Source organism: Dama dama, chromosome 30 (assembly GCF_033118175.1).
Source record: "Dama dama isolate Ldn47 chromosome 30, ASM3311817v1, whole genome shotgun sequence".
In the NCBI taxonomy this organism is placed as follows: Eukaryota; Metazoa; Chordata; class Mammalia; order Artiodactyla; family Cervidae; genus Dama; species Dama dama.
Window position 1 is genome coordinate 87,461,569 of NC_083710.1, and position 70,839 is coordinate 87,532,407.

Below are 70,839 nucleotides of genomic sequence, written 5' to 3' on the forward strand. Positions count from 1 at the left end.
AATCAGGGGCCCTCCCGACACATTTACGTGTAGGGAGCGGCCTGCTCCCCACACAGAGGTGGGGACCAGAGACAGGCTGGAGCAGAGTCCAGCAGAGCAGGTGCAATTAGCGACGTGTTAGGGAAGGAAGGGATGGAGCTGGGTGAGACCCCAAAGACAGAAATGGATGGGACATGGGGAGGGCCACGGGGGCTATCAGAAGGAAGTGCCCGCCTCATTGACTCAGAGGAAACAGTCAGGAGGCGGAACTGGTTTTCAGGGAAGACAGGGATACGCTTCTAGGTAAGTTAGATTTAGGATGCCATTCAGAAAACCAGAAGGAGAAAGGGGTGACAGAGGACGAGATGGTTGGATGGCATCATCGACTCGATGGACATGAATCTGAGCAAGCTCTGGGAGTTGGTGATGGACAGGGAAGCCCAGCGTGCTTCTGGCTGTGGGGTTTTGCAAAGACTTGGAGGATATGACTGAGCGACTGAACAACAAGAAAATCCGAGAGAGGCAGCCCGCAGGACCCTGTGAGTGTGCGATCCTGGCTTGTGGGCCGGGGAGCAGCTGCAGAAAGGCGGGAGCAGAGGCCAAGGAGGAGGTCACAGAGGAGGGAAACGCAGACCCAGGAGGTCACAGAAGGCACGTTGGGGTCTACGAGGGTCAGAGTGCAGAGGACGCAGGGAGGGCTGGAGGAGGCGGCCAGCTGGGCGGCCAGAGCCCGGGGGAGGCAGCGCCGTGCGTGCGGAGGTGTGGAGCCTGCCCGCCGTGCGTGAGGAGGTGTGGAGCCTGACGCTCCGTGGGAGCGGAGGTGTGGAGCCTGCCCGCCGTGCGTGAGGAGGTGTGGAGCCTGACGCTCCGTGGGAGCGGAGGTGTGGAGCCTGCGCGCCGTGCGTGAGGAGGTGTGGAGCCTGCGCTCCGTGCGTGAGGAGGTGTGGCGCCTGCGCGCCGTGCGTGAGGAGGTGTGGAGCCTGACGCTCCGTGCGTGAGGAGGTGTGGAGCCTGACGCGCCGTGCGTGCGGAGGTGTGGAGCATGACGCTCCGTGCGAGCGGAGGTGTGGAGCCTGCGCGCCGTGCGTGAGGAGGTGTGGAGCCTGCCCGCCGTGCGTGAGGAGGTGTGGCGCCTGCGCGCCGTGCGTGAGGAGGTGTGGAGCCTGACGCTCCGTGCGTGAGGAGGTGTGGAGCCTGACGCGCCGTGCGTGAGGAGGTGTGGAGCATGACGCTCCGTGCGTGAGGAGGTGTGGAGCCTGAGCGCCGTGCGTGCGGAGGTGTGGAGCCTGACGCTCCGTGCGTGAGGAGGTGTGGAGCCTGACGCTCCGTGCGTGAGGAGGTGTGGAGCCTGACGCTCCGTGCGTGAGGAGGTGTGGAGCCTGACGATCCGTGCGTGAGGAGGTGTGGAGCCTGAGCGCCGTGCGTGCGGAGGTGTGGAGCCTGACGCTCCGTGCGTGAGGAGGTGTGGAGCCTGCGCGCCGTGCGTGCGGAGGTGTGGAGCATGACGCTCCGTGCGAGCGGAGGTGTGGAGCCTGCGCGCCGTGCGTGAGGAGGTGTGGAGCCTGCCCGCCGTGCGTGAGGAGGTGTGGCGCCTGCGCGCCGTGCGTGAGGAGGTGTGGAGCCTGCGCGCCGTGCGTGAGGAGCTGTGGAGCCTGCGCGCCGTGCGTGAGGAGGTGTGGAGCCTGACGCTCCGTGGGTGCGGAGGTGTGGAGCCTGACGCTCCGTGCGAGCGGAGGTGTGGAGCCTGCGCGCCGTGCGTGAGGAGGTGTGGAGCCTGACGCTCCGTGCGTGAGGAGGTGTGGCGCCTGACGATCCGTGCGTGCGGAGGTGTGGAGCCTGCGCGCCGTGCGTGAGGAGGTGTGGAGCCTGACGCTCCGTGCGTGAGGAGGTGTGGAGCATGACGCTCCGTGCGTGAGGAGGTGTGGAGCCTGACGCGCCGTGCGTGCGGAGGTGTGGAGCATGACGCTCCGTGCGAGCGGAGGTGTGGAGCCTGCGCGCCGTGCGTGAGGAGGTGTGGAGCCTGCCCGCCGTGCGTGAGGAGGTGTGGCGCCTGCGCGCCGTGCGTGAGGAGGTGTGGAGCCTGACGCTCCGTGCGTGAGGAGGTGTGGAGCCTGACGCGCCGTGCGTGAGGAGGTGTGGAGCATGACGCTCCGTGCGTGAGGAGGTGTGGAGCCTGAGCGCCGTGCGTGCGGAGGTGTGGAGCCTGACGCTCCGTGCGTGAGGAGGTGTGGAGCCTGACGCTCCGTGCGTGAGGAGGTGTGGAGCCTGACGCTCCGTGCGTGAGGAGGTGTGGAGCCTGACGATCCGTGCGTGAGGAGGTGTGGAGCCTGAGCGCCGTGCGTGCGGAGGTGTGGAGCCTGACGCTCCGTGCGTGAGGAGGTGTGGAGCCTGCGCGCCGTGCGTGCGGAGGTGTGGAGCATGACGCTCCGTGCGAGCGGAGGTGTGGAGCCTGCGCGCCGTGCGTGAGGAGGTGTGGAGCCTGCCCGCCGTGCGTGAGGAGGTGTGGCGCCTGCGCGCCGTGCGTGAGGAGGTGTGGAGCCTGCGCGCCGTGCGTGAGGAGCTGTGGAGCCTGCGCGCCGTGCGTGAGGAGGTGTGGAGCCTGACGCTCCGTGGGTGCGGAGGTGTGGAGCCTGACGCTCCGTGCGAGCGGAGGTGTGGAGCCTGCGCGCCGTGCGTGAGGAGGTGTGGAGCCTGACGCTCCGTGCGTGAGGAGGTGTGGCGCCTGACGATCCGTGCGTGCGGAGGTGTGGAGCCTGCGCGCCGTGCGTGAGGAGGTGTGGAGCCTGACGCTCCGTGCGTGAGGAGGTGTGGAGCATGACGCTCCGTGCGTGAGGAGCTGTGGAGCCTGCGCGCCGTGCGTGAGGAGGTGTGGAGCCTGCGCGCCGTGCGTGAGGAGGTGTGGAGCCTGACGCTCCGTGCGAGCGGAGGTGTGGAGCCTGCCCGCCGTGCGTGAGGAGGTGTGGAGCCTGCGCGCCGTGCGTGAGGAGGTGTGGAGCATGACGCTCCGTGCGTGCGGAGGTGTGGCGCCTGCGCGCCGTGCATGAGGAGGTGTGGAGCATGACGCTGCGTGCGTGAGGAGGTGTGGAGCCTGACGCTCCGTGCGAGCGGAGGTGTGGCGCCTGCGCGCCGTGCGTGAGGAGGTGTGGAGCCTGACGCTCCGTGCGTGAGGAGGTGTGGCGCCTGACGATCCGTGCGTGCGGAGGTGTGGAGCCTGCGCGCCGTGCGTGAGGAGGTGTGGAGCCTGACGCTCCGTGCGTGAGGAGGTGTGGAGCATGACGCTCCGTGCGAGCGGAGGTGTGGAGCCTGCCCGCCGTGCGTGAGGAGGTGTGGAGCCTGCGCTCCGTGCGTGAGGAGGTGTGGCGCCTGCGCGCCGTGCGTGAGGAGGTGTGGAGCCTGCGCGCCGTGCGTGAGGAGGTGTGGAGCCTGACGTTCCGTGCGTGCGGAGGTGTGGAGCCTGACGATCCGTGCGTGAGGAGGTGTGGAGCCTGACGCTCCGTGCGTGCGGAGGTGTGGAGCCTGACGCTCCGTGCGTGCGGAGGTGTGGAGCCTGACGCTCCGTGCGTGCGGAGGTGTGGAGCCTGACGCTCCGTGCGTGCGGAGGTGTGGAGCCTGACGCTCCGTGCGTGCGGAGGTGTGGAGCCTGACGCTCCGTGCGTGCGGAGGTGTGGAGCCTGACGCTCCGTGCGTGAGGAGGTGTGGAGCCTGCGCGCCGTGCGTGAGGAGGTGCTGCGCGCCGTGCGTGAGGAGGTGTGGAGCCTGACGCTCCGTGCGAGCGGAGGTGTGGAGCCTGCCCGCCGTGCGTGAGGAGGTGTGGAGCCTGCGCGCCGTGCGTGAGGAGGTGTGGAGCATGACGCTCCGTGCGTGCGGAGGTGTGGAGCCTGACGCTCCGTGCGAGCGGAGGTGTGGCGCCTGCGCGCCGTGCATGAGGAGGTGTGGAGCATGACGCTCCGTGCGTGAGGAGGTGTGGCGCCTGCGTGCCGTGCGTGAGGAGGTGTGGAGCCTGACGCTCCGTGCGTGCGGAGGTGTGGAGCCTGACGCTCCGTGCGTGCGGAGGTGTGGAGCCTGACGCTCCGTGCGTGCGGAGGTGTGGAGCCTGACGCTCCGTGCGTGAGGAGGTGTGGCGTCTGCGCGCCGTGCGTGAGGAGGTGTGGAGCCTGACGATCCGCGCGTGCGGAGGTGTGGAGCCTGACGCTCCGTGCGTGAGGAGGTGTGGAGCCTGACGCTCCGTGCGTGAGGAGGTGTGGCGTCTACGCGCCGTGCGTGAGGAGGTGTGGAGCCTGACGATCCGTGCGTGAGGAGGTGTGGAGCATGACGCTCCGTGCGTGCAGAGGTGTGGAGCATGACGCTCCGTGCGTGCGGAGGTGTGGAGCCTGCGCGCCGTGCGTGAGGAGGTGTGGAGCCTGACGATCCGTGCGTGCGGAGGTGTGGAGCCTGACGCTCCGTGCGTGCGGAGGTGTGGAGCCTGATGATCCGTGCGAGCGGAGGTGTGGAGCCTGCCCGCCGTGCGTGAGGAGGTGTGGAGCCTGCGCGCCGTGCGTGAGGAGGTGTGGAGCCTGACGCTCCGTGCGTGAGGAGGTGTGGAGCCTGACGATCCGTGCGTGCGGAGGTGTCGAGCCTGACGATCCGTGCGTGCGGAGGTGTGGAGCCTGACGATCCGTGCGTGCGGAGGTGTGGCGCCTGCGCTCCGTGAGTGAGGAGGTGTGGAGCCTGACGATCCGTGGGTGCGGAGGTGTGGAGCCTGACGCTCCGTGCGTGCGGAGGTGTGGAGCATGACGCTCCGTGCGTGCGGAGGTGTGGAGCCTGACGATCCGTGCGTGCGGAGGTGTGGAGCCTGACGCTCCGTGCGTGCGGAGGTGTGGAGCCTGACGATCCGTGCGTGCGGAGGTGTGGAGCATGACTCTCCGTGCGTGAGAAGGTGTGGAGCCTGACGCTCCGTGCGTGCGGAGGTGTGGAGCCTGACGATCCGTGCGTGAGGAGGTGTGGAGCCTGCGCGCCGTGCGTGAGGAGGTGTGGAGCATGACGCTCCGTGCGTGCGGAGGTGTGGAGCCTGCGCGCCGTGCGTGAGGAGGTGTGGAGCCTGACGATCCGTGCGTGCGGAGGTGTGGAGCCTGACGTTCCGTGCGTGCGGAGGTGTGGAGCCTGACGATCCGTGCGTGCGGAGGTGTGGAGCCTGACGCTCCGTGCGTGCGGAGGTGTGGAGCCTGACGCTCCGTGCGTGAGGAGGTGTGGAGCCTGCGCGCCGTGCGTGAGGAGGTGTGGAGCATGACGCTCCGTGCGTGAGGAGGTGTGGAGCCTGCGCGCCGTGCGTGAGGAGGTGTGGAGCCTGACGCTCCGTGCGTGCGGAGGTGTGGAGCCTGACGATCCGTGCGTGCGGAGGTGTGGAGCCTGCGCGCCGTGCATGCGGAGGTGAGGAGCCTGATGCTCCGTGCGTGAGGAAGTGAGGAGCCTGACGCTCTGTGCGTGCGGAGGTGTGGAGCCTGCGTGCGGTGCGTGCCGAGGTGACGCTCTGTACCCGTCGGAGTGCACTCTTCCAAACACACACACCTGGGGAAATGGGAAATGGGAGCAGCTCTCCACCCAGCTCCCCCGTCGTGTTCTCAGGAGAGCTGCGTGAGGATGGACGCAGAGTGGAGGGTCTCGTCGTGAGCGGCCCGCAGAGAAGGTGCTGAGGATCCATCGCTGGCGGGCAGGGCCTGCGGTCACCACGGATCTGCCCTGCTCCACCCGGAAGAGGGGGAGTCCATCCTCCTTCCAAGATGGAGCTGACGGGTTCTCTCTCAGACGCTGTCCGTGACTCTGCAGAACAGCCCCGGGGGCTCCAGCGTCCCTCCTCCGCTAGTCTTTGCTCTCTACATGAGGTTCGAGGGGGGCTCGCTGACTTTCTCACCCCAGCCCCCCACCTCAGGTAGCCTGCTGCTGCTGCTAAGTCGCTTCAGTCGTGTCCGACTCTGCGACACCATAGACGGCAGCCCACCAGGCTCCCCCGTCCCTGGGTTTCTCCAGGTAAGAATACTGGAGTGGGTTGCCATTTCCTTCTCCAGTGCATGAAGAAAAGTGAAAGTGAAGTCGCTCAGTCGTGTCTGACTCTTAGCGACCCCATGGACTGCAGCCTACCAGGATCCTCCGCCCATGGGATTCTCCAGGCAGGAATACTGGAGTGGGGTGCCATTGCCTTCTCCACCAGGTAGCCTGAGAGTGACTCAAAGAAACCGGCACGACGTCGCAGAGGCAGGAGGTGGGAGGGAGGGTGTTCTGCATGGGGGACAGGACCTTGTGGAAACGGGGACCCCCCCTTCCTGTGAAAAGACAGGGTGCTGGGGGGGTAGCCAAACTGGGGGAGCATGAGAAAACCCAGGTGGGCATCCTGCGGGGGCAGGAAGGGAGAACGGGTGTCGCCTGTAGGAGGCCCTGATGGCGGGGTCCCCTGGTCAGGAGGTGAGGTCTGTCTGGACTTGCCAGGCTGACCGCTGGACTCTGTAATGTGGATGGAGAGGCAGGTGGGACCACCGGGGGAGGACGGGCTGGGGGCCGGAGGAAAGGGAAGCGCAGTGGTCACCGAGGGTGGGGGGCAGGGTTGGGGGGTGGGGACTAGGGGGAGGAAGTTCAGGAGAGCCTCCTGCCCCGCTACGCCACCCATGGAACCAGCAGGGACACCCAGGGCTGCACACACCTCTCCCTCTGCTCCGAAGGGCAGGCCCTGAGCCTGTGAGTCAGCTGGGTGACTCCTCGTCTAGCCTGGGCTCTCGTCCGGGGTGGGGACAACCGGCCTGACTGGTGTCTGCTCCGCGGGCTCCCCCGTCGGCCAGGAGACCAGCCCGGGCCTGCTCCGCCGCCAGGGCCAGGCCCCCAGGAGAGCGGGCAGGAGCCGTTGGGCTCATGGAGGACCAGGCCTGCTGCCTGCCGCTGGCTGCACATCCTCCCGAACACAGCGGGTCACAGCCAGGCCCGGGTCAGGAGAGGAGACACACACCCTGGCTCCTGATGAGCCGGGCCCCGCATCAGTTCTCGGGGGGCGGACACGGGGCCTATGAGACCTTGGCCATGGGTCATGTTCAGCTCCTGAGACCAAACGAGTTGCTGGTTGATACGATCGTGCGTCCCACAGGATGTTGTTTAGGGAACTGCGGGGAGAAGGATCTCCAATGCTCCCTATCTGACTTATCTCCGTACTTGTCATTCATCACAAAACTAGTGACCTTTATGAAAGACCTATGCCTGCTGCAGCCCATGGGGTCGCAGAGTCAGACACGGCAGAGCAGCGGAACTGTGCTGCACTGTGCCTACTCCCAGTGGGTGCTGAGGGGAGGCATCCGCTGGGCTGTGCTTATCGCTCAGTCCTGTCCCACCAGGCCCTGCTGTCCATGGGATGCTCCAGGCAAGAACACTGGAGTGGGTTGCCATGTTCTACACCAGGGTATCTTCTGGACTCAGGGATTGGACCTGCATCCCCTGTGTCTCCTGCATCGGCAGGCGGGTTCTCTACCACCTGGGACGTCCCCACAGAAAGAATGCAGAGGGTAAAATCCCCTTCCCAGAAGAACTGAACCAACCAGTGCCCTGCAGCCTCTGCCCGGAGCCACCGCCTGGCCCTGCCTCCCGCCTGAGTCACCCAGTGAGCTGCGCTGGGTGCGGAGGGTGGCCTGCCTAGCCGTCCTGCCCGGCTGTGCGCTGCCCTCGGGGAGCAGATATTTACTCACGGGTTGGAGCAGATTTTCAGCCATACCTGGGTGCCTCCCGGTCATCAGGAGAAAATGTGGAGCGGAAGGCAAGCATCCCTTTGACTGAGGGGAGTCTGCTTGCAGGAAGGTTGAGTGGTGGGAGGGGTCAGGGAGCGGCTTTGCTTGCTAACTGGAAACATTTGTGGTGGAAAGCTTTCTCCAGGATCCAAGGACCCTTTGGAGGAGGCCAGACGGGCCGTGTCCAGAGCGACTCCGGAGTTCCTGCAAACCCTGGAGGGCCCCCCAGAGCCACCAGCCTGCACGCCCCGGTGGGTGAGGGCGGGCATGAGCCGCAGGCAGATGCACTATTTTCCCACTATGACCCCGTGGCCCCAGCGGGACTCACCGTCCTTTGGGCAAGTCTGCAAAAGTCACCGAACTCAGCAAGCAGCCCAGAGGAGAGGGAGGGGACCAGGTCGCCGGGCCTCTGCGCGGCTCTAGGTGCTGCCCCGGGAAGGGCGGCCCTGGCCACTGGCCGGACGTCCTCGGTCCAGGCCGAGCAGATGAAAGCAGGAAGCAAGGTCCACTGGCCTGGAGCTGAGTGTTTTCAAAAAAAATAGACTGGACGGGAGGAAGGACTCGGGTCTGCTTTGAGAGCAGGGAACAAAACCTCGGCTGCCCGCCGGGGAGGAGCTGCCATCTCCCGCAGATCCTGCGAAGCTGGAGGCTGCTGGGCCTCTTCAGGGGATGCTCAGAGGGTGGTGGGAAGGCTGTGGGCCCGGGGTGGGGGTCCCTGCTCCCCCCTCCCTCGGAAGGGGAGACAGAGGAGCCCAGGCTGGCCGTGGGGCTCGGGGTAAACCCCACCAGGGCTCAGCTCCCCAATGGAAGAGGACGTGGGGAACGGCCAGGCGGCATCTCCTGGCTCCTGCCAGGACAGGACTCGTGCACGAAAAGGGACCACGTGGTCCCTGAGGCAGCACCAGGCTGGGTCCCAGCCCAGGGCTCCTACCTCCCTTGCAAGGAGTCTGAGAGGACTGCGACCACATCCATAAAAAATTTTGTAAAGATAGGGCTCTTCCTAGGATTTTGCCATGTGATGCCCTCGTAAATTACTAACAACCTGGCCTCTCTCGATTTTTAAGGGGGAAAACGGTTTCCGCACACCCGACATGACACTTCGCAAGCAAATCTCTACTCTCTGGTAAAGTCGCCGCGGGCGTGGTTTCAGGGTATCCTCTGGCTTCGCCTAACAGTGGAGGAAGGCGGCAGGTGGAAAACACAGTCACCGGCAACTTGATTACAAGCTTATCTTCAGTTATTTTAATGGAGGTGCCAACCTCCGCTCCCCAGCACGCCCGGAAGTGCTCATACCCTGAGAGGATGAGGGTCATGAGTCTTGTGTTTGGCTTTGTTTGGACAGCATGGGCCTTACTATGCTGATGGTCACCGTAACAAGATCACAGCAATGTGATAACGACAGTTATACCCACAGATAAGGAACGTACACTGAGCCACTGATGCCATCCAGCCATGGACAAGACACAGAACCCGGCGATCTGGGATCGCGCCGACTGATCACATGCACTGTTAAACGAGGGGTGATGCACCCAGCGCCGTCGAGATCTAAACAGGCCGTGACCCCCTTTGTCTTTCAACTGGTGGCCCTGAAGGGTGGAATGGATGAGGAAGTCAGATACTGGCATAGCTCAGGGTTAGACATACACAGCAGTGACGGGCCTGCCCGAGCAGCCTGCAGACTTGCCAAGTGACCTTTAACGTGGGACTCGGGGCTTTGAGACGGACCAGCTGTGATCCTGCCGGTGAGCTCAGAGGTGCTGTCATCCTTGAGGGTGCCCATCCGCATCATCCACGCTGCCCACGAACGGCTCAGAATCAAGCTCTCTCCAGTCAAGGCGGGGGGCCTTTAGCCTACATCTCGGGATGCCATGTTAATCTAGCCTTCTCCAAGTTCAGAAATTGGTTTCTGGTGAATACTTCCAGCTTCCACGGGACCTTGATAAAAGCCCCTCACTCCTCTACTTACAGTCAACATTTCTGGGTAAAGACACTGATTCTTGCCTTGTATGTCTCCCCTCCCCTAGAATGACAGCCTTCTCCTCATTAACATAACAGATTTCAGGGGCATCAAAACCTATAGATCATGCCTCCTCCTAGGTGTCTAACGGGAACCCCCAAAACAACCAGTCTCGGCACCAACAGGCCGCAAGTCATCACCAAGCTCCCAGATGCCACACAGGGCTTACCAGGCTTGAGATTTAAAAGCCAGCATTCAAAAATCACCTTCCACACTGCTCTGATTTTATTCGTTCAAGAGATGGCACTGGCGTTATTGCATTTCAGTTGATACAATGCCAGTAAAGTGGATGTATAAAAAAGTGGTTTCTAACAAGGAGGTCAAGTTGTCCTTGATAAAAATCACTAGAGGTCCTTTTCCTATTTTCTGCACCTCCTGCCTCTGGTGCTGTGACCACCCCACGCCCTGATGCTGTCTGTCTGGCAGCTGCATCTCAGGAGTCAGGCCGCAGCAGGCACTCGGGCACGGACTCAGAGGGTGTGCTTCTGCACTCGAGTCCTGGTCCCACCCCTCCTGAGCTCTGCCCCCACCCCAGGAAGTCCTTTAACTGTTTTGTGCCTCAGTCTGCTCATCTGTAAAACGGGACAGTGATTCCCACCACCGAAGTTTATTAGGAACCATGAGGGAATTAATATTTGCCCAGCATTTAAAACAGCATCCAGGATTCCCCTGGTGGTCCAGGGGTTGGGACTCTGAGCTTCCACTGCAGGAAGCCGGGGTTCGATCCCTGATGGGGAAACTAAGATCCCTCATGCTGCACGGCCAAGAAAATAAATAAAATAACAAAAAAAATCAAGGCAATAAACAAAATAACGAAACAGCATCCAGTATGCCTGCAATGACTCTACGCTCGGTAAAGTGAGTTTTTTGTTGTTGTTGTTTTCTTAATACGTCGCCTTTTCATACACGTTGTGGCGTGGGCGGGGCGGGGGGGTTGTTTCCTGGTTTCCAGAATACAACTATTAAATGAAGATGTAACAAAACGTTTTTAAAGAGCCAAATATTTACTTAATGACTCCGAACACCAGAAGAATGGCTTGATGTCAAATTCATTATCCACACAGGAAAAAGCATCATCCAGGCGGTCTTCATTTCATAAATAATGTATTTTATTGTATTGCATATGGCTATTAAGGAGAGCATCCATGATCAATACAGACTAAATACAATGCACTAGTCTAGTTCCGTGGAGTCTGGTTCCCAGCAGTGCCATGTCGGTCCTTCTGTACAGCGGAGACAGTGGAAGACAGCAGGAGAAGTCAGTCTTTCGTCATGTCACGACAGCGAGAAATATATTTAACATCTTGATCTCCAGAAACAATACGTATCCCCCCAAAAGAAAACACTGTTTAATAACTGTTAAAGTTTATATAGCAAAAAATATTTTAACTTTAAGGTAAGTCAGGCAAAATGTACAAAGACCCAATATACATTGTGAAGTTTTAACAAACATAACATTTATACATTTTGGTTCCATTCTGTAAACTAAATTAAAAATGTAAATATTGCATATGCCTTTTTTTTTTTTCTTTTTTGAAATGTACAAGATAGAAGAAAATTTAGTATATTATCAACTTTTTTATGTCGCTCGTTTGAAGCGGCAGGAGGAACATGACCACGGGGAGGGTGGCAGGACCACGTGAGGGAAGGGGAGTCTGACGCTGCATCCAGCAGGGTCCATGTCCAGTCCTGCAGGGAGGGGCGGTTTCCATAGCAACTCCATCCATCCCGCATCCCAGAACTAAACCAAACCTTTAGGACACTTTATACATCTTTTTCATAAAGTCTCTCTATATACACACTGAACATGACCTTCAAACCAACATCAGATGGTCTGTGCACGGCTGTGGTGCGTGATTCCAGAAGTGAAACTTGAGAAGCTCTCAGGGAGGTCACTTTACATTCAACTTTGTCTTGCGATACAATCCTCTGTTCCGAAAGGTCAGCGTAGAAGGAGAAAGACGCTTGCATTGCGATTAAATATAGGTTTAAGACATCGAATCTTTTTGGTCTTCCTCTAGAAAAGCCTCATTTTATGAATGCATTATTCTATACTGATATATATCTATATATTTATATATATTTTTTTCTCCCCCTACCATCCCACCCCACCCCCAAAAAAAAACCCAACTCGTATCTCCAACGAATTTGCGTAACGTCTATAGGACTCTCAGAGAGGCACTGAGGATGGGCCCGTGGGAGTGGGGGCGCCTAGAGCCCCCCTCGCCCGCGTGTCAAGGGAGCGCAGAGGTGAGCTGACACTCTGCAGGTCAAGGGCGGTGGCTTCTAGGGACTCCCTCGGTGATCGCCACAACACTGATATTTCCAGAACACTGAGAACACACGAAGAGGGGTCCCCTCGTCGGGAACTTCTCTGACAAGTGACGTGCACTGTGAGATTGCTTTGCTTCCCCTGTGTCCCAGGATGCCTTCTTTATCAGGTCCTTTTCCGTTTTCCTGTCTCTCTGTGTCTTTGTCGTCGCTGTTTGGGGCAGCCTCATGGCCCGACACGAGTGCGTCGTCATCAAGATAATACATTTTAGAAGAGACCTGCCCAACCCTTGACCCCTGTCTTGGAACGGCTCGCATGCCTACGTGAATTTTTGGTTAGAGAAATGCAAGCTCAAGGTTAAGGACGGCAGAGACATTTGAGCTTGTCAATAGGATCAAAGGCGTCTGCAATCTGAAGTGCCTACATAAACATCTACAGAGAGAAGCTTGAACAAGTCTCTTAAAGGTAAAAAGAGATACTCAACCCACACCCAACCCCGGCCTTCCCAGACCCCGCCCCTCCCACCCTCCCCCACCCCATACAGTTGATGATTTGCAAAAGTAGCTTGCTTTCGTTACATATAATAATTATTATTTATCCATCCATCTTCAGAGTCCAATCTCGAGTTGCATCTCCGTGGAGAGATGTCAGTCCCACGCGGGGGCTCTGTGTGGGAGTAAACACATAGGTCCCTGGGCTGGACTTGGATGAGCAGCTGTGTCCGGGGCTGGGGGATAAGGCAGATGACCGCGCTGGAGACTCAGCCAGCAGAGGGGGACTCCCCCCCCCACCACGCCGACCCGGCTTCACCTGGAACTGAGGTAGGACGGTGGTAGTTTTGAGCGGATGTCCGTAAACACCAGATTTTACCACTTGAACGCGAGCTGGGAGAATCTCCTAGCATGCTGCGGGATACATCTGCTGCGTCAAAACGAGGGCGAGGAGAGATAGAGAGACACTGGCCACGACCAAGACTGTCCGATCTTCTCGTGAGTCACTCCTTCCACTCATGTTGAAAACCAAAACACAAACCGCGAGAGGAGGACTGCACCACCCCCTGCCCCGGAGACCGGGGCAGACGGGCACGTCTGCGTCTGACTGGGTCACAGGTGCGTCCACACACGACAGTCGCTCAGATCCAAAAGGAAATGGCAAGCAGCTTCCGATGTGTTTTTAAAAAAATGCTGAGCATCTTCTTCCCATGGTTTTCTGTGATGCGTGTCGTCACGGGGGTGAAGCTGGATAGGTCTTCACTCTGCAAGAGGAAGCAGACGCATCAGTGGGCTTACTGTGCGCACAATCACCCTGGGTGGGGAGGCGAGGTCCCCTCTTCCCCGTCTTTGGTCACTTTTCAGGAAGCGATCCACTTTGGGAAGCAAACTTTTACTCACTCCACTTTCCTAGAGACAAGCTCGATGGGTAAAACTCCCACTTAGTCTCCCTGGAAGCTGGGCTGATGGATTCACAGTGTGCTAGTGAGATCCAGCAAGTGAGGGTCCTATTTTCAATGCAAGAAAACCAGCCAGGATTCTCCCCTTGGTGGGGAGAGAGGCCGTGTGACCTGGCCAGGGCCCCCTCACCGCCCGGGGCCCAGACCTTCCTGGCGACAGAGGGGGCAGGACCAATGCCTTCCTCACGGGGCTGTGGAGACAATGAAAACCTCGCCACGTGGCGCAGCATGCTGTCAACCACACGGATAGCGTGAATGTGTCACAGCAAGACTGGGGGAGAACTAACAAGTCCACACGTTTGCCCCAGGGAAGCCCTGCTCATGGATCCTCTGCCTGTTCCTCGTCCAGTTCAGGTCAGTCGCTCAGTCGTGTCCGACCCTTTGCAACCCCATGAACCGCAGCACGCCAGGCCTCCCTGCCCATCACCAACTCCCGGAGCTTACTCAAACTCACGTCCATTGAGTCGGTGATGCCATCCAGCCATCTCATCCTCTGTCGTCCCCTTCTCCTCCTGCCCTCAATCCCTCCCAGCATCAGGGTATTTTCCAGTGAGCCAGCTCTTTGCATCAGGTGGCCAAAGGATTGGAGTTTCAGCTTCAACATCAGTCCTTCCAATGAATATTCCCTGTTCCCAAAATGACCCTAGATTTCAAACCCTCCCGTTACACACTCCCTCCCTCTGCCGATGACCCCCTGACAGTGACCTGGCAGGATGCCCACCAGCTCCTCCGACTGCGTCCGCCCTTCTGGGCTGAGAGACTAAACTTCCTCAACTTTTTCCAAATTCCCTCAGCTCACTTCTGCTGGCTCCTTCTCCAGGGGACACAGCAACCAGGAAGACTGACTTGTCGCAGCACACCGCCTCTTTTCGGCTCTTAGACAAAAACGCCAGGCTGAGTACCCCTCCCCCGGTCACAGGAGCGCCCGGCGGGTCACGCGCCGTCGTAAACAGAACAGTGTCGTCCCGCGAGGCTGTGAGTTACTTAACCAGCATCTCTGCATATTACTCTAAAATCACTTAGAATTCTAATGATCGGTTCTCACCACACTCCCGGATTTACTTCTTCGTACCATCTACTGTTTTTTGTTCATCTTGAGCTCTGAGGGCTAATCCCAGCGAGACGGAAATGTCCAGGGTGTCCCACGGCCGAGAGTGGGCACCTGCTCTGTAGCCAGGCGATGCCCAAACCAGAGCCGGCATAGACGCTGCTGTCCACCCACAACATAAACACTGTCACTTTTCATGACTTAAAGTTCCCAACTGGTGCACTGGGAAGACCCAGAGGAATCGGGTGGAGAGGGAGGTGGGAGGGGGGATCGGGATGGTGAATACGTGTAAATCTATGGCTGATTCATATCAATGTATGACAAAACCCACTGAAATGTTGTGAAGTAATTAGCCTCCAACTAATAAAAAAAAAAAAAAAGTTCCCAACAATGTGGTATTTTGAGACAGTGCCACTTTATCTTATATTAAAAAAGGCTTATGTCTTTTAAGAAACCTAATAGGTAAACTACTCGGAACATGAAATGTAATGGAGAACAGGGCCCCAGAGTTCCTCCAAAGGAAAGGTGTGGCTCCATCTATTTCAAGTTCTCAACTGAGAACTTGAAGGTTTGCATCCCTTAATTACACAGGCAATTGTCAAAATCTACCTGAACTACCGAAGAATTGATGCTTACGAACTGTGGTGCTGGAGAAGACTCTCGAGAGTCCCCTGGACTGCAGGGAGATCAAACCAGTCAATCCTAATGGAAATCAACCCTGAATATTCATTGGACGGACGGATGCTGAAGCTCCAATCTTTGGCCACCTGATGTGAAGAGCTGACACGCTAGAAAAGACCCTGGTGCTGGGAAATATTGAGGGCAAGAGAAGCGGGCAGCAGAGGATGAGACGGTTGGATGGCATCACCAACTCAATGAATATGAACCTGAGCAAACTCCAGAAGATGGTGAGGGACAGGGAAGCGTGGCGTGCTGCAGTCCAGGAGTCGCGAAGAATCTGACACGACTGAGTAACAGACGGAACCACCACCTGAGCTGCGTCTCCCCCTAAATGAGGCTGCACTTCGTCAATCCGGCCCTGACTGTGGGAAGAGTCCTGTGGCCACCGCAGAGGCAGTCATGACCCTGTGGGTCACACTTCCAGAGAGAGTTCTGTTCAGAGTTTATTTTTATACTAATGATTAGCTAAATGTGGCTAAATCGTCTTGTGTTAACACTCAACCCCATTACCTTGAAAACAGCTAAGCAAGTAAGTTCTCTAACCCCTCAAACTCTAAACACACATTCACTGAGGGTTAACACTTGCTGAAAAACTTACTTTCCTTTACCATCTGCAGATTGACAGGGCCATGGACATTTCTGCTCTGTTTTTAAGGGTGTTTTACAGCTATGAACCAACTCCTGCCATTAGAGCGCCATCAGCTCTAATCAAGTGAACGTGTCACTTCCTTGAAGCACACAGCACAGAGCTGTCAGAACTTCAGTTTCTAAGCGTCAGCCTTCTGAAAGCAGAGCACTCGGGGGCCAGAAGTGAACTGTGTATTTATTCCCGGTGACCTTTCAGCCTTCTTCCCAATTCTGCTCTTGAGCGGCGCCTCCGGGAGGCTCGTGGGAGGATGAGGAAGGCGGTTCCCGCCGGAATGGGAGTCACAGGACGGCTGTTTCCCGGCAGGGAAGCAAGGACCTCTTTCACAGGTGCACTGCCCTCTGCAGACACCTGCGTTCCAAAGGGGGATGCTCAGCTGTGGTCCCCAGCAAAGGGAGAAGGCGCTCTTCGAAGGGCACAAGCGCGGGCCGTCAGCAGCCCAGGGACACGGCCAGAGGTGGGGACAGCAAGGAACAGGGCTCCCCAAGACGCTGAGCCGACAGCTGGGCAGCCCCAGGCTTCCAAGGAAAGGCAGGGGCAGGGGCATGGTCCTGCACGCGGCCGGGGGAGCCACGAGGATGCGCGCACACACCACACACGTGCCGTCACAGGGAGCGGGGTGTGCTCACAGCATGTGGGGAGGATGTGGGCAGGCTGAGGCCAGAGAGAGGACAGGCGTCAGCTCAGAGACGGGCATCTGGGTGAGAGGTGTGTGGCGCTTCAAACGCGGATGCATCCAAGCATGTGGATATGTCCTGGACCGAGCCAGCGGCACCACGTGGGCGCTAGCTGTCTCCCGCTGGGCCAGACAACAGCGGCCCCGGAACACCTCCGGTCAGGGCAGGGAGCCTCCGCATGGCCCCCCCGAATGTCAGTCCAGGCCGCCCACCCATGTCACCTGCTGCTGAAACCCTCGAGGTTCACCCCTGACTCACAGGGCGATCCTCCTGCATGTGCTCTGCCAGGAATCCTGACCCAGGATCCTCAGGAGGGGACCTGCGGAAGGAAGGTGCAGGGACCGCTCAGGGGATGTGCCTGGGATACAGGGCTCAAGTGCGCTGAGCAAGCAGCCTCTCTGCACTCAGGGGAGCATCCAGAACCACCCTTGGTCCTGTCGCTCCTTCCTGCAACCCGCATCCCGCATCCCACATCCCGCATTCCGCAACCTGCATCCCAGGGAGAAGGGTCCAGAAGCAGGACCTGAGTCCACGGCTGCCACGTATTTATTTACTTCTGAAAGTGAAAGTGTTAGTCGCTCAGCCATGTTCGACTCTGTGCGATCCCATGGACTGCAGCCCGCCAGGCTTCTCTGTCCATGGGGACTTTCCCAGCAAGAACACTGGAGTGGGAAGCCTTTCCCTTCTCCAGGGGATCTTCCTGACCCAGGGATCGAACCCAGGTCTCCCGCATTGTGGGCGGATTCCTTACCATCTGAACCACCAGGGAAGCTTAAAATCGCTCCTCCCCGTGAAAATTAGCCTGGTTCAGTCAACTAGGGAGGAAAAAAAAAACCCTCTAGATCATCATCCCTCAACTTTATTAACTATGGATTCCAGCAAAACTGTATTTATTTTATTATCCATGTTAATCCTACTAGAGGCAAAGAACAAACAATTTTCTGATCTCTCCACACTGCCAATCATAATATGAGACACTCTCTGAACTGAGGGGGTGCAGGGGTAACATGAGGAACAAATGTGGCCAGGACCACGTGCTACCCAGGAATACAATCACAGAGCAACATACGCTAATTCTGACTCTGCTCCTGGAGGTAATGCGTCTAGGAACAGTGGAAACTTACTGACGCACGTTGAACTGGTTGTATAATTACACGCTGTACTGCTCTGAGCTTAGACACTCCTGTGTAAAGAGACCCATTCACAGAAGCATCGATCGAGAGCTACTTGATTAAAAAACGAAGTTTCAGCAGAAAGACTGAAGCTGTTCCACAAGGCACACCACACAGCCCAGCCACGCCCACCTCCTTCTTTTCACTGTCACTGGTGACAACTGGCATCCACGTGACGGATACAGTCCTTTCAGTTACTGTAAATCCCTGGGGACCAGGGCTAATTCCGCCCTTTCTCCTCCATTTAAACGATCAACCAGAATGCAGATGAGCACAAGTGTGGTCAGCAAAGGCCCACCTCCAATTTGCTCTATTTTTTAGAGAAAGAAAGAAAAAGGAAACATATCACTGAAAAACTCTGTCCTTGAGTCAAGCAGGGGAGCCGCCAAGCCTCGGACCTGGACACACGTCACACCACCACCAAGCAGGCCTTCCAGATTCCACGCACCGTGGTGGAAAATGTGGTGAGCGGTGGGTCGAGAAGTTTTCAGAAATAAATCGGGGAAATGTGCTCTGGCAAAAAAAGAAAAAAAAAAAACCTCAAACAGCACTCTGGAGCATGTTCTGACTCACGGCTTTTTAAAGTGATTTCCTGTGATTATTTGGGTTTGGATGTAGACAAGAGTCCCGTGTAGACCCCCCTCCCAGGCAGGGACCGGGGCCTCCCAGGGCTTTGGTGAACAGCAGTGCACCAGAAGGAAAGCAAACCCAGGCGGCAGGTGCGCACGGGTTAGTGTTTTCAGGCAGGCCTGAGTAAGGGGCAGCACGGACACGTGTTTGCATGACAAAAAGGAAACATTATACTTCTTAAAATAAACACTTATATTTCCAGTAGCAAACACAATTAAAAAAGAGCTAAACCCTCTGGGGAGCCCAAACATGTCCTAGAAGTTCATTGAGACTTCTTATGACAAACACGGAATGATGAGAGAAAATAAACTTTTCAGTTACATGAGAAATTCCTAGAAAAGGCAACCTGATAATTCAGTATCTCCCCACTTTACTAAAAGCAAAAACACTCTTAGGATATACAAAAAAAAAAAAAAAAAAGTAAGGTTGGGTGTGATAACAAGCAAGCCAAGGATTCTAAGAAAAACGGTTACTTAAACTTTGCAAGTTGGGGGGGGGGGGAACTCACAAGGAAACTACGGAAGTATGGAGTCTTCCAGGACAAACGGGTGTGGTCAGTGACTTGATCAACCCAACTTGTGGAAGAGCTAGAACCTTCTGGAGGTGAGCTCATCATCTCCATGGACAATTAAAATCATTTCATCCCAAATGCTTGTGATTAAAGGCATTTCCTGGCATCAAGTTGCAACTTGATATTAATGACACAACAGGAAACAGGATGAGACAACCAAGTGTTCACATGAGGCTGGGGTTAATAAAAGGCGTCTCTCCTCTAGCTCGTGTTTAATCCTGCACATGAGACCTTCATCACCGAGGACGAGAGCAAGCAGGCGTCCTAGACTCTGCGTGTGCACGTGTGTCTGTGTTAGTCACTTCAGTCATGCCTGACTCCTTGCGAGCCCAAGGACTGTAGTCCACCAGACTCCTCTGTCCCTGGGATTCTCCAGGCAAGAACACTGGAGTAGGCTGCCATTCCCTTCTCCAGGGGATCTTCCTGACCCTGGGCTCAAACCCAGGTCTCCTGCCTTGCAGGTGGATTCTTTACCAGCTGAGCCACCAGGGAACCCTGGACTGTTTGTTAACACACTTCAAATCCCACCCCCCTTCTCAATTATCCACAGCAACTCGGGTGAACTTCACAGTGAGTAGCCTGCACTGGCTTTATGTCCTAATGCTTAAGTGTTCATTCCTTTCCTGTTTGTTACTTGAAAGCCTGATGTGTGGATCCTATAAGCTATTCTTCCAAGGCAAGACTTTTCCAACATGACAGGGTAAACATTACTGATTCTGCGCCAAGTCTCTGGGGCCTCAGATAGTAAAGAATCCGCCTGCAGTGCGGGAGACCTGGGTTCGATCCCTGGGTTGGGAAGATCCCCTGGAGGAGGGCAAGGCAACCCACTCCAGTATTCTGGCCTAGAGAATCCCCACGAACTGAGGAGCCTGGTGGGCTACAGTCCATGGGATCACAAAGAGTGGGACATAGCTGAGCAACTAAGCACTTGCTTCAACTCCAAAGACCCAAAAGGCAAAAATGCCCCTGAACTGTCAGCAGACCCTTCTCCTGCACGCGTGCTCAGTCGCTCAGTCGTGTCCCACTCTTTGTGACCCCGTGGACTGTAGTCCACCAGGCTCCTCTGTCCGTGGATTTCTCTGGGCAAGAGTACTGGAGTGGGTTGCCATTTGCTCCTCCAGGGGATCTTCCCGACTCAGAGACCGAACCCATGTCTCCTGCATTGGGAGGTGGATTCTCTATTGCTGCGCCACCTGGGAAGCCCAGACCCTTCCCTTATAAATTATGAAATGTGAGGTCTTTTCTAGGTAAAACCAGATGAGAGAGCCTCCGTGACTTGCCAGCAGCCTCGGAGCTAATTGGCAAGAAAGGATAATCCTTAACTTCTCCCAGAAGTCTCGTCATTGCAGCACCGGGGACACGGCTGCCCCTTTCTGCAAATAAAAGACGGGAGGGCCTTGGGGAGGAGTCAGGAGGACTCCTTTTGGGTCCTGGAGCCTAAACCTTTACATGCGACCATCAGCTGTTTGTAAACTCCCCCAGGAGACGGAACCTGCAGATGGTGGATCTCCGCCACTTGGAGTGCCTGGACCACCTCCTACCCGATACTCAGCGCGTGCCTGTTAAAGTCCTTCACGAAGCGCTGATGAGTTCAACAGAAACCAAAGCCCACTTGGTTGGTGTCAGTTCTACAGGCAGAAAAGCGGAATAAAAATCTTCTCAAGGAGCACAAAAGGGACTCAGGACTGTCCGAAGCCCAGGAGAAAGGAGTGGCCTTCTGAGAGAGAGGTCAGCAACGCACGACCAAACCTGGCTCTTGCCCGTTTCTGGAAATGAAGTTTTATCAGAACGTGGCCCTGGTCACCCACTCAGACGCAGCCCCGTTTCTCATCCTCAACGGTGGGGCTGAGTGAGGGTGACAGAGACGTCATGGCCCCGGAACACGAGGACGATGAGGAGGGGAAGGAAGGGTAAATTTGTGAGAGTTACAATGCATCTCCCTCTGTGTGTTATACCTCGCGGGTAGCCCCTTGGAAAACTACCTGCAAGCTTATGTGCTTTCGAGATCTGATCCCTCCACGTACAGCCTGCTATCCTGTTACAGACCCTTCTGAGAAGGAGGGAGCAAGTCACAGTCATTTATGAAGCCACCACGCTCTTTTGGAAGCGGTTTTCCTTACGTGTCTATTCGATGTTTCATGAATAACAGCAGAATCGAATAAATCGGATTATAACTAAATATATCCTACAGTACTGCTCTTTCGACTCGAAAAGAAGTTACATACATTAGACCTGCAACTCAAAAAGGGTCCAAATCTCTTCTCTTTCTTGGGTCATTTGAAAATGCAACTCTAAGTATTATGTGTCTGCCCTCGAAAACAATAAATGTTAGTTTGGGCCAAATGATAGAACTTGCATTAAAATTCCAACTATGCAATGATGGTACAATTCTTTCCTTAGCTGTATTATTAAAGTACACTATAAAAATGTTAATACCATGTCTAGGTGAAGTTCTCAAGCCTAAATACTATACTTTTTTCATAAAGTGGAAACTATATATATATCAAACCTAAATACTACAGTTTTCCTATAAAGGACTTTCCTGGTGGCTTATCAATAAAGAGTCTGCTTGCAATGCATGAGACCCGGGTTCAATCCCTGACTGGGGAAAATCCCCTGGAGAAGGACATGTCCACCCACTCCAGTATTCTTGCCTGGAGAATCCCACGGATAGAGGAGCCTGGCGGGCTACAGTCAATGGAGTCGCAAGAGTTGGACACGACTTAGTGACTAAACCTACCTACCTGTAAAGTGAAAGGAATGTAGAATAACAATTTATTCAAAATATAACCATCCCCAAATATCCTGTTGTTACATAACATTTCAAATGAACTGTTCTTTCCTTCGGATATTTAAATATTTAAGAGTTTCTATTAGGTCTTTTATGTTTTATAGTTTGATTCATTTTGTTTTATTACTGAAACTGAAATAAGCATTTTCCGGAAATCTGAAATTATGCCAAACACAACTCAAACCCCCTCTAAAATATCACTGAATAGGAAACATACTTATGAGTATAGTTAAAAAGATATACCTTCAGGATTCGGAAACTCTGTTTTTTATACTTACGGATGGTGCAAAAACTTGGGAATGTATTAAAAATAGGAGCCGTGAAAGACTTATCATATGAAAAAAAAAGGATTTAAAGAAAAAAGGGGGAACATATCCTGACCCACCGCCACCCCCCAGCCAGTGACCTGAGCCGTCTTCCAGCACTGGACACAGACTGCGGGGGCCTCAACAGTCTCAGCGTCCAGACTGTGGGTCAATCTCCCACCGACTACACATCCCTGACAGGGCGGCCGGCTCCCTTTCTTGGAGGAAGAATCCACCCGGCCTTCAGGCTGAGATCTAGGCTCTGCCTACAGAGGGGAGGCCACGGGCCCCCAGCCAGGCAGCCCCACGCTCCGGAGCCTCGGGGCACATCTGCCATCGTGGCCTTTGGTTCATTCAAACCTACACCCGTGAGTGACGTCACCAGCAACTGCAGCTTCGGGCAGCAAGTAAACAGGCCATGAATGCACAAACACGCGGGCAAACAGCTCCCGGAAAAAAATGAATAAACTTGTTTTCACTGGAAAGGAGCAGAACAGAAGCAGGATTGTTTTTTGATGGGGGGTGGGCAGGGGGTAAGTCCGGGCTGTTTGAAGCGAACGTTCTCGGACGCAGCACAGAGTGCCTTGCTCAGGCGCCTTCTGCACGCCCCGGGCATGGCCCGCTCGTCTGGGCCGAGGCCCCCGCCAGGTGGGCCACGGGGCCCAAGACCTCGGTTCCCTTGGGGTCACACACAGCCGCGCCCCCCAATGCAGACGAACATCTCAGTTCCTCTGTGGCCAATGAGAGCCACTTACAGCCTGATGAAAGTACCCGATTGAAATTTCAGTTAACAAAAAGTGGGAGATGCGGAGTTTCAGAACACCTTTATCAGGTTCGTTTACTGGAAACAAACAAAAAAAAAAAGGGTGGGGGAGACAGCAGCTGATGGCCACGCCTTCCCAGGGAAGAGGGGCCGGGGGAACCCAGACTCCGCTACCCCCTGGTCTGTAGATGACCGCCCGCGCCCTGCCCGGCTTCACCTGCAGACATCAGCTGCCTGGCCGGCCAGGTGAAGCTGCCGGGTACCCTCGTCAGCCCACGGGCCACGGCGTCTTTATGTCTTCAGAACTGGAGCCTCGGCTGGCAAACCTGCTGGGAGACCTATGGAGCCCCGGCACAGCCTGACCTCCACACAGCTCTTCCTCCACCTGCTTGCTGGGAGGGACCCCATTCACCCGGGCCCCTCGGGAGAGCCGTGGGAGCCTGAAGTTGGAACTCTGGCCCCCGGCCCCCCCTGGAGGGCCCAGGGCCACCAGCTGTCAGACACGGAGCAGGGAGGTGCCTCCGGGGGGAGGACGGCAAGCGCGAGACGGAGGACACCCAGTCCTGTCCAGACGGCACACAGACGGGACCAGCTGGGACAGCCGTGATCACAAACCCGCTCCCCTTCCCTTCTCCCCTGGAGAGAAGGCAGAGGGCAGGAACTCACACCCAGGCACGCCAAGACAGCGTCCCAAGCCGCTGAAGAGTCACAGAGAAAACGCGGGGAAGACGATCAACTCAGTGTAAAGACATTTCTTACAGTAAAAGGAAGTGCTCATCGATGTTAACACATCCCTGGGCTCCAGAAGCTGGGCAGGAGTTCTCTACGACTCCCGAGAATGGAGGTGGCTCCCACCCACCTCTGCAGGAATCAGAAGGACGCACGCGACTACAATCATGCCCCAAGATTACACACACAGGCCCTTCCCCCCAGCGGAGCATCGTGCAGACAAGGATGCCCCATCCCGGCAGATCCCTTCCGCCTCGTCACACTTCACAGCTTTACGATTTTGTGACACTCGCTCTACATGAATTAAGATAAAATAACTTATTTTCTCCATCATCCTTAGAGGGCAGCTGGCCATTTTACAATTTCTACTTGTTGTATCGAACTGAACGTGAACTCAACAGGAGGCTTCACGGTGTCCTGACCCGTAACTGAGAGGAACAAGAGTAAACCTGCCCACGCGTCAGACGTGTCTGACAGATCTGACGAGAAGACGCATGCATCCAGTTGTTTCCGAGTCTACGCGTGCCGTCTGCCTGCAGGGCCGGGGAGGCAAACACCGAGAAAGAAACACAGCCTCTGGCCGCATGTCCCCCGCCGAGACCCCGGGCGCTGGTCACAAAACTCCCGACATGCAAACACGCAGCTTCCTGCCGGGATCCCTTACCCACTAAATTTTCTGGAGCAACTTTATAAACCAGAGACATCAAGAGGCCCACGCGCGTAAGCATGTTTCCTAAGATATACACTTGACAGAGGAAACGGAATTTCATCCTTACGGTCTAGGATGATGTCATGGCAGCCCCTAGGGGAAGAAATAACGACTAATACAGATGAAATAAATAATCAGGATGACATTGTCGCTTTTCTCTTGTTGAAATGGGCGAGGTTCGTTAAGACACTTCACTCAGACCGTTGCTTTCTTACGCATTTAAGAAAAATTAAGTAAAACTCAGCCTACATTCTAAAGATAGACTTGAATCCATGTTAAGTCCTTAAAAGTCAAGTAAGTTACAAAGAACCACACATGAGACTATGTATCAAGGATGCGGTTTCCTCGAAGACAAGCTGAAAGGAGGGGAGGGTCTTTCCCATGTGACTCACTAGCTTCTCTTGGGCTCTGACACCCTCAGCTCCAAAATCACCCCACCAGCGCTTTCCTCTTCGGGTCCCATCTCCAAGAAATAGAGGTAATACTGGCTTATCTACCCCTTTAGTTTCCCAGTCAGCTGAGGAAGGAAACCCATTTGCTGCAGACCCTGAGCCGGGGCTCCTTTCAGGATGGCACACCTGGCGGATGGATGCCCTGGGGAGGAGGGAGTGACCGACCCAGGTTTGCAAAGGAGGGTCCCGGGGTACCGAGGGGACACGGAACCCCAGGCAGCCTGAGCCGCCCGGAGCACCGCTCCCCACCGCCCGGCAGAGGCTCCCCGGGGCCCACCGACCGCTGGACCCCTTCCCTCTCGGGTGGTCCCTTTAAAAAACAAAAACAGGGGCTTCTCCTTCTTGGAGGGCCTACTAAACATGTGTTACAAATCCTAAGGCGCTTCCAGACGCGTCTGCGCAGCGGAGTACGCGGTTCTGCGGCTGCGCCCGGGGCCCTTGGCGCCACTGCTCACCCTGCGACAACCGCCCCCTCGGCCCTCCCCCCCGTCCCCCCCGGCCCTCCCCCGTCCCTCTCCCCGTCCCCCCCCCCGGCCCTCCCCCGTCCCCCTCCCCCATCCCCCGAGGCCCTCCCCACCCCAGGGACCCCGCAGCAGCTTCCCCGCCCCAGAGAACTCTGGGGTCTCTCCGCCTGTGATGCACAATCTTTGAGAAAGTCAAGAGGTGACACAGACCATGCTAAGTGGGAGAAAAAAAGATGCTCTGGGGAAATGAGAGGAAAAGCTTTTAAAACGCTTCACATGTGGGTCCAAAGCAACGGTACTTCTGCCTGTGCTGCTGGGCAGTAACCGTCTTCACGGCAGGCGCCACACGTCACGGGCGGCTGTCCGGGTGTCCCCAGCGCCCTCTGCTCGCTCCCGGCCGGCTGCACTGGTCTCCTCCGGGCCCTGGGACACACCGGCGACTTTCTGCCCCGGGACCTTTGCCCCTCTAGTCACAGCCCACACGGACTCTCCCCGTAAACACCCCAGACCTCGCCTCCTCTGCACCTTCTGCCCCCCTCTCCCCTGTTTAGTTTCGGGAACACTTGTCATCACCTCTATTACTTCATGCTCTGAACACATGTCAATATCAGATTTATGTCCTCAGTTTCAAAGGTAGGCTTGAAGATTCGGTACCTTTGTCATTTTTTTTTGGGGGGGGGGGGTGGTTGTTTCTTTTTTTTTTGTTTTTCCACTTGGAAGCCAAACCTCTTTCATCCCAGCCTGCACTTTGGTATTTTTCAAATGGGTGACAGAGTTTTAAAGTACACAGCATGTCGCGATCTGCATCTCTGTTCCCAGGTGGCCCCAGTGATAAAGTAACCGGCTGCCAAGGCAGGAGACATTTGAGACGTGGCTTCAAGCCCTGGGTCGGGAAGACCTCCTAGAGGAGGAAATGGCAACCCACTCAGTATTCCTGCCTGGAGAATCCCATGGACAGAGGAGCCTGACGGGCTACCGTCCATGGGGTCACAAAGAGTCGGGGACACGACTGAATCAACTTAGCATGCACACAGCAAGCTAGCTGAATCTGAAATCTGAAGGCAGAAGGACCCTCCCCAGCCTCCGTCTCTCCTGCTCCCAAGCCCACCTTCCCCTCTTCCCAGGAGCCCCTGAAAGGAAGTTCCTGTCATTTGTTTGCTTGCTTTTTTGAGGGGAAAAAAAAAAAACAGATAAAACACACACTTTCTAAAAAAGGCTCAAGTCAGGGTGTGCCAAGCAGTTTCAGGCGTGCCTAAAGAAAACAGAACTCGCCTTAGAAAGCATCCGGACGTCTAAAAACTGAGCAAGGTTGAAGCCTGACCTATAGATAGAATTGTGATTATGTGAAATGTCTACAGATCGTTTATGAGAAAAATATTAACTGAAGTCAAAATGCTGACTCCTCACGGACAGCCACAGCCCTGAACACACCGCGCACTCATGACCGCAGCTCCAAGCGGCAGGGCCAAGGGACCGGGACATGCCCGGGTCCAGCCGCCCCTCGCACGGACCGCAGGGGAGCGTCTCTCTCCAGCAGGAGTTGTGGGCAAGCGGAGACTCAGAAGGCAGGGGAAGGGATCCAGGGACCTAGCAAAGTTTCTGGGGCTGGACGGCAGAGACGACACATGGAGTGATGCTGGGAGTCATGAGGCTAGACAGCCCAGAGCTCAGAGGGGCTGGCAGCAGAATCAAACCCGGGGGTCCTCAGAGAAGAAAACTGATGTGGAAATTCCACTTCCCTGGATGGACCCCAAGTGAGTGTGTTGGGGGAGCAGAGGGGGCGGGCGGGGGGAGGCGCTCTAAGTTGTGATTGCGCCAGAATTTTCCAGCGGCAACGGTCCATCCTGTGTCTCTGGCCAAGAACGGCTCAAGCAGGAACGCAAAGATGAACTCTGAGCATCCCAGCTGAACGGCCGCAGACGCAAGTGGCAAAGATGCACGCTCATCACCCAGAATTATTCTAGGGGCTGAATAAAACGCTCGCTCCACGCCGGGGAAACGTGGGCATTTTACTAGGGTGCAATATTTCATTTGGAACCAAGTCTGCTCATAAACCAGCACGACCCACAGGCTAAACCGCTTGGGGTAAGAAGCAAGAAGTAAACCGACATGAAGTTCTGTCCCTGATTCTGCGTCTTCACAGCTCCAACTCGATCCTCAACACCACAGCGTCTGTCGGCTTGGAAGCTACGTGAACTTTAACCTTGGAAAGAAAATGCTCATTTCGAACAGCTGTCGAAATAAATGAAATCGAAAGAATGTTTCAAAATCCATGAATGCTATTTACGGGAGTGTGGCGGTATTTCATATTGAATATTCACATCATTCACTATTAAAGTCTACTTTTTTTTTTGTTTATTCAATCAGTTAAGGTGGGTTTTCTGAAATGGACTGAGCTAAACGTCCACTCCTGTTTTATAATATTCGAAAGAAAAGAAGAAACAGATACTGCAGTTTTGCTACTAAGATATTTGGCGAAAATCCATCTAAATATTTTCAACTGAACTGTACGTTTATTAAAAGTTTAACTGGTGAAGTAAGAAGAGTTCCTTGTAGCAGTTTTGTCAAGCCTATTTGATAGAAATATTTGATTAGATATTTGTTTAAAAATTTGGTATAAATATAACTGAGCTTATGAGTTAAGAGCTTATGAGTAGTCTATGGCTTTGTTTTCCGTTTTATTTGCATAATATGGAAAGTGTTATTTTAGGTCTCTTTCATGCTGGAAAACAATTTTTAAAAGTACCTACATCATATAAGAATAAAACAGAAGCATGGCACCACCACAAATCACATTAACAATTTATCTTTGAAAAAATGCACGCAGGCTGTGGTGTAAGAAACAGACCCCTTTCCTTTTCTAGGCATTCCCGTTGTCTTAGCAGTTCAGGGGTTCTGGGCTGTAGCCCCCCCATCCCTCATCTTCAAACAAAGTCAACCTGTACCACAGCCTCTAATTCACTCCCTGCTTAATCCTGTTTATTGCCTGGAGTTTCTAAAACACTACCTGCACAGTCTTTCAATTTAGGGAGAGCATCCTGGCCTAATTTCAAAACTTCTCCCCCACCTCTCAATTCCCCCATCATCCATCCATCCATCCATCCATCCATCCATCCATCCATCCACCATGGTCTCCAGAAGCCCTATGAGAGGGAAGCAGCAGGGACCACGTGGGGCCTCCGCTGCGCCTGACAGGCCAGGGAACAGGTGTGTCCCTCCCAGGATAGGTCAGGGGCTTCTCCACGGTGTGACGCGGTCACTGACCTCAGCCTCCACGTTCCATGGCTTTCCAGGACCAGCACCGGGCCAGGCAGCCAGCGCTTCGTCCCAGGTCCTCACAGGAGGGCTGGTTTTCAGGGGAGGTGCCAGACCTCCCCCAGGGAGACGCTGCGGCTTTGATTTACAAACACGCGCATCTGGAGCCATCCGCTTCCCACCTAACTGGGGAAGTGCTCCCCAGAGCCAGCGCCCCAAGACAGGGCCCCTGAACTCAGCTTCCGTCAGATCCCAAGGGGCAGTTTCATCACTCCATTCACTCCCGGCCTGTTTAGCCCGCGCCGGGTGACAGCGATGCTGCGGGAATCGCTGGTGCACACGCTCCTGATGGCAGGCGCCTGACCCCCAGGCTGCGTCTGCCAGGAAGGAAGTGGTCTCTGCTCAGATGCTGGCGATTCTGACAGCTCGTGTAAACACCGCCCTGACCACTCCCCAGGGCGCGAGGCAGCAGAGCCCGGGCTACCCTTTCTTCTGAGCGTGGAGAGCGGTTGTGTGAACTGTTACATATGTTTACATCTTCCTGTCTGCCTTTTGAAGGGGGCTCGGAGTCAACCCTTAGGAAGACAGCGCCTTCTGAAAAATCATTTCTCATTCTATAACAATGAAGGTAAGTAAATACATTTGTTTCCTCAAAAAAAAAAAAAAAAAGAAAAAAATCTCAAAACCAAGAAAGGCACTGGTGAAATGATCCCTTCTGGAGGAGATCACCTCTTAGCACCACTGATGAGTCACTGAAGGGTCCGCAGGCAAATTCTAAAATTGTTCGTTTTCGGACAGACTCATCACCCAACAGAGTGATGGCTCATTTCTTAGGAAACTGTTACCGGACTTATCCATAATGAGGAGTATATGATATTTCACTTAGGAAAGGAATGCATCTTAAGGACCCCTCACAGAATGATGGAGACCACAGACCCACTAGATGCTGGCTCAGTGGACCAAGGTGACCCACCAACAAAGAAAAAGGACCTATGTTTTCCTAGATTGTAGAGGTCTTCTGATCTGAATTACCCCAAGAACGTTCTTTCTTCCTTCTCTCTTTTTTCTTACAAGGAAGCACATGAGTTTGACTGACCGCTGAGCCCTTGCCCTCTGCACCCCCAGGAGATGCTGCCCACGTGGCCGTTGGGCCATCACCCTGATTCCAAGCTGCTTCCTCATCTAGGTGTCTACTTTCTCTGCTTCTGTCCACCATCACACCTCGTAGCGCATGCACAAAGCAATTTCCTGAGAGGCTCCAAAATAAATAAAGACTAGTAAATAGCACTTCTACAGACAATGCCTCATCCCAGAGGGGGCAGGCCCTGCCGGAAGAGCAAGGTCTTCATCACCAGACAAAGGCCCGCAGAGACACAGAACATCCCATTCCTTCCTGAGAATGTTTACAAACACTGCTACCAACTAATTAAACCAGTGACCTTGCAGAAGATGCCCACCTCCCCTGGCCTCTGTTTTCACAACCTTCAAATGCGTTTCATCAGACCTGAGGGTTCTCCACCCCTTTTCCTCAAAGCAACCTTGGATTTTTTTTTTTTTTTCCTGACTGTTACCACACTGTGTGGAGAGACTTCTCATCTCAAGCATTTGGTGTTGCAAGGGGGAAGTATCTTATCAGACATGATATACAGTTTGTTTCATGAAAACAAAGACAGCTGAGGAATATAAGTGTCCACTCTGCAGGTCACTGGAAGTCCAGGAAGACACCCTGGGATCCCCAGAACAGATGACCAACCAACAATCCAATTCAACTCTGAAACCCACCAACACCACCAGAGCCTTGAAAATAATATTGAATCCTGAGCTCTTCAACCCGGCAGGTGTGGAAACCATTTTAAAAAATAAGGGAGCTTTCTGACACTAACACAACATTATCAGTCAATTACAGACCAACCAAAATGGAAAAAAAATTTTTTTAATATATTTTAAAAAAAAATGAGGGTGCTTTCCTTTATCATCCAGTCTTCCTGCTTAGCTGACCCATCTTACTCTGAATGAATAACATGTGGAAGAAAAGACAGGGAGATTCAGTATCACCAAGTGAAGTAACAGCCCAGCTGTTAACCTGAAAGCTGCCTGAGGCGAGTCTACAGAAAACCCCAAGGTCACTACAGCAAATGAACTTCCCAAGGAGACAGCATGTAGGGCCTGCAGAAGACGGGATATACTGGCCGGCAGTCAGGTGGTAAGACGGCATCTTTGCGAGGTTCAACCCACCACCGCCCGTCCTGGCTCCGGGATTCCGAGACAGGTCGCTGGGATTCTTTGAGCTGCAGGCTCCTTATTCCAAAAACGGGGACCCCGGCAGCTCCGCTCTGAGGTAGGGCTTTTGGAGTATCACGTGAGACTCTAGGTATTAAAACCTCTGAACACTATAACATGACAAAAAGCCTACTCTTTGAATTTTTAACACTTCTTTTGACTGCAAGGGGAAAGAGAGGGACATGCAATTATCTTTCAACACTGACCAGAATAACGGTTGCATTTTCATCATCTCAGCTTTAGTAGCAAACTTTCAGCCTCATTCACTGCTTTTCAAGTTTTGGGCATTACTAGTTACACTTATAATTTGGAGGCAAAAAAAATGGGCAGATATAAATAAGGACTTTTGAATTTGCACTAAGTACTAGGTCACGTTTATAAATATTAAAGATTATGCATTGATTCTATGTAAAAATACAAGTCATTATATTAAGATATACATATGGATTTTAAGATAATTATTAAAATCACTAATATAATGAACTCTATATAGAACCTATTTTTTTTCACATTGAAAGAATTGGAATTTAACATTGTACTATAGTAATTCACTCAAGTTATCTGTACCAATACCTAATGGATAGACTAAAGTCACAGTTAACACTATAGATATACTTAAGGTCACACAGTTTTAACATGATTAGAGAACATTATTATTCCGTATTGGAGCTTGAATTATGAAAAAAAATATCCACATTAAGCCTCCTGGAGCACAACTGGATGAGAAATTTTGAAACTAAACACATATACGCACACACACATCACCCCCAAATAATAATTTTTATGGAAAGCTGGGTACTCTTTAATTAAAACTGATACTAAAAAGCCCAGTGTTTACAAAATGCTATGCATGTAATCATTCATTAATGTATGTTATAGACCACCATATTTGACCAAATATTCCAAATTAAGCACAATAAGCAAAGAGTATTTTCTAAATCCTGTCTATGGGCATAAATATCACCCCTGGAATGAGAATGCAGGGCCACATGTGAAGACACCTTTGCCTGATCAACTCTGGACAGGTAAAAGCAACTGGATACAAACTTAACATTTCCTAATCCAACAGAAAAGAAATCAGAACCTCTAACTTGACTGTTACAACACTTGTAAACATGTAGCCTACAAGTTTTAACCCAATTGCATTTCAGCGGAATTCAATCAATTCCATTCTGATGCAATGAATTAAATGAGACCCCCCCCCCCCCACCCCGCAAGCACAGACGTATCTTGTATACTTTGCACCCACAAAGCAAACGCTAGTTTCCAACACAGACTCCAGCTCTCTCTGTCCACACTTCCTTCTGTGCTCTTTAATTCCACACACAGTTAATGCAAGTCGGTGCCAGCCAGCCAGAAAGACATGGAAGAGTCAGGAGCAATTACTAGACTCAGCATTTCCTCGATCTTGACTGATGACTTCACCAGTTCTCTCCAGAAACAAATCTACAAATCTATTGTAGACGAGCTCTGTCTACAATATTCAGCCTTGAGTGATTCAGAATAATCACTGCCATCTTGAAGAACACATCCAAATTGATGAACTTAACACAGAAAGAATCGTCGCACTGAAATGTGGAGAGCGCTGTTCTAGGGAACCTACAACCTGATCAGTAACGGGTTTATAACCACTGATTTTGCAGGTTCAGAAAATTGTTCGGCAAATGAAAAATGCCAGCATTAAAAGCCTTCCCCAACTTGTATGGAAAAACATTCTACTCATGTCTGCAGCAGATAAAGTCTACAGAAACTCACCTACTACAGGGGCCCTGGCGAAGACCCCGTGGGGGCTGAGGGGGCAGGACTCTCTCCCGCTGTTTTTCCTGCTCCGTGTACTTGGCAGAGCAGATAAAAAGAGTCCAGGTACATTTTCCCTTAAGTTTCTAAGGTGAAATGGGAACACTCGATTCTACCCCAAAAAAACAAAACAAAAAACCCTTTCCACCTGCCAAATCTGATACCAAAAGTTAACTGGCTCTCGGAACTCCACTTCTACAGAAAATGCATTAGTGGGAATTTTAACAGAAAAGCCATTATCCCCGTGCTGGTCCTGAAACTTCTGCAAGTTCTTTGCAGAAAGAGACGCGTTTTAATACTAAGGTCTAAAGAAAATAAAGCATTAGTTATCTATTAAAATTCCTTTTCAGGAGGGTGGTGGGCCCACGGAAGAATGAAAGAATCAGACACTGGAGGTGTTCCTGACCAGCTGGGACAACCAGACAAACCAAAAACAGCACAGGAGTGGCCACTCTCATTGAGTCAGCCCCGAGGAGCGAAGTCCCAGTCAAACAGTGATGACTCAGCAGCTCCAAGTTTCAGGGTTCTCTTTTTCTCTTGATGCTCCCCAGATGAAGGGCCAACACTGTCAATCTGAGAAATCTACACTCCAGTTACACATTTTCATCTTGACAATTTCTCTTAATATATGACCACATCATAAAAGGTCATCAGAAAGTGCGGTCCTCATGTAGTTTCAGGATTAGAATGCTATTTTCCTTTGCTGTTACTCTACTATGTAATTTAAAACACTACTACATGACAACTGATAATTATCTATGAAAAAAAAAAAAAACATCTCAAGTGAAATAGAGATGGGAGTAAACAATGGCTCTTAGAGACTGGAGTGAAACCAAATAGAAGAGGCCTGCATTTCTCAGGAAGGTACTGACTCCACGTTCAGACAACTATGAGGGTTTTGGGGTTTTTAATTTAAGAACACGCATCAACACAAGTGTCTTTCCTGCACACACTGGGGGTTTCAAGGTAGTAAGCATCAACAGCATCGCGGGATTTACTGGCATACTTCTCCAGAGGAGCTGAAGCTCTCTGGATGTGGACAAGCTCCTGGACTGCCCCGTGGAGCACAAGAGGAGAGGGTAATAAGGGCCTCGCTTTGCAGCCGGAGAGAGTGAGACAGAGGGACTCCTCTCGTACCTGACTCAGCAAGGTCGGCAACTAGAAACCTGGTTTCCGGATCCCGGGGTTACTGCTCCACACGCCCTGCCTCCTTCTCTGAAGTACTATTCTGGTAAAGGTTTCTCTTTCAATAAAGGAACTAGAACAAGTCACATGACTTTCATTCAGGAAAGCCTGTGTGTGTTTTCATTAGCACCTTAGTTGTCTGCTCCTAGGAACAGGGTGGGAGCCGGGCACATGATTGGCTTATTATGATAAGAGCCGGCCAACCAAAGCGGAAAAACAAGCACGACAGAGAAAATAAAGTGTGTGTGGTTTGTCAAGCCATCTCCTTGGAGTTCTAAAAATATTCAGGTCCCCTGCTTGAAGACTTCAACAGACAACAGTTTTAAACATAAATTATGATGGTGTTGCTCTCTTATCCCACGATTCTTTCTGTGGGATATGAATAAATAGTCCTTTTATCAAACAAATTTAAATACAGATGCTTTCAGGGTAATTCTTATCTAATCTGCCTTGTACATACACACACACCAATTTTAGAACAAAAACCTCACTAAAGAGGAATACTAAAATAGCATAGCTTATACAGTATAGGACAATCTATAATCCTAACAACCGAACATACAAAGTTAATTTTAAAAAGCGGCTTTAATGCTCAGTAAATTCAGCAGCAGCAGGTCTGTTCCCAAACAACACCGTAAAGATGGCTTAGACTTTTCCACAAACACACCCACAAAGCACAGGATAAGTACCTTCTCCCTGCTCCCAAGTGAGATGCATAATTTAGAGTTAAAATTTCATCTTCTCTGGACAACCTACAAAGACATAAACACATGTCTGGGTGTCAATCTAAGGGGTACTAACTTTTTAATTGGCTCCCGCATGGAAACTCCACCCCCAGCCCCAATTCTACTGGAAACATCCAAGCAGGAAACGTTGCTGGAACCTTAACTCTTTGTGACCGCTTATCCAAATGCCAGACGCTGCCCACTCGACCCCGAACGATTCCGACTCCGTGGAGCTCACGGAGCGTATCCACCCGGAGCCCGAGGAGCTGAGTGTGGAAACACAGCCACTGCTGAGGGTCAGGGCAATGCACCCCATGCCTCAGGAAGCTCACTTTCCGTTTTATCTTCAAAGAGATGCTTTGCAAGTCCTCCCTCCATAAATCATGCTCTCAAAGAACACTTATCTCCTGTGAACTTCTTATTTATGAGCATCACAAACCAATGTCTCTGCGCAAACAGGAGTGAAATAAAAGTGGGTGCTTCTTTCTGGCTCCACAGAAACACAAGTAAGCTTCGCCCCCACCCCCTGCCCCGTTAATCAAAACGAGATCCTCCTCTTCCCTAGGCCACTGTTCTCTGTGCTCAAATTAGTCTACCAGAAATCCATTTAGCGTGTAGGCCTTTTTGAAAGAAAGGAAAAAAATAATATGGTTTGGACACAATGGATCAATTGTAGTTACCTATTTTGTTTAAAAATAGTCTTTTCCCGTTCTTAAAAGGGTGTTTACCATAACACTCACAGAGACTTTGGACAAATGGCAATCCAAAGCGGTTTCAGTGACCACAGAATTTACAAGCTGTTTTGATTTCAGAGCCCTGAATCCTATAGGTTGAGAGGAATGTTATACTGGTGGGAAATAGGGGACAAAACAAGCCAGACCAGGCCTCTCGCTAAACTTATCTCTTGCAGTTTAAAAGTTTCTCTCATCTGAAAAGGGCATTATAGCAGCAGTGAATCATGTTTCTGAATGTATCTACTTTATCCGAAAGGCCTTGGATTCCTTCAGGCCTGGAGGCACACACCCCAGCTCACTCTTCCGCTAACTGCGAGAACCGCCTCCCAGGGCCCTCCTCAATCCACTCCGGGTTTTTCCTGCCTGCTCTACCAGAGGCTGTAAAAGGTGTTGTGTTCTCAGGCTGTTTTTTTCTGATGAGAATCAGATTTCAGCAAGATGTACTCTGGTGTTCACTCTGGTCTATACCCCTTCCTGTGCGTGCGGATTTTTCCCCCAGTCAAGTCTAGTTACGCTGCTGTGTTTATCTAGCCTGTGTCTTGGATGGCACCTAATAATCCTTCAACTCCCAGACACACCAGCAATTTTTCAGACACACCTGTAGGGCTTAAGTGCCTCCAAGAAAAGCGACCTTCAGCTGAGCATCACCATTTACGGGGCACATCCTGACGGCTTCCAACTTGCGTCATTAGATGCCGCAGGGCCGTGTCCCTGAGAGTTCTCTGTGCCTCTTTTCATCTTGTAGTCCATGATTTTAGAAAAAAAGCAAATCGCTTTTCCTCTATTGTATAAGAATAACAGGGTATCCACCCTACAGCTATAACTTTAATTTTTTTTCTTCTTTAAATTTATTTTTATTTGGAGGATAACGGCTTTACAATAGTGTGTTGGTATCTGCCATACATCAACAAGAATCGGCCACAGGGGTGCGTACGTCCCCGCCCTCTTGAACCCAGCTGTAACTTTAACTCCCATGGATTCCAGAAAACACATGCTGGATTTACCCCGCATCAGACGCGTCTGTTTGCTTTCAGAACACAAGGTGTACAGATCCCCATGCTGAGCCCATCATCACCCTGCAACCCCGGCAGACTGCTGACCTCAGGCCAGCATCTGAGCACTGTTCACTACTCTGTCCTCCGCGGTTCCCATAGCGCTTCTATCTTCCTGCACGGAAGCAGCTATAAAATTAAGGAACTCTTTGAGCCCACCCTCCCACCTCTCCTCCCCCTCTCATTCGGGGTCTGAGACAACCAGGTCAAGGCAAGCACACCTCCGTCCCTGCGGATCTGCGAGGAGCCGGGGAGTAACCACACTGGGCGCCACCCGCTGGGGCTGACCGCTCCTGAAACCACCCATGTGGCATCTTTCACTGTCTTCTCTCAAGTCCAGACTCTCATCGCCTGGGCAACAGGGAAAATGCTGGTGGCTGGGCTCCGCCCACTGTTGGCTTTCCTTGACTGCGCCTACCTAGGCTGACCCCCCAGGTCATTTCTCAGACCTGCTCCAGTGGTCTAGCTGGGGCAAGTGCCCCCAACTCTATCCCCAGCCTCCCCTTCCCTCCCCCCCGCAGCACAGCACAAGAGGGGAGCTTCTTAGGAAGGCACGCGGAGCCACAGCCCAGACCCACTGCGTGGGAATCTCGGGGGTTCACCCAGCCCCGCCCCCCTGGCCTCAGACTCTCCAGGTGATGGCCAGGTGGGCTCAAGCTCCAGACCTGGGTTTCAGAAGCGTCACCCTTTCAGCCCCCTAGAGAACAGGCACGTCTCTGGTGGAAATGCTCCCACGGTCCCCACGTAAACTTGAAATGGCTCAGGGCTCCCTGCAACGGCCAGCCAAAATGGATGCTCGTTTCCTAAACAACTTTCGACCTGTTTTTCTAAACTTTGAGGCTCAGCAAGAATTAGGCCGGCCAGGCTCCAGGAAAACAAAGAGAAAGGTGACGTCTGCGGGCCTGGGAGCCGCCAGCGGGTGGGCGGGTCCCTCCCCCCTCCCAGCGGAAGTTTCCCACTTCACAGATGGGAGGACCCCCTGGGCCACCTCCCGGGGGAGTGGCTGACCACCCCCCCCCCCCCCCCCCCGGGTGTTCACAGTCGGGAAGAGGAGGGGGGCTCTGGGGCCAAAGAAAACAGATCTGTCTCCCAGGTCGGAAGACTCACTGTTGAACTCAAAGGCGACCTGAGGGCTCTGGCGAGGTCTTTGGGAAAAGACCGACACTGGGCCAAACGCAAAACAAAGTGAGAACCCTGCGCCAGAACTTGGGCACTGAGGTCAAGGTACCCCCGAAGGGAAGCGGTTTCTAGACGACCCGCCCGCCTGCCCTCCTCCCGCCCCCCGGCCCTCACCTTTCACCACCGTGGCCTCTTTCAGGTGATGCGTCAAGAAGTCGATGCTGGCGTAGGCGTTGGCCGCGGGCAGGGCACCGGGGCCTGGCCCCCCGCACACCCCGGCGGGGCTGGCAGCGCCCACGGCGCTGATGAGACCCCCGAGGCTCCGGGTGCGGCCCCAGGCGCTCCTGTCGCCCGTCTGCCCGTGTGGGTGCTGCTGCAGGGGCGGTGACAGCCCCGGCTCGTCCCTCACGTCGATGGCGATGTAGTTGAGGCCATTCTGGAAGCCGGCGGACGTCTCCCGGCGCATGGGCGAACTGTTGCCCCCGGGACAGCCGACCAGGCTGCAGCCGGGCTGAGCCGGCGTCCAGGCCCGCGCCTGCTGCGGCGTCGGCGAGGGCTGGCGCGGCGACGAGGGGGGCTCGTCGCCCCCACCCAGGCCGCCGCCGCAGCCCCCTTCGCTGCCTTTCCTGAGAGAAACGTTCTCCACCGAGGCCGAGTTGTGACGCTTGGGGGTGTGAGCAAAGGACGGGGACACGGGGGTCACAGTGGTGGTCGAAGAGAAGGTCTCGGAGCTGTGGCGGCGGCGGCCCCCCTGAGGGTCCGCGCGGATGACCTTGGCCCCTCGGTGCGGGTCTGGGGGCTGGCCGGCCTGCAGGAAGGCCTCGACCCCCGACACCTGATCCATGAGGCTCAGCCTCTTGAGGCCGGACACGGGGCTGCTCACCCGGGCACCGTCGGGCTTCGGGGGCGCCGCGATCGGTTGCGGCGGGGTGGCGGCCACGCCGAAGGCCATCTCGGTGTAGTCACCGTTGTCCCCCGTGCCCGAGGACGAGGAGGCGGCCGCGCCTGGGCCCTGGGAGGTGGTTGCCGCAGGCAGGCGGTACAGCTCGCCCGGCGGGGGCGGCAGGGGCGGCGGCTGCAGGGCCGAGGAGGGGGCGGCCGGGCGAGGGGGCAGCGGCGGGTACACGGAGGCCTCTGGGGACAGCAGAGCGTCCAAGGAGCCCACGGGGTCCCGGCCCTGGGCGCCCGGCTGCGGCGACTTGGGCGAGCTGAAGTCGAGGTTCATGTAGTCGGAGAGCGGGGAGCGCTGCCGGCTGTCCCCGCTCGTGCCCGGGGTGCCGGAGCCCAGGGACGAGGCCGGGCTGCTGGCGGACAGCAGCGACGATGAGGAGGCGGCCGAGGCCAGGAGCGGGGGCGCGGGCGGCGACAGGCGCGCGCCGGCCTCCCCGAAGTCGATGTTGATGTACTCGCCTGGACTCCTGGGTTCGGGGGGCAGCGGGTATTCGTGCATGCGGGGCAGGGCCGGCAGACCCTCCAGAGACAGGCGCGTGGGCCGCACTGCCCGGCAGCGCTGAGCCAGGAAGCCGTCGGGGCGGCTACCTCCGCCACCGCCTGGCCTCCCAGGCGAAGGCACGGCGGGGAGGGGTGGCTGGGGGTGGCCGCTGCCAGCCGCCGCGGCCGGGAAGGCACTGGACGCCTGCGCGGGGCCGGGGGCCGGCTCCAGCTGCTCCTCCTCCAAGACCCGGCCCACGGGCGAGCTCATGAGCACGTACTGGTCGCTGTCGCCGTGGCAGGCGTGGGGGGCCTTGTAGGAGCGGGGCAGGGAGCTGTAGCAGTAGCCGGGCACGCCCCGCAGAGTCTCCCCCGCAGCAGAGAAGAAGTCGGGCGGGGTGCCCGCGGTGCCCGCGTCGCTGGGGGACATGTTGAGGTAGTCCCCGTTGGGCAGCAGCTTGCTGTCGGCGCTCTCCATGGACAGCTTGGAACCGCACCACATGCGCATGTACCCGCTGTCCTCGGGGGAGCTCTCGGCCGGGGAGCCGGTCTTGTAGCCGCCCGCGGTGCCCGGGAAGGCCCTGCCGGCTGCCGACGCGGGCGTGGGCACCGCTGGCCCCGCAGGGGGCAAGGCGGCGGGCCCGGGGCGTGGCTGCAGGATCTGCTTCGGGGCCGACACGCTGGTGGGGCTCATGGGCATGTAGTCGTCGCTCTTGCAGCTCCCGCTGCCCGCCCCCAGGAGGGCCACGCCGGGGGTCATGGGCACGTAGCCGTCGTCCGCGCCCAGGTTACTGCTAGAGCTGCGGTGCGAGCCGATCTCGACGTCGCCGTAGTCCTCGGGGTACGGGTGGTAGGCCACCTTGGGAGAGGACGCGCTGCAGGACGGGCACAGGCGGCCGGAGCTGCCCGAGAAGGTGGCCCGCATCAGCGTGTACTCGTCCAGGGACGCGGAGGACGGCTGGGGCGCCGGCCGCTGCCGGGCAGGCGTGGTCAGCGAGTAAGTCCGCTTCCTCAGCCCTCGGTCCAAGTCCGGGGCGCCGTCCCCGGAGACCCTGCGGTAGGCGCGGCCGCCGCAGTGGCTCAGCGGCCGCTCCATGGTCATGTAGCCGTACAGCTCACCCGCGCTGCCATCCCGCGCCGGGGGCGTCTCGGCGATGGACTCGGGCGTGTTGCTCCGGTGGCCGCAGTAGACCCTCAGGTCCCCGGGGCTGGAGCCATACTCGTCCAAGGACATGAAGCCGGGGTCGCTGGGGGAGCCCGAGGCCGAGGCGCTGCCGCTGGAGGGGCGCTGGGGGTGCAGGGGGTGCTGCAGGTGCGGGTGCGGGCCGGGGGGCGGCGGGTAGGAGCCCGAGCCGTGCCCGCTGCTGGACGACAGGCTGCCGGGGCTGGTGGCCGCCGGGGGCGAGTGCGCCACTGGCATGGACATGGAGCGGCTGTGCTGCAGGCCGCCCCCTGCCGGCGCCAGCGCCGCCTTGCCCGCGCGGCCGCCGCTCAGCGTGTGCGAGCGGCTCAGTGGCGCGCGCACCGGGCCCGGGCTCAGGGGGCTGCCCGCCACCGACACCGGCCTGCCGCCCGCCGCCGCCGCCGCCGCCCCGGACCCCGCCCCGGCCCCCGCCGCCGCCGCAGCCGCCGCCGCCGCCGCCGCGCCGCCGTCGCCCTCGCTGGCCGTGCGCACCCGGCACGCGCTGCACTTGGCGGCGGGCGGGGTGGCTGCCAGGCTGTCGGTGCGCGAGCGGCGCACCAGCCCCGTCTGGCTCGGGGGCAGGTTGACCAAGTGGTGATGGCGGCGCGCGCCGGGCACGCTGATGGGGTGCGTGGCCGACGAGCCGGACGACTGGCTCTTGCTGCGCGGCCGGAACTCGAAGAGCTCCTTGAGCGCCTTCATGGCCTCCAGGATGGTCTCGTGGATGTTCTGCGCCACCACCGAGTCGTCCGCCTGCATCCACAGCTCGCCGGGGCCCGTGACGGCCGAGCGGCCCACCTCGATGAAGAAGAAGCTGTCCGAGTGGCCGCAGCGGCGGATGCTCATGAGCTGCAGCGTCACCGACGGCTGCTCGCAGTTGAGCTTCACGAAGCCGATGGTGCGCGCCGACAGGCACAGGCGGTACACGCCCGTCAGGTTCTTGCTCTGGCCCAGGCCCTTGGGCTTCAGGTTCACCTGCCACACCTCGCGGTAGGCGGCCGTGGCGGGCGCCACCAGCCCGTAGCTGTCATCGGCCGCGGCGGCGCCCGCCGAGCCGCCCAGGGCGCCGGGCAGGGAGGCGCTGCAGGACCCGGAGGCGGCGGCGGCGGCGGCGGCGGCGGGGGGCGCGTCGCCGGCGCCCGCGCGGCCCTCGCTGACCAGGTCGGTGAGCGCGCGGTACCAGCCCTCCTGCTCCTGCTCGTTGTCGGCCGCCACGGCGAAGTACTCGTCCTTGGTGTAGAGGGCGATCAGGTACTTGTGCTTGGCGTCGGCGCGCTTGTTGATGTTCAGGCAGCAGTCGAGCGCGATGACCCGCTTCGGGGCGCCCGCCTTGCTCCGCCACTTCTTCTCGCTCTCGTAGTACTCGAGCCGCGGCGGCTGCGGCGCCGGGCCCCCGCCCGCGCCCGCCTCGTCGCCGCCCGCGCCGGGCCCGCGCAGCACGAAGAAGCGCTTGTGGCCGTGCTTCTGCTTGCGCAGGTAGCCGCACTTGCGCACGCTGTGGTTGTTGTTGTTGTTGTTGTTGTTGAGGTTGGGGCCGTCCCCGCCCGCCGGCCCGGGGGGCCCGTGCTCCGGCGGGCTCGCCATCGCGGGCGCTTCAGGCCGCGCCGCCCGGCCCGGCTTGGAGGGGCCGGGGGCGGGGGCTGCGGGCCCGGGGGGGGCGGGGCGGAGCGCAGGGGGGCGCGGGCGGCTCCCCACCACCTCCTGCTCGCCGGCCGGGGCCCGCGTCCCTCGGGCCCCGGAGGTGGGGAAGGTTCGGGGAGGCCCGGCGGGGGCCGGCACCCGCGCGGTGGCGCAGCGCCCTCCGCGATCCGGGGCCCCAGAAGGTGCCCGGTGCGGGCGGTGGCCGCTGCCTCCCGGGCTCTCGGGCGGCGCCTGGGGGACTCGCTGGCTGGGCCGAGAGTCGGGGTCCCCGAGCCGCGGGGCCGAGCCTAAGGCGCGCGCGGCCGCACGGGTCCCGCCGCCGCGCTGCGCTCCGGGGCGCCGAGGTGCGCCCGGGGACTCGGGGTCCGCGCCGCCGCCGCCGCCGCCGGGGCTGCCGCTGCCGCTGCCGCCGCTGCTGCTGCCGCTGCCAACGGCGACCCGGGCTCGTCGCGGTCCCCGCCGCACAGTGAGTAACACATCGCGCACCGAGTGACTGAACTAAGAAGAGCAAAACAACATGTGACTCGGCGTTACGCAGGCACACACGGCGCGGCCGCCCCGCCCCGCCGCCCGCATTGGCGCCGCGCCCCCCGACGGACGGCGCGCACGGCCAATGGGCGCGGGCCGCGGGGAGGGCGGGCCGCGCGCCCCCGCCCCGCCCCCCTTTCTCCCGGGGCCGCGTTTCCCGCCGTCCCCTCCCCCGCCCCCGCCCGCGGGGGGCCCGGGCCGGGGCGGGGCGCGGCGGGGCGGGGGCGGCCGGGCCTCATTAATCAGAGGCTCGTTGCGGAGGCCGGCGGAGGAGATGCCACCCAGGGCGGGAAAAGGGGCGCGCGGGAGGGGCGGGGGCCGGGCCGCCGCGCGCAGGGCCCCGGCCCCTCCCGCCTTTGACTCAATTAATTGGGCTCCGAGCTTCCGCCGGGGAGGGGACGCTGCAGGGGACGGGGGCCGACCGAGATCAAGGGGCGAGACCGCCAGCCCGGGCTCGGGGCTTGGGAGGGGGCGGTGGCACCCCCCCCTCCACCGGGCCCCGCACCGCCTTGCCGCCGCCCCACTGGCTGGGGCCTGGAGGAGGCAGTGAACTTGGCTGCCCCCTCGAAATTCCCTACCCCCCGGCACACACTTGGGCGCGCGGATCCGGTGCCCGGGCTGGGGGTGGGCGCGCGTCCCACCACCACCACCCCCGCCTCGGCGTGTTCGCGCCTGGGTGGTTCCCGTGGTGCCCGGCCCGCGGCTTGTTTACGAGCATCCCATTAGTCACCGGTGAGCTCAGGATCGATAGCAGCTTCGAGCCCCTTCCTGGAAAGGGAGCCGGGGTCGGCAAGGGGCGCGGATGGGGCGCCCCCAACCCCGGGCCGCGCGGGCCCCAGGCGCTCCCGGGGTCCCACCCGCTCAGGGCTGCCCTTCCCCCGCACCCGATCGTGGGCCCTTTCCGGGGCGTCATCAGCGCCATTCACTTGTCAGGTTCTCGGGAAGTTGAAATCGTCTGTTTGGATGTAACAGGAGAAAGGGGAGGACGAGCGGGCGGAGAAGACTGCAGTTTTCATCGTGCCGGGAAGAGGGCGGGCTCCGGCGAGCCGAGCCGGGTCGCTGCGGCCGCGGCCCGCCCCCCGCCGGCCCCCGGCCCCGCGCGCCGAGGCGCGGGAGTGGGCGTCTCCGGACCTGCGCGCCCGCAGCGGGTGCCGAGTGAAAAATGCCCTTGGATGCTTTAGATATTTCCATCTACGTGGCTTCTGTGACTTTCCAAGTCGATTGCAAATAAGGACCTACCGTATAACGCGTCTCCTAAATGACTGTGAGGGCTGCTGCTGAGGGTGGGAGTCCCCGAGTTCAGATCTCAGCAGGCTACTAATCCTGCGGAAACTAAAAAGGCTATAGACGCAAGCCTTGGTCGGGTTTTTTGGTTTGTTTTTAATTGTGTCTTCATGAAATAATTTTGAAACAAAAAAAAATTTTTTTTTAACTGCTGGAAGTTTGCCTTTGAATGCCGTCTATACCTTACAAAAGTCTTCGTTTTCAATGTCATGGAGTCTTACATTTAAGAATAATAATTTAAGATTGTAATTTTTGAAAGAGTGATAAATATTTTAACATGTTTGTAAAAATGTGACCTGAAAATTCTGCTAGTTAATATTATGGGCCAAGAGATCCCTATTCACCAAAAGATAGATGGTAGTAGTTTTGTTAGTTGCTATGCTATGTAAATTATGGTTACTGCTGAGTAACTTAAACAGAAGAAGGATCAATGACACAAAAGTCATCATAGAATTTGCCTCAAAGAGGTGTGTTCAAAGTCAATCCTTCATTTTGAACAAACCATGCTTTACAAAATAATACTTCTAGGAGTGGCGGAGCTGTGTGTGTGGGGGGGGGGGGGGGCGTGTGGGTGCCTGCACGTTTCTGTGTGTGGGCATGGGTGTGTACGGACATTTGTGTGTGTGTGATTGTGTGTGTGTTCTATTCGTTTTAGATCTTGCTGTCCCTTTTATAGTAACAGATGTTGCCTAGCAAGTGTCCACCCAGCAAGGAGAGTTGATGGGACTTCTCATCTGGGAGCTTCAAGACCATGTGACCCAATTCTGTTGGCCCTGTGATCATTTCCAGTAAAGGGGCCTGCCTAAATGTTCAGTAACCCTAACAAGCAGAGGGTGATTGTGGGGTAACCTCTTTCCGGCATCATGCCATAATAATTTCTTCAAAGAAAGGATTTTTCTGCTTGATTTTGGCTTTTCAAATAAAATTAAGCTTTCAAATACTCATTGAATATTTAGTTGCTGTGCCCTTCGGATGTCAACAAGTCCATCCTGGGTTGTTCCCCTCCCCCCACCCCGAAAGCTGTTCCAATGGGTGTTCAATACCAGAGTTGCAGTAATGGTGTCAGAAGTTCTCTGCTGGCAGCTGACACCCCCGTATACTAGTTAGTCGGTCCCTGGTTAGGGACAGACAAGCCAGGGCGAAGAATTTGTCTTCTGTATCAGTGGTGTTCTCATACTCTAGGATCACAGAGCTGCAGCAAAACTGCAAACTAATTGTCATTCTGAAGTCCTAGAACCTCTAGCTGCAAGTGTGGGAGTACAATTTCCATTCTCATTAAGAAGTCAGCCTGTGAAACCAGCAGAAAGGAACTCTGTAATTAGAAACATCCCAGTCTTCCTCAAGGAAGGAACTGGTTGTCTTTCTCCCTTTCCATTGCCAAATAAGCTATTTATTTATTTAAAGCTTGTTTGACACCTTGTGATTTTTCCAACTGTTCTCCAGCAAAAGTCAGCTAATAACATCTGCCAACCTGTTCCCTGTGCAGGGCTGGGTGCTGCTTGCGTGGCCTGTTGCCAGCTAGAGCCTGGATGAAATTTTTTCCCATGGCCCAATATGGATAACAAAATGGCCATATCTTCGAACAAATATTGCTTTTTGTTTGGTTGGTTTTATTGTTGTTTTAATATAAAATCTTACACAGTGATTTTTTTTTTTTTTTTTTTTTACCAAACCAGAAAGTCCTTTCTGGAATAATTTAATTACCTTTCATAGAGTAGTCAATTTCATAAAAGTATGATATTAAAAATATATAATAATTCATAATACAAATAATAGTAATAATAATGTGTGTTAGTCACTCAGTTGTGTCCGACTCTGACCCGGTGGACTGTAGCCCACCAGGCTCCTCTGTCCATGGAATTCTCCAGGCAAGAATACTGGAGTGGGTTGCCATGCCCTTCTTCAGGGAGTAATAATAATAATGAACATTAATTTTCTCCTCTGTTTCATATAAGGAAGCATATATAGCAGGAGAAGAATTAACATGAGAGCTTTTTGTTTTCAATTCTTAACCCTGTAGCTGTTTCACAGTATCTTTTGTCTTGATGGACTCTTTATGAACTGACTAAGCTGATCAGTCAGTGAAATATTATATAAGCAGTTAGAGTAGCTGTAACTTAAAATGTATTTTAGGAGTGGAGATTTTAACATCAGAGGTCTATGTCCTGGTCTTTAGAACGAGCGGCAGCATTCCATCAAGTTTGCTGTATTAAATAATGTATTTCAGTTGCTCATGTAATACATGACCCTTCCTGTGATGAATGAACTCCAAGGACAGTCTTTGCCTCATCTAGGATCCATATGGGGACTTCTTGCACTTTAGCTGCGGGTTTTTCCTCACAAACACATTTGCTAATATATTTCAACTGAAATTTCACAAGGGTTTTGTAATATGCCAGTGCTGTGCAACAGAATGTTTTACATGAAAGAATCTAACTGCTGTTCGGATCATTTACTGTCAAGGGGTGGCTTTGCAAATGTTTGAAAAAGCAGGATTTGTTCATAGGCTGTATCGTTTTCTTGGAAGTGGTAAAGCTTTACACTTCAGTATTTGCTCTTTAAAAATCCTGATGCATTTTTAATAATCCTTTTTAAAAAAATTCTTTTGGAGAAGAAGAGTTTTCTAAAGTAAATGATTTCTTATGTGCCTATAGTCTTGACCAAACTACTCTGACGCTCAAGAATTACTCTGAAAAGTGTATAAATTGAATTAATACTGCTCAGAATAATGCTCAGTTATGTGGTAAGCACCAGGACAGCTAATCCAATATTTAGAACATTTTCATTTTTAAAAGAAAATTATATTGAAGAAATATTAACATATAAACAAGCAATCACATAGTGACTGCAGTCAGTGACTCAGATTTCTTCTTCATTCATCCCTGAATTCTGTTGTGTTTGAATTTTGAAAATATGTTTCTAGGTTAAAACACGCACACACTTTTTTCCCCTAAAGACTTTCCATGACTGAAATTAAAAGTTTACATTAATGACTATATAACATTACTGAATCATCAAGACAAGCAAAAACTGTTCCTTCGCAGAAAATCCCTCTTCTTGGAATTCTTGGACCTGAAATATAATATACTTAGGTTTTGCATGACTAAATTGATGTCCTGCTATGTAACTGCTGAGTTAAAGTGTTGTTTACGTTCTGTTTGTTTTGTTTTTTCCTATCCGATCAGAATTAAAGTGTCTGCTTCTCAACATTTACTTCCTGAGCAGATGACATTAAAAAGGGGGGGGGGGGCTCTAAAATGACACAGCTATGTTTTCTGGGAGGGGAGGGGGTGAGCGGTGAGGTCAGCGGGGAGTGCCCTTGAACACAGCCCAGATGTTAAGGAAGGAGAGAGATCAGCCGGAGTTCATTGATCCCTCTGTTGCACTCTTTGCTGCGGGAGCCAGCTTTCGCCCTGTTTTTGCAAACCGCTCAGGAGGTAAATAGGACACCGGCTGCCCGCTTGTCGCCAGATGCTCTGGGGTTTGGGGCTGTAGTCAGGAACCTTCCACTTTTCTGCCGTCGTTCACGTGCTGCTTCCAGCTCGCCTTTCAGTCTGTTTTCTAGAGTTGTTTTGAAACCCAACCTACAGATAAGAGAGGAAACATGACCCGCTCTTGTGAATGCTGCCACCACCTGGCAAGCCTTCCTCCCAAGGCAGGAGCAGCTCCCCTCTGAGCCCACGCGGCCAGAGAGGTGCCTGCTTTGGGGCAAAGCTGCTTGCAGGCTCACCGACCCTGGCTGGGCATGAGTCTTCACGTTTAGAGTCAATAGAAACTGCTTGACATAAAAGAGAAATAGCATCACGGAGTGACAAAAGACAATGTCAGATAACAAATGAGGAATGACTGTGTTAGGAACCTTGATAATTCTTTTCTTTTTGGATTGAGTATCAAGCTGATATGGTCACATTTTCTAATATACTTTATATCTCAATTTGCATCTTTAGTTACCGAGAACAGCTATTATATTAAAAATGTATATCATTCTCCTTTAAGATTTTAGAAAACAACCTAACCAACAAATTAAAAATAAGAATCTAAACAAGATTATTTTCAAATATTTCTTGGAGCAAACCTCAGGGTTACAATCAGGATACAAACTTTTGGTTGTATTTCTTACCTATCAATGTCTTTTTTTTTTTAAGAATAAGCCAAAATCACCTCGAGAGATTTTGAAAAGTAACATTTGAAAAAGTATGGAGGAAAGGAAATACATTTTCAGAACTATCAATAACATTTTAAAAGCTACAAAAGACAAATGGCAGTGAGATGTCAAATGTGCCTACCTTTTTGATTAATTTGAACTTATGAATTCATAGCTTATTTATCAAAGTTAAAAGTATAAATTATACCTTCTTTCATAATTGCTCAAGTCTCAGTTTTTAGGCAGCGCCAATGACAGGGATATTCAAGTTAGTGATGGTATTTGAGCTAAGTTATCCAAATAGTGTGAAGGGATCAGAAGACATAATTTATTTGCTACCAAGTTTGTTCTTCGAGTACCTTTAACCTGGATGAAAGAGAAAAACAAAACCACAGCTTAATCCATAAAATAGCAATGATAATAATAATAGCAACTAATGGGCGTGGCTTATCAGTGTGTTTACATGTTATGGCATTTGATTTTCACCAGTCTGTGAGAATCAAATCAAATAATACAATTCATATTATTGACATTAATATAATTAGTATAATTATGTCTGTGCTCAGTCGCCAGTCGTGTCCGACCCTCTGCGACCCCGTGGACTGTAGCCCGCCAGGCTCCTCTGTCCATGGGATTCTCCAGGCAAGAACACTGGAGTGGGTTGCCATTTGCTTCTCCAGGGGATCTTCCAGACCCAGGGATCAAACCAAAGTCTCTTTTATCTCCTGCATTGGCAAACCGGTTCTTTACCACTAACAATATAACTATATTATAATAACAGTATATCAATATATTATTGTAATGTAATAAATATGTATCATTTTCCCATAATGCCAATATTATAAATAGATGATTCTGACACAAGCGAGCGTCCAGGTAGATCTTTAATTCCCCTTCTGGGTCCTATGAGCCCATATACAATGTTTAAGAATGACTAGCTATTTTTATGAGTGGGATATTTTTTTGCCTTGTTTAAATCACTTAGAACACAAATGACATTAACTCAACTGAAGTAATTTGAGAAAAGAGGGATTCGTGAGGTTCACGAGAAAATAATTAGAGCAGCAACTTGTGAAGTTAAAGCAGATGCCACTTATCACCGTTTCCCGCTGGCTGTTCCGTGTTAAATGGAGATTTCGGTTCAGATAAACACATTTAAGAATCACTACTGGGTGTGCTTACATCAGCTTGCGTCTCCGTGTCTACTAGTTCTTCACTGAAATGTCAGCCTGTCACCTTGCTCAAAGAGTGAGAAAAATAAGAATTATATGCTGAAATTTTCTTGAAATTACATTTGATATAACAAGAATATCTTTTTAGGTAGTAGTAAGGATTAAAAAGCCATTTTTTTCACTGCTGTTGAGCAGCACACAGGAAATGAAATATATTGGTATTTTACTTTATTATTCTGTTTTTATTTTGGCAAGTATGTCCCTGTTTTGAAAATTTCTACACGCTAAAAGTGGATTCCAATTCCAAAATGGCAACTGTATCCCTCATGGTATAAATTTAAAAGGAAAGGAATATGCAGATTGTTAATGAGTGTCATTGTTAAAAGTTACACTACTCTTTACTTATAGAATAATAGAAAAGTAGGATTATTCTTTATTATGCAGTTGAATTTATATCTTTCTCAATTCAAGAGGTAAAAATCAGCAAGCATCGAATTACTAAATGTATCTTAACTATCTGTTTAAGCATCAAATGTGTTAGAAATTATCTAGAACATAGGTTTTTGCCACTTTGGTTTACTATCTAAATAATAAAGTACTATTTTCCTTCAATGATCTACATTGGAGGAGTTTCTCTTTTTTTGTATCTTTTGTTACAATATTGTCACATGTAATTTGGAAATAAAAATTGTCTGTTATTACACTGATCGTATGACATTTTTCTTAATTTTCTTAATGCTATATTTTAGTTTGTAATGTTGCTATTTTAGCCTCTTCTAATTAATAAGATACGGTATATAAAGTGATTTTCATATTTAAACCCAGGAAATTTCATAAAGTTCCTCATATCATATCTTATAACGTTCAGGAAAATTCCAGGAAAAGGAGATAGGAAGATGTATTAACAACAACAAAAAAAGAAAAACAGAAATGAACTTCATATTGGTTACTTGGAACGATCTTCTGATTAGAATCCTGTTTTCAGTTAGAACAAAGGGGATACATGGGAAGAAATAACAGGTAAACTGAGGCAACTTTAGCATTAATCTTGTTCGAAATGGATGTTTATTTCCTTGATGTTAGCTGTCGAGCAGTTCACACTCAGGTTGACTTGCAGGGACCCTGACCCCTCAGAGCGCTTCCACCTGGTCACACAAGAGCGCCGTGGTTCCTCAGCCATGTGTAGCTAGAGCAACAACCCCGATTTTAATGGTATTGAATTCCTGTCCTTCATGTCAAAATGTTTCCTAACTGTAATTAAAACTATTTGCTGTGTCTCGCTGCTGTTTTCCACTGGTTCTTTTTTTTTCCCCTTCTTTTAAATTCTTAAGCAGGCTCACTTTTCTAAGTGCTATTTGCAATCTCCAGCTACTTTCAGAAGAGGGGGAAACACGTTTTTGTCTCCACAAGCTGACTTTTTGAATACTGTCCTCAATCCTGACTGGACTACAGCCTCACATGTAACAAGGCATCATTACAACATTTTAGTGATAATAACAAGGAGATGTCAACCCGCTCCAGTATTCTTGCCTGGAAAATCCCATGGATGGAGGAGCCATGGGGTGGCGAAGAGTCAGACACCACTGAGCGACTTCACTTCACTTCCCTTCAACAAAATGCCGATTTTATAAACAAGGCACATCTGTTTAAGAGAGATTTAGAGTGCTTAAATCCACTCCGCTGGGAATGAAAATAGGGGGAAAAAAGAAAGAAAGAAAAGTCTCTTTCATTTAGTAGAAATTCGTTTCAACTAGTCAAACATTAGTAATTCTATTAAGCATATTTTAAGTTAATTTTTTAAGCTAACATTGTGGACAGTGATCCCGAAGTTCTATAATATGAGGACCTACCTGCTTTGTAGGAAACGCTATTAAGAAATGGTTCCCAGTTACATCATCTGGTGATAAATTCATATTAACCCAATAGAGTAGTTGATTGTATCAGATTTATCAATGTCTTAAACATCTGTTTTGTGCTAAAGTGTGTGTGATCCTATTGACTCCCAAATGCAAATCTGCATCAGCCACCCAGCTATGCCTCTTGGGAGGGGCTGCCTTCCAGGGGTGTCTCCCATCCCCACACCTCTTGCTGGGTGAGTTGGATGTGCAGGTCCCTGGGTCCCCTTGACACTGGCCCCTTCTGGGCACTGAGCTTGTAGCAGTTGCCCTAAGAGATGAGGGCTTCCCTGGTTGCTCAGTGGTAAAGAATCCACCTGCCAATGCAGGAGATGCAAGCGACGCAGATTCGATCCCTGGGTTGGGAAGATCCCCTGGAGGAGGAAATGGCATCCCACTCCAGTATTCTTGCTTGGGAAATCCCAGGGACAGAGGAGCCTGGCGGGCTACAGTCCATGGGGTCTCAGAAGAGTCAGACACAACTGAGCGACTCAACAACAGCAAAAGGAACAAGGTGATGGATGGCTCCCTCCAGGACAGACAGCAGGCTTGCTTACTTCCTGCTTCAAAGAGGTGGATCCCCACTCCCGGTGAACCAGCCAGGACACCGCAGCCCCCGCTGCGGGGACAGCCACTGGGACGCCCCGTGTCACCCCTGTGATGATCAGGGAGGGGGCGAGAGGGGTGGAAGTCACAGACCCCCAAAGCTCACCTCCTCTTCCAGTGAGCATGTCTCTGAGTGACCGGCTCGTAAGGAAATTGCAGTGAGATCTCAGCCCCCCAGGGAAGCTCAGAGAGGAGGGGGGAGAGAGCCTGTGTGTACACAGGCGAAGCCGAGGGCCAGTGACTGCTGGGACAGAAATAGATCCAGTTTCACAGGTGAGGTTGGTGTATGCTAAAGCGGGCATTTTATCTCATGTCTCAGGAAGATAGACTATTTGATAAATGATGTTGGCATAACCGGAAAATATATCTGAAGACACACGAAAATTGCATCCCTGTCTCCTTCCACGAAAATGTCAGGTGAATCAAAGATTTACATGTTAAAACATGAAACCACAAAATGCAGGAGAAAGGGGAAAATGATAAATTTAACTTTCTGAAATAGAATTCTGTGCAGAAAAATGCAGTAAAGGCAAAAATCAAAGGACAGACAGCAAACTGGAAAGAAATCAAAGAGGAAGTGCTAATTGTGTGTTTATTTCATACGTTCAAGGATCCTGTAAAGGCAGCAACAAAGAGACCACAAACTCGATATAAAAAAGGGTAAAAGATCTGGACACAAAGGTCACAGTGATGAAAAGAAATGCAAGAAAGTCTTAAACCAATAACAGCCTGCTTCACCTTTCTCAAAATAAGATAAATGCAGATTAAAACCACAGTGTGGTACAGTCATTTATCCATCAGATTGGCACTGATCAAGAAGTTGGCTCACACATGAGTCTGTCAGGATGTCAGGAAAGGTTCCCATACAAGGCTGCTTGATGGTACAGACCCAAACAGCATCCACGCAGGACAATCTGACTGTGTCTATCAAAGTGACAGATGTCCGAGCTCCTTGACTGACAATTTCATGTCTAAGAATCATTGGTACCTATGGGGAATGATTGCCTTGCAAGAGTTTTTATTGTAGAGGACAGAACCTGATGTGCACATGAAAAGTAGTATGTACTGGAGGACCTTCATTCCAGTCTCGTCTGCAACAGCAGAAATTTGGAAGCAAGTCGAAGGTGAGCAATTTGGGACTGGTCAAACCATATGTGAATGCAATACTATACAAATGTGACGTGTCAAAGCTTTATTCATAGCATAACATCTTAAGGTGTGGGTTAAGCAGGGAAAATATAACACAAGGATCTGTTAAATATTCAGAGGTGTAAAGGTAATGTATTTTAATGTTTAAGGATTCTGTAGACCTTAGTGAGGTCATGGCTGTGATCTGAGTTGCTGAAAGGTTTGCTGGGTAGGCTGTCACAGAGAATTGGACTGGAGGTATCGGTTTGGGAGTGCAGGCATATAGCAGTATTTATCCGTGGGATGCACTAAAACCTAGACATCGTATTAAAAAGCAGAGACGTCACTTTGCTGACAAAGCTCTGTCTAGTGAAAGCTATGGTTTTTCCAGTACATGTATGGATGTGAGAGCTGGACCATAAAGAAAACTGAGCGCCAAAGAATTGATGCTTTTGAACTGTGGTGTAGGAGAAGAATTTAAGAGTTTCTAGGACAGCAAGGAGCTCAAATCAGTCCATCCTAAAGGAAATCAGTCCTGAATATTCATTGGAAGGACTGATGCTGAAGCTGAAGCTCCAATACTCTGGCCACCTGATGTGAAGAGTCGACTCACTAGAAAAGACCCTGATGCTGAGAAAGGTTGAGGGCAGGAGGAGAAGGGGATGGCAGAGGATGAGATGGCTGGATGGCATCGCCGACTCGATGGACATGGGTTTGAGCACGCTTAGGGAGGTAGTGAAGGACGGGGAGGCCCGGCGCGCTGCAGTATTTGGGGTCGCAGAGAGCTGGACACGAGGTAGCAGTCAAACAGCAACAATGCGCTAAACTCACAGTGAGAGATGAGATCGGGAGGGGCGCCCAGACCACACTCAGGTTTCAAAGTCAGGGTCAGGAAGGGGAGCTGGCCAAGGACACTTGGGAGAGGCAGCCTTTGAAGCAGGGAAGGCAGCAGGGTTTGGGATCGGGAGAAGGCGTGGAGGAGAGCCTCAGGGATCGCGATGTTGAGTGACCCAGGGAGGCGGATCTGGTTCCTCGGGTGAGGTGTCTGTGGAGAGGAGGAGGTCGGAAGGCAGCCCAGAGAAGACGGGAAAGGTGAGCCTCGGCCCTGAGGGTGAACTTGAACGAGGGAAGCTCTTCCTTGATGGGTTGCAAGTGCTATCCTGGCAGGAGCAGCGGGGACGAGGGAGGACAGAGAACTCTGAGGGAAGCCGCGGTGGACAGCCAGCGGCATCCTCGGGAGGGAAGGGAGGTTCAGGTGACGCAGACTCGGGTGGACGGTGACTGGGAGCTTGAGAGAACCACGGAGGAGCTCAGGAGATGCCGGAGGAGGCAGGGCTGGTTGGAAGACAGCTTGGCAATTTCTTACAAAGCCATGCCTAATCATAGCATACCATCCAGGAGTCCGGCTCCCTGGAATTTTCTCAAAGGAGTCGAAAACTTAAGTCCGTGTAAAATGCGAACACAGATGTTTATAGCGGCTCTCCTCATAATTGCTCAAAATGGAAGCAATCAAGACTACCGTTCACAGGTCAATGGATAAATAAACTATGGTACATTCACAGAATGGAATATTACTCACTGATTTCTTTAAAATGAACTCTCAAACCATGAAAGGTGTAAAAGAACATGAGATGCACATTAATAAGTGAAAGAAGTCAATCTGGAAAAGCCACTTACTCTATAATTCCTACTATATGACATCCTGGCAAAGGCAAAACTAAGGCGTCAGTGAAAATAAACAAACCAGCGGTTGCTGGGGGTGGAGGAGCAGTGGTCAGGCAGAGCAGAGAGGATTTTTAGGTCAGTGAAAGTGAAACTGCGCTTGATATGGGGACGGTTCTGTGTCATTACACATGTATCCAAGCCCATAGACTTTTGAGCACCCAGAGTTAACCTCAGGTGATCTATGGACTTCGGGTGATTATAATGTGTCAATGTGCATTCACTAGTGGTAACCTTGTGTCAGTCTGTTGAGTGAGGTGATAACAGGAGAGACTCTACATGGGGAGTGGGGTGGGGGAAACCTCTAAACCCTCCTCTCAATTTCGTGGTAAGCCTCAAATTGCTCTAAAAAAATAAAGTCTTAAATTTTGTCTCAAAACTATGTCCCTGGAGAATGTTACTAAGTGTCACAGAACCATGTATTTTAACATAGCTCTTTTATGTTATGTGAATTCTACCTACAAGAACGCACCTTGACTAAAGCTCTTCACCTCTACCGAGAGGGGTCAAGTAACTCCGTGGTTACCCTATAACACTAAAGAGACAAACTAAAGCATGATCTTGCCTCAAAAGATGTTCTTATTTCAAAAAGAGACCAGAAATGGATGGAGAAAATTAAAAAAGGGAAAGCAAGGCTGAAATGCAAAATGCTGACCTTCCCACATTAAGGAGAAGAGAACCAGGTAGTACCCTAATCCCGCCAGATCCAAAAAAAAGTTGAACCAGCCAGCGTCTCCTGGGGGGGTTCTGGGAGGTGCCAGGCCCTGACTTTGAATCACCCGGGATGCCCTTGAACAGAAGGCATCGGGACCCACGTTCCTGCATTGACAGTGTCTGGGGGAACACCCTAATTTGATTGCCCAAAGAGGCTTTTAACCCCCAACCACATAATTATTTCGTAACAAACACACGTTTGTCCTCCCCGTTGACCTCCTGCAGCACACGCTCACTTTCACCTGAGGCTTTGCAGCCGCTGAACCTCCGTGTATAAACACGTGTTTGCTGAGACTGTGGATGATTTCTAGTGCCACGTAAAATGCTACCTCTGCATTCTGATTAGATTATTGAAGGAATAATTGCTTAGGGAAGAAAATCTTTAGACTACAGAGAAGTGAATGGAGGAAAACCAAAAGGCGACAACAGTGTCCCACCCAGAGGCAGTCATTGTCAACGTGTTCAGGACATTCTGGCTGTCTTTTTGTATGCGTGTGTGCTACTGTGCAAAATGGAAACCATTCTGCTTTAAGATGTTCCCAGTGTCATCAATGTCTTTCAGCTACCTACCCTTCCATTTTTTTCACCGCAATCACCTGGTCCTTTCACCGGCCTGCACTCGCTGCCCACGGGCCACCAAGCTCAGCATGTTTGGGAGAACCAGATCGGCCCGTGAGCATCGTCACCACTGTCTGATGGTCGGTGTCCCCGAGGCTCTGTGGCCTCAGCAGATGCTGTCCGTGGACGGGGACAGTGGTCCACACATTCTGCTGCACAGCTGTGAGCCTGCTGCACGCAGGAGCCCTGGCTAATGAGGACCCAAAGAGGAAGGACACAAAACCGAGCCAAGGAAATAGAAGACACAGCGGGGATGGTCCCAAATACGTCACCATTCCCATTTTATAGGCGGTGAAACTGAGGCATGGACAGGGCTTAATCTGCAGTCCCACAGCTGGTGAGGAACACAGCGGAGATTCGGGGCCATCCCACCCCAAAGCTGTGTGGCCACAGGCGGGCTCAGGATGCATGCAGCCACTGTAATGTTTTCACGTTCCCACCATTAGCTGAGCAAAAGGCCAGCTGGGTCCTCCTGAGTGCAGCGTGATGAGCTGTGTGCTGGGAGAGACATCACAGTAATGGTGCAGCGATGAAGCCGTGCTCACACCAGGAGGGGCTTCCCTGGTGGCTCAGATGGTAAAGAATCTGCCTGCAATGCAGGTTCGATCCCTGGCTTGGGAAGATCCCCTGGAGAAGAGAATGGCAACCCACTCCAATATTCTTGCCTGGAAAATCCCATGGACAGAGGAGCCTGGTGGGTTACTGTTCATGGGGTTACAAAGAGTCGGTCACAACTGAATGACTAACACACACACCTGGAACCCAGATTAGGGTCCTAGGTTCCCCCTGCCTTCCTTCCTGGGGAGAAGCTCTGGGTGAGGGAGATGGGGGGAAAGGACGCGAAGGAACAGTAACCTGAGATCGCTTGTAGTCCTCAAATTCCTTAAGGAGCTGAGTTTGATTTGCGGAGTGCTCTGAGTTTCAGAGAATGACCTATAGACCCTTCAGCCACCAGAGCGACACACAGAATCCCCAGGGGACCCCAGAACTCAACCCGCCTCTCAGAACCTCGATCCACTGGCTGTTCGCTGTTCAGATGCTTCCAGTCAGCCCCTGGCAAGAGCCACTCTGGGGAAAAGCCCGTCTGGTATCTTGAGCCGTGCTGGAGAAGCCCATCTAGCATCGTGCTCACGGTACCGTGACCAAACATGAACTTGAAGGATCCTGCCGTATTCAAAAATCCCTGACTGTTCCCCGAGCCTGAGCCCTGGGCTCAGCATGGTGACTGGAAGCACCAGTGGAAGCTTCCAGTGTGATGCTAAGAGCATTCCTGGAAGTACCTGGCTGCAGATCTATGAAAATCTGGCCCAGGTATAAAGGTCTGTAAGCTATGGTTCTTTGTCTGTAAATCTTTGGAAGCGTCGTTGTGTATTCTGCCTCCGACCGCTTGGCAACGATGGGAAAACATTGCCTTGAGGTACAGGTAGAGCGCAGAGGGGGCTCTGGCTGAGACGGGAGGAGGGGAATCAACCAGGCAGGAAGCTGGACCCCTTTGAAGAGCAAAGACACCGACTCCTTTGCATAGAAAGAACATCAACTAAAGAAAAAGAAAGGGGGACTTCCCTGGTGATCCAGTGGCTGAAACTCTGTTCTCCCAATCCAGGGGTCCAGGGTTCGATCCCTGGTTTGGGAACTCTAATAGATCCTGCATGCTGCAATAAACTAAAAGAGCCCAAGTGCTGCAACCAGGAGCCAGCGCACCCAAATAAACACATAAATAAACAAATATTTTTAAAAAAGAAAAGAAAGGGATCCCAGGAGCACTGACACCCTGACACTCCCCGGGGGGTCCGGGTCTGGGCGTGACTCTGCCGTCCGCCCTTCCCCAGCCCTCCATGGAATCCTCTGCCAGCTGCAGGGATGCTCCTGTTTGCCGCCTTCTCTCCTCCCCAGCTTCCTTCCAGCGCAGCTCCTACCATCCGAGTCAGAACGTGCCTCCTCCCCCCTTCCGTGGGGTCACGGTGGGCTCACAACCTCCCTCTCTCCTTGGAGGCCCGAGGTCCGGGAGTCACGGGGTCCCAGCCGATGGGACGTGGGTGATACGTTCTGGACGGGCCCTCCCGGGGAGCAGCACACGTGCTCCTGAGCTTCTGCACCTTCTGGAACCACCGAGGACCCAGAGGCGGTAGGTGAGTGCTGGGATGGCAGAGCCGCCTTGTCAGTTCTGTCTCACCAGCTTCTGGAGCCAAGCCAAGCCCAGGCCAGCCCCCGCCTCAGATGAGTGTGTGCCAAGCCTCTCAGCCTCCCCGCCTCGTCTCTGTTACCGGCCACGGCGATGGCTGTGAACTCAGGGAGGCCGCGGCTTGCCTCGTGCTGACCGCGCCTCAACTCGAATGCCCGCCTCTCCTCACTTTCTCTTCCTCTGGGCTTCTCTGATACTGAGGACCCAAGAAAACGTCTCAGCGTTCAGGCTTATGCTACACAAAATCCTGGGAAATTAGCTTGCCATGCAGCAACCCTCAGACAAAGGGGGGTGGCCCTTCGGCACGCGGAATCTTCCCCGGGCCAGGGGTGGAACCTGTGTCCCCGGCGCTGGCAGCTGGAGTCTTTACCACTGGGCCACCAGGGAAGTCACGAACAACTACTGAGCCCGCACACCTAGAACCTGTGCTCCACGCAGAAGAAGCCACCGGAGCGAGGAGCCCTCGCAGGGCGACGAAGGGTAGCCCCTGCTTGCCGCAACTAGAGAAAGCCTGTCTGCAGCATGGAGACCCAGTGCAGCCAAAAACAAATAAAATAACCCCCAAAAAAAGCTATTAAAAAAAAAAGGTGAGAGCAGATGGTCATGTGTGTCTCCCTTTTACACGCGCCCCAGGTGGTGGTGTACACATGTCCCTACAGAAGAGATGCCGAGACGCGCAGAGGGAACGCCGATGGCGTGACGACTCCCAGGGAGGAGCTGCCTGGGGATGGAGGCAGAGACCGGGGCCGCAGGTCTGTTAGAGTCAGAAGAGCAAGGACCGCGGGCAGCAGAAACACTGAGGAGGTGTGGAGCGGCTTCCCTCGTCCTTCCTGTGCGGCTCGGCCCTGCCAACAGTACTTCACTGCGAAGCACTGGGGAACTGCCACAATTAGCCTGAAACGCGTTGTAATTCCCGATAATTACAAAGCAATAAAAGACGACTGGGTTTATTTCAAAAGAACTAATGAGCCAGCTTGACAAATACCCCCTTGGCCAAAAGGGTACAATTGGAGTTTGAATAAGGGTAGAAACGGCAAAGACTGACGTATGTCACATTGGCTTCAGTCCTTGTGATCATCATGATATTTTGAAAAACCAAATTGGTCACTTCTTGAGAGGCATGAATAACGAGTCTATTATTTTGAAACCTCAGTAAATAAAAGGATAGAATCAAGCACTTTTAATGCTTATCCGCCATCAACTGTAGACATTTAACAAAAGATTAGATGAGGAGAAAGCTCTTATAAACTTATTCTAGCTAAGAAATGGAAACAAAATGATAAATTTTGACTCCAACTATTTACCAATCCCCAGTGAATCTACTGGATCAAGGCATCAAAAAGGACAAATAAACAGACATAACATACCTTCTGAGGGTATGGTTCAATGTGGCCTCGCTGCAGGAACTGATCCCAAGTCTGAATGAACCTCTGAATCCAGCCACACTCAGAAGGCACAAGATAATTTCTGGACTCAATCAGTAAGATCCAGTCTTTAGAAACACAGCTGGACAAATGGCCCACATTCTTCAACAGATGAACAGTAAGCCAATGAATTAGATGGTGGGGAGTGATGTGTGAATTCAAAACTCAATCAAGTTTAACTATTGGATTGACCAAAACATTCTTTCCGATTTTTCCATAGCATCTTTGAACTTTTTGACCAAACCAACACAGTACCAACCCAATACAACAATTCAAACTGTGGTGTTGGAGAAGACTCTTGAGAGTTCCTTGCACAGCAAGGAAGTCAAACCAGTCCATCCTAAAGGAAATCAAACCTGAAAATTCATTGGAAAGACATGCTGAAACTGAAGCTTCAATACTTTGGCCATCTGATGCAAAGAGCCGACTCATTGAAAAAGACCCTGATGCTGGGAAAGATTGAAGGCAGGCGGAGAAGGGGGAGACAGAGGATGAGATGGTTGGGTGGCACCATCGACTCAATGGGCATGAGTTTAAGCAAACTCCAGAAGATAGTGAAGGACAAGGAAGCCTGGCATGCTGCAGTTCATGGGGTCGCGAAGTCAGGCAAAACTAATCGACAGAATGACAGCAATACAACAATAAAGAAATGTAAGGAAGCGACCAGTGTCAAAGCCAGGATAGTGGTGGCTTTGGTGGAGGGGCAAGAGCTGGTGATATGGATAAGGACACAGCCAGGGCTTCTGGGGAGGCTGGCATTGTTGAACGTGTTGACCTGGTTGCCATTACAAACACACTGGCTTCACAGCCGCTGACAAAGGCCCGCCTTCCTTGGTGCGTCATCAGACCTGTGTTTTCCGGGCTTGGCCAGAGGGTGCGCCTCTCCCCTTTCCATTGTTTTCAAGCTGATGTCAACTCCTTGCCCTTTTCTCTGCGAGTCCTCATTGTCTCTGAGATCATTTAATAAGGTTTACTTCTCTAGGTTGGACAAGTCTCTACAGAGACAGAGGTGCACTTCTCCGTGGGGATGGAAAGCAGCCTGACGTTTTTGGCAGTAGTGAACCCTGGTCATGAACTTTCACATGGAATGTTACTGGTCTGACACACCGGGGTGATGGCAGCGGGTCCATCTCTGTTTGTATATCCATCCAGCGCTTGCTGCCAAAGAGTGAGAAAGAGTATTCGGGACCTCTGCGTAAGCAGAGGGGAATTCCCAGGGGATGCCAAGTGGATGGGAGGGAACTGAGACAGCAGTAATCAGCCTGACATTTATAGGAACCTTCCAGGGGAGAAGTTAGTTTCTATAGACAGTGGACCCCAAGGCCTCAGGAATGGATGAGATTCAGGAGGTGTACCTGTCAGGACTCCTTGGCTTGCCATGAACTCAATCTAAGCTGAAATCACTGTCTTGGGACATTATTAATACCTTATACTTCCCTCGTGCCTCAGAGGTTCAAGACCATGGGGCGGGACTGTCCCTCATCGGTGATGAGAAAAGCCACAATCCCTGCAGAAGGTCCTCTGAGATCTGTCACCATCACGTACCACCAGCCAGAATGAAAGGAGACGAGAAAGTCAAGGGGAATGGTGGCCGAGCTTGCGGGCCCTGAAGGCACTTGCTGGTCTTCTTTGGATTTTGTGCTCTCAAGTCACCTGACGGACATCCAGGGGAATCTTGGCCAGCAAGGATGCACTTTCACGAAGAGGAGGTACCCTCGAGACCCTCACAAGACCTGCACTGGACCAAGAAGTCTGCCTCCAGGAGCCTCAGCGGGCCGACCGGCTCTCCTGGAGTGGGTGGGTGTGTTTGGAGGAAGAGACTCTTGACTGGCTCTTCCCTGGAGAAGCAGGAAGGCTGAAGTAGCCCGCAGTGGCAGAACCAAAGATGGGCAGCGGGGGAGAAACACGCTCTTCCAGAATCGGGGGTGGAGAGTCCAGGGCGCCAGGTTTCCCCAGGGACCAGCTGGGGACCAGGAAAGGTCGCTGAGTGGGATGAAGCCCAGGGCTTCTCCCAGGAAGGTGGAGGGGGAAGACAGCATCAGGGTGGGTCTCCTGACTCCACAGTACAGAAACACCCCACGTCTAGACGTTGGCAAACAAGGAACAGACAGTCAGACCACGACACTGTTCAGGCAGGACTGTCTCCCGTCCCTTCTGTGGAAGCCAGTGTACCCAGGGAAAGCCACGGCATGGAGAACTGGAGGACAAATGCCAGCCTTCTTCTCTCCTCACCCATCCCCGCATTTCAGGGAACCCCTGAGCTGAATGGAAGAGCTGTTTGGCCAGGAAGAAAGGGGAAGTCTTCGATCAGGATGGGAGCGGGATTTTTAGTGTCTGAGAAAGTGAGTGTGCCCATGACCGAGGAGGACAGAAGGGTCACGGGACCTGCTCAAGTGTCTTGAGGAGGCAGAAAGGGCAAAAGATGTAGAAGGCGTTTGAAGCCTGTGGTACCCACGGGTTGCCCTGACTTCATTAGAAAAAACTTACTGACCTGGAGCAGGAAATCTAGATGGAATGCACTTGGGACCTGGAGTTTAAAGCTTAATTGGTAGAATATAACCTAGCCTCTCGCTCTCTTCCCCTCCCTCCCCTCCCCCTTCTCAACTTCTTTTTATTGCATTTTCCCTGTGGGCTCTGTGGTCAACAACTGCAAGCTGACTCTCTCCACGTGATCGGAAAGATGACTGGGTCTTTGGTCTTTACAGCGAGTGACCCAGAGGCAGAAAGAACCTCTCTGCTAGCATCTCCATGTTGGTTTTTCACAGAAGGACTCCAGCTGGTCCTACCTGGACTCTATGCCTTGAATCCACCGCTGAGATGGGCAAGTGGGACACCAGGATTGCCAGGCTCAGCCAGAGGCCCGTTTAGTGTCTGAGGACGGGGGTCCCAGAGGTAACCATCCAGCTAGAGTCACGTGGGATGGAGGGGAATGTTCTTAGTGGAAAGAGAAGTGTCAGGACCCATAGAATAAGGAACTGGAGAGTTAAGGGCCAGCAGAGGTACCGCAGGAGCAATCGTGAGAGAACAGACCACAGAAGCCCCTTGACTCTCCCCCAGAAATGATGAAAGGACTCAGTGCTTTAGCGCCCGCTCTGCTGACATCTTCAGTGAAGCAGAAATGAGGTCCTATCTCCTTCCTCACCTTTGTTGCTTGGTGTCTGCAGCTTTGAGATGCTGAGTGGAAGGAAAAGAAAGTACTGAGCTTGCATGAACATATTCAAAATAGGCAAACCTCAGAGAGGGCTTCTCTGGTGGCTCAGTGATAAAGAATCTTCCTGCCAGTGCAGGAGATGCAAGAGACGCAGGTTTGATCCCTGGGTGGGGAAGATTCCCTGGAGGAGGAAATGGCAACGAGCTCCAGTACTCTTGCCTGGAGAATCCCATGGACACAGGAGCCTGGTGGGCTACAGTCTATGGGGCTGCAAAGGGTCGGACACGACTGAGCGACTGAAAAATGATGAAACTGAGGAGGCGAACAGTGAACTGAAGCTGTGACCAACACAGGCAGCCCTGCTGGAAATTCCACCCCCCTCCATCCGAGGTAGCAAGCGACACACAAAGGCACGCGTTCGAGTGGCCAGTGGTGCAGAGTCTCCCACCTGTGACTGGTATTTCCTTTCAACATATGACGACCAGAGGAATACAAGGGGGTGCATCGTCCGTAAATTATCACCCAGCGTCTAGCATACATTTCAGTGCACATTGCTACACAGGCTACCCATCTCCCTCCAAGGAATCTCGAAGTGACTATGTTTGCTAAATGACACAATAACTGAAGGTTTTTTTTTTTTTTTTAATGGTGCAATTTAGTGGGAAAAGCAAATGGGTGAAACTAGAACATAGATATAATAATACAGTTACTTTTTTCTAATACTGTTTGATTCTTAAAAAGTGTTTAAGTAAGCTGTTCTAAATAAGCATTAACAGACAGATCAAAAGAAGTGCACTTCAAAGTCATTTCTGGCATGCCAGAGCTGACGGGCATTTAAGTGAAGTGAGTTGCAGTTGTGGCAGCAACGCTGGACTCACCGACCATCTGAATTCTGCTTCTGTCCCTACGACTTATAGCTACACAATTACGGGTAACACACTCACCCTGCGTAGTAATACTTCCCGTCTAAACACATGCAGGTGCCTGGGTTGGATGTTTGCTAAGGCACCTCCCTGTTCTACAAAATTACAGTCTTCTACCACATTTAAGGGCTTCCCAGGTGGCATTAGTGGTAAAGAACCCACGTGTCGATGCAGGAGACGCCAGAGATGCAGATTCGATCCCTGGGTCGGGAAGATCCCCTGGAAGTGGGCACGGCAACCCACTCCAGTGTTCTTGCCTGGAGAATCCCATGGACAGAGGAGCCTGGTGGGCTACAGTCCATGGGGTCGCAAAGAGTAAGACCCGACTGTAGTGACTTAGCAAGGAAGCATGCGTGCACCATCCTTAAAGGGCTTCTCTGGTGCCTCAAAGGTAAAGAATCCACCTGCCAATGTAACAGACTTGGGTTCGATCCCTGGGTCAGGAAGATCCCCTGGAGAAGGAAGTGGCAACCCACCCCAGTATTCTTGCCTGGGAAGTCCCATGGAGCCTGGCGGGCTGCAGTCCGTGGAGTAGCAAAGAGTGAATATGACTTAGGGACCAAACAACAACAACAACCGTTTTAAACCCTCAGCCCTGATTTTGTGAGCAGTACAGCTTATGGCTATGTCATTGCGGTCTGTCAGTTTATGGGGGGTTAGGGCTTTGGCGTCTCTTTGGGGGATTTGATTTAACCCAGAAAGGACAGCGGTGTCTCTCCATTCTTTCTGCACAGAGGGCTTTCTCTCAGGCAATACTTGGCTCCCTGTTCCATTCTGGGTGGAAAATGTGAAGTTCTTTCCAATGTCGGGCGAGGAGCTCCAGCTCGTGGCACCTGGACGTTCTCCCATCCGCGTCAACGCTCTACCCACGTGACACCTAATTCTTTCTCCCCTCTTCTGCTGTGTTTTTCATAACAAAGTTTTCTACGTAACTTGCAAAGAATATGTTTATTTATAATTTCCGCTGTTTGTACAGCGTTTCCGGCCTTTGGAGTCTAAAGTCCACACCTGGCGTGTTCACTGACGTGCTAGTTGTCCGGAACCTGGTGGATCTTCATTACTTGGGGACGCCTCCTTCCAAACATTCTTTTTCTTGAGTCTGTCAAATATTTTGGAGGATATGCCCCCTTGGGGAAAAAAAGAAAAATGACTGGTTTCAGTTTTTGTTCAAAATGCTGTGATGAGCCCCAGATTAGGTACAGCAGCTAACCATACCAGTAAATTATTAATATAAAACAAATGTTGAGAGGCCAAGCTGGACTCTGTTATTTTGGCCAAAAGTAAAAGAATTGGTAGATTTTTGTTCAGAGAATTTGTAGGAAATGTCGGGCTACTGAAAAGTTTCAAAAGTACTCTTTATGTTCAGAAAGGGGAAGAGCAATACAGGGGTAGGTGAACTTTCAGGGATAAAATAAGCTGCCAAGATAGATGGTACAAGCCAGGGAGCATAAGTCAGTATTTTCTAATAACTATAAATGGTGTGTAACATTTGAAAATTGTGAATCACCACATTGTCACTCCCATGACTTACACTATTGTGCAGCAACTATGCGTCAATACAATTTTTTTGAGCTACTCTTTCTTGTGACTGAAAACAACGTGTAAGGTGGAGGGGGTTTTGTTGTTGTTTTTACTTCAATTAGTGAAGTCGACATAGCGTGTCCTGTCGTTCGCACTTACTGAGAATGCATCACATATTTCTACATCTTGGGACACTTTCTAGAAGCCTTTATTTATTTTTCAATCTAAGTATCATTGAGACAATATTCCTGTTTATTCAAAACATTGTTAAGAAAATTTCTGCTACTCTTTTAAAAAGTATGAATTGCTGGTAAATACTTGCTAGTCAAACTTCAAATAGCAAATAGAACTTGGAAAAAGGAGAACAGTTGACATCTGCAAAGTGGTATCACATGAAGATCGCTCCAGCACCAGTGGATTCCTGTAGGGAAATGTGTTTTCCTGCTGACTGTTTGAAGTAAAGATGCAAGTTAATACATAGAGGATGTGGTTAAAAAATAATTAGGAATGAAGATTTCTTTTAAACCACATTCAAATAACTTTCAAGATGGGATTTATATAAATACATGGAGATATTGTAATTTGTGGGGGCTTCCCTGGTAAATGGTAAAGAATCCACCTGCCAATACAGGAGATGTGGATTTGATCCCTGAGTTGGGAAGATCCCTTGGAGAAGTAGATGGCAACCTGCTGCAATATTCTTGCCTGGGAAATCCCATGGACAGAGGAGCCTGGCGGGCTACAGTCCGTGGGGTTGCTAAACAGTTGGATTCAACTTGGTAACTAAACAATAACAACGATGTTCCAATTAGGAACCATTTAACATTAGTTCCTGAGATGATAACACGTGTGAATGTACATTTCAGCTAGGACACCCTATGAATACACATGTATGGAGTGCAGCATTAGAAAGATGCTGCTCAATTAGACAAAATGCCAACCTCATGTAACAGTGAGATAAAATATGTGCACTTGATTCCCTCGTGTGTGTAACTGTTGGGACCCCCACCCTGCACCCCAGTAGATGAGTCCTACAGTTAAAAGAGTCTTACTGAATCCCAGCTGAGGTTAATCCAGCACAAAGCTGCTTAAGGATCTGGTTTGGATGGAGCGATGGAGTTGCGTTCGTGACATAAACACTATCAGAGGTCAGTTGGTGTCCATTGGATGTAAGTTCAGAATCAGTGTCTTACACCTGCCCAGTGTTTGCAGTGGGAAATAAGGTTCTTCTAGCAGAGACGATCAAAATCATTTCAGAGGTGCTAAACTCTTAACAGTGAGTATGCTCACGGACAGTAGAGCCGCACCCAATCTGGGCAGGGGGTGTTGCTTCCCTGCTGTTTACCCTGGAAACCTCCTGAAATGTAGGCATTTATACCGTTTGATAAATAACACAGCAGTGTCCATGAAGAAGTTTCGAGTTATCTTTTTGTTTATTCATCTGAAGTCAGCTTCTCCAAAAGCGTGCATGCCTCCCACATTTCTAATCTGAGGCATCCCACAGTCATGGGGAATCAAAATAAGCCCATTATTAGCCAGTGATGGGATTGCCAACACAACTGATTATTTATCTGTTACCCTCTGCATCCATCCAAAGCCCATCACTGCTTCTGAGGAAGCCAACGTGCTCAGTTGCTTTAGTCATGTTCGATTCTTTCGACCCCATGGACTGGAGTCTGCCAGATTCCTCTGTCCATGGGATTTTCCAGGCAAGAATGCTGGAGTGGGTTGCCATGCCCTCCTCCAGGGGCTCTTCCTGACCCAGAGATCAAACCCACCTCACTTAAGTCTCCTGAATTGGCAGGAAGGCTCTTTATCGCTAGCACCACCTAGGAAGCCCATGTCAATGCTTATGGATGAATAAACAGGTGTAGTCGTCTCATCTGATGCTCCAGTGACTGGCGAGGAAGAATTTCCTTAGACTCACGTATCACTGAAGTCTACGATAGTCGTTTCTGGCTGTGCCCCTATACGAGGTCTGGAACATGGCGTTTAGGGTCTGGGGTAAATTTTGCAGGTTCAATAATCCACATCTTTCCAGCTCTGTGATCCCAAACAAGTTAATTAATCTCTCAAGGTCTCAGTGTCTGCAGCTGTAAAATCAGCACACTAATAAGGTACACTTATAATGTCAAGTATGTGATTAGCACCGCGCTTACTGGCTAAGAGTCATAGCTCTAATGATTTTATAGACTGGGGTTAAGTAAATGCATGTATTTTGTTTCTTTTCATCGGTGGAGAAGGAAGGAAAGCCTGCCCTTTGTATGGTGGCTGCTGGAGATTTTCATGTTACGGCATGATCCTCGTGTGCACGAAGCTTGGCAGTCACAGTGCCCCGTGACCTTCTAGAATCACGGGCAGGGACCTGCAGTCCAGAGGGGCAGAATGCCGTTCTCAGGGCAGCAGAGCTCATGCCAAGGGAAGGCAGACTCCTTCCTTTGAGGTCTCTGGTTTCCTCCTCTCAAGACAGAGAAGCTGGTGAGGATCTCTATCCAGTGTCCTAAACATGGAGAGCCCAGTGGTGGAACCAAGGTTATGTCCACTTACAGATCAAAATTTGCAAAAGTGGTGCTGTCCACATTTCTTGATGATATATATGTGTGTTAGTTGCTCAGTTGTGTCCGACTCTTTGAGACCCCGTGTCGCAGGCTCCTCTGTCCGTGGGGATTCTCCAGGCAAGTATACTGGAGAGGGTTGCCATTTCCTTCTCCAGGTTATACGTGTATCACAGCACTAATGTGAGAGTAATACTTGTTCAAGCCTGATAATTAATTGTTAAGTTGATGTCTTGATAAAAGGGTCCATTTGGGTTGGATGAAATTTGTCAGAATAGCAATACAATTTTCCAACTTGATTTTGTTTGGATAGAAGGTGGTATTCCCGGGCTTCCCTTGTGGCTCAACTGGTAAAGAATCTGCCTGCAGTGTGGAGACCTGGGTTCGATCCATGGGTTGGGAAGATCCCCTGGAGAAGGGAAAAACTACCCACTCCAGTGATCTGGCCTGGAGAATTCCATGGACTGTATAGTCCACGGGGTCACAAAGAGTGGGACACAACTGAGCGACTTTCACTCACTCACTCAAAAGGCGGTATTATTGTTTCAGCCTGGCTGAAACACTGAAGATGCTTTTGTTTATCAGTATTACTAAGGTTTTTCAAAAAGTACCGCCCCCATGTCTTCATTAACTTCAGCCTGAGCTTCTAAGGCAGGAGACTAGGAGCAATCACAGCCCAAGTCAAACAAAACTTGTCAACAAACAGTTTCATTACTGCCAGAACTCAATGGCTATAACTCTACTAAAAAGCTCATAAATCACTTAAAGCTCTGTGTTCTGCACTTTTCCCCCGAAATCTCCACCGAAAGCAACGCAAATGGTGTGTGGCTTTTGATGAATTACGCCACTCTCATTCCTAATGTAAGGTTGCGTTTCTCATTATTAAATGGTCATGTGCCAAGATAGTTGGTGGCCTAACGGTCAATTAAATTCCAAATGGACTTCAAAGACCAGGATTAGTTATTTCCTTTTACTTTCAATTCTTTAATAATAATATACTTAAACCCCTGAGAAAATTTTTCACATGCTTCATTTGCAGTCAGTGTTTGAGAATTATTAAATACTGTTTTCCAAAAATTTTTAAACAACTGAACCTTTTTTAATAGCAGATCTGACAGTCATTAAAATAATGACACAATTAGAAATTAATAGTGGCAAAATATGACACAACTGAACCTGTCTACAAAACAGAAACAGACTCACAGACATAAAGCAAAGACTTCTGGTTGCCAAGGCGGGGGTATGGAGGGGGCTGGATGGGAAGCTCGGGATTAGTCAGTGCAATATTCCAATCCATCCCTCCCCCCACAGCCCCCCACCTTGGCCACGCCAAAGCCTTTGACTGTGTGGACCACAGCAAACTAGGAAAATTCTTAAAGAGATGGGAATACCAGACCACCTGACCTGCCTCTTGAGAAATTTGTATGCAGGTCAAGAAGCAACAGTTAGAACTGGACATGGAACAACAGACTGGTTCCAAATAGGAAAAGGAGTGTGTCAAGGCTGTATATTGTCACCCTGCTTATTTAACTTACATGCAGAGTACATCATAAGAAATGCTGGGCTGGAAGAAGCACAAGCTGGAATCCAGATTGCCAGCAGAAATATCAATAACCTCAGATATGCAGATGACACTTCCCTTATGGCAGAAAGTGAAGAAGAACTAAAGAACCCCTTGATGAAAGTGAAAGAGGAGAGTGAAAAAGTTGGCTTAAAACTCAACATTCAGAAAACTAAGATCATGGCATCTGGTCCCATCACTTCATGGCAAATAGATGGTGAAACAGTGGAACCAGTGAGAGACTTTATTTTGGGGGTCTCCAAAATCACTACAGACGGTGACTGCAGCCATGAAATTAAAAGACACTTCCTCCTTGGAAGAAAAGTTATGACCAACCTAGACAGCATATTAAAAAGTACAGACATTCCTTTGCCAACAAAGGTCTGTCTAGTCAAAGCTATAGTTTTTCCAGTGGTCATGTATGGATGTGAGAGTTGAACTGTGAAGAAAGCTGAGTGCTGAAAAATTGATGCTTTTGAACTGTGGTGTTGGAGAAGACTCTTGAGAGTCCCTTGGACTACAGGGAGATCCAACCAGTCTGTCCTAAAGGAGATCAGTCCTGAATATTCACTGGAAGGACTGATGCTGAAACTGAAACTCTAATACTTTGGCCAGTTGATGTGAAGAAGTGACTCATTTAAAAAAACAATGTCAGACCCTGATGCTGAGAAAGATTGAGGGCAGGAGGAGAAGGGGACGACAGAGGATGAGATGGTTGGATAGCATCACCGACTCGATGGACATGAGTTTGAGTAAACTCCGGGAGTTGGTGGTGTACAGGGAGGCCTGGCGTGCTGCAGTCCATGGGGTCGCAAAGAGTCGGACACGACTGAGTGACTGAACTAACCAACTGATGTCAGCTATGAAGGATGGATAAACAGCAAGATCTTACCTACAACACAGGGGACTATGCTCAATATCCTGTGATAAACCTTAATGGAAAAGCATACAAGAAGTATGTAGGTATATGTGTACCTGAGTCACTTCACTGCATAGCAGAAATTAACACGACATTGTAAATAAGCTACACCCCAATAAAATAATTTTTTAATTTTTTTTTTTACTTCTCTGGGTCTTCATCGCTGCCCAGGGGCTTTCTCTAGTTGCCGCGAGCAGGGCCTCCCCTCTAGTTGTGACGCTCGGGCTTCTCACTGCAGCGGCTCCTCTTGTTGCACAGCACGGGCGTCAGCAGTTGTGCTGCACGGACTCCCTTGCCCGGTGGCTGTGGGATCTTCCCAGAGCCGGGATCAAACCCGTGTCTCCTGCTTTGACAGGCGGGTTCTTAACTTCTGGACCACTAGAGAAGTCCTAAAATAAATTTTTTTTTCTCCTCAGATTGGGAGAAAATAATAGCAAACGAAGCAACAGACAAAGGATTAATCTCAAAAATATACAAGCAGCTCCTGCAGCTCAATTCCAGGAAAATAAATGACCCAATCAAAAAATGGGCCAAAGAACTAAACAGACATTTCTCCAAAGAAGACATACAGATGGCTAAAAAACACATGAAAAGATGCTCAACATCACTCATCATCAGAGAAATGCAAATCAAAACCACAACGAGGTACCATTACACGCCAGTCAGGATGGCTGCTATCCAAAAGTCTACAAGCAATAAATGCTGGAGAGGGTGTGGAGAAAAGGGAACCCTCTTACATTGTTGGGGGGAATGCAAACTAGTACAGCCACTATGGAAAACAGTGTGGAGATTCCTTAAAAAACTGGAAATAGAACTGCCATATGACCCAGCAATCCCACTTCTGGGCATACACACTGAGGAAACCAGATCTGAAAGAGACACATGCACCCCAGTGTTCATCGCAGCACTGTTTATAATAGCCAGGACATGGAAGCAACCTAGATGCCCATCAGCAGATGAATGGATAAGGAAGCTGTGGTACATATACACCATGGACTATTACTCAGCCATTAAAAAGAATTCATTCGAATCAGTTCTAATGAGATGGATGAAACTGGAGCCCATTATACTGAGTGAAGTAAACCAGAAAGATAAAGAACATTACAGTATACTAACATATATATGGCATTTAGAAAGATGGTAACAATAACCCAATATGCAAAACAGAAGAAGAGACACAGAAATACAGAACAGACTTTTAGACTCTGTGGGAGAAGGCAAGGGTGGGATGTTCTGAGAGAACAGCATTGAAACAATTATACTATCAAGGGTGAAACAGATCACCAGCCCAGGTTGGA

At 51.9% G+C, this 70,839-nt stretch overlaps 1 protein-coding gene across 6 annotated transcripts; it reads right to left on the reverse strand.

Annotated features, from left to right (window-relative positions):
• Window positions 1–10,819: 10,819 nt before the first annotated feature.
• Window positions 10,820–41,452, reverse strand: IRS2 (insulin receptor substrate 2). Of its 6 annotated transcripts, XR_009691401.1 has the most exons (5): window positions 37,414–41,452; window positions 18,077–18,191; window positions 16,765–16,825; window positions 16,021–16,180; window positions 10,820–13,259 (listed from the first exon to the last, which is right to left on the reverse strand). XR_009691401.1 is itself a non-coding variant. In XM_061133688.1 (3 exons), exons 1-3 carry the CDS (start codon window positions 41,435–41,437, stop codon window positions 13,229–13,231), a joined length of 4,116 nt encoding a protein of 1,371 aa, XP_060989671.1. In that variant the 5' UTR covers window positions 41,438–41,452; the 3' UTR covers window positions 10,820–13,228. The 6 variants fall into 6 exon arrangements, 2 of the variants coding, with proteins under 2 accessions (XP_060989671.1, XP_060989672.1); XR_009691400.1 differs by lacking the exon at window positions 18,077–18,191; XR_009691403.1 differs by lacking the exon at window positions 16,021–16,180.
• Window positions 41,453–70,839: the final 29,387 nt, after the last annotated feature.

What these genes read in the sequence shown, in the direction of transcription:
- IRS2 (XM_061133688.1), bottom strand. Translation starts at nt 41,437, where the DNA reads ATGGCGAGCCCGCCGGAGCACGGGCCCCCCGGGCCGGCGGGCGGGGAC. An exon ending in AGAGGCCACGGTGGTGAAAG is followed by an intron (nt 16,826 to 37,413) that starts GTGAGGGCCGGG and finishes TTCCTTCCGCAG; the next exon opens with GTCCCCTCCTGAGGATCCTG. An exon ending in ACATGCAGGAGGATCGCCCT is followed by an intron (nt 13,260 to 16,764) that starts GTGAGTCAGGGG and finishes TTCCTCTTGCAG; the next exon opens with AGTGAAGACCTATCCAGCTT.